This window comes from Lactuca virosa, chromosome 8 (assembly GCF_052849685.1).
Source record: "Lactuca virosa cultivar CGN04683 chromosome 8, Lactuca_virosa_CGN04683_v6, whole genome shotgun sequence".
Classification (NCBI taxonomy): domain Eukaryota; kingdom Viridiplantae; phylum Streptophyta; class Magnoliopsida; order Asterales; family Asteraceae; genus Lactuca; species Lactuca virosa.
The window spans coordinates 192,006,103-192,073,190 of record NC_136433.1 but is presented as its reverse complement, the minus strand read 5'-3'; the positions used below and the strand labels follow the sequence as shown (position 1 = coordinate 192,073,190).

Below are 67,088 nucleotides of genomic sequence, written 5' to 3'. Positions count from 1 at the left end.
TTTATAGTTCTTTGGGTCCTCTTGGGAGGCTTGGAAGTTGATGAAGAATGTTGAACCTTTGAGATACCAACAATGACTCAACTTGATGTAGATGCTAGTCCAAAACTCTTAAACCCTCAAGCTTGAAGTTCATAACCAATATAAACTTCAAGAGAGAAAAAGATATGCAAGTAATCTTCAATAACTCGAAGCAAATAAGAGAGGGAGAGTCTCCTAGAGAGCTCTCAGCCATGGAGAAGAGAAGAAGGAATGAGAACTCTTTCAAGAATTCAAGCCTCATATTTATATGCAAAAACTGAAGGTATTAACCATTAGTCCTTAGCACTTTAAGCAAACTTGTCCCCATTGTCATAAGCATGTCTCACATGCCTTTAAAGCATGATTAAACAAGTCATACACTTCTTCTTTTTATGCATATCTCGAAAATTGAATAAAGAAGAAGAAAGAAAGTCAAACTTCTATAAACTCTTTTATAAAATATAAACCTTGTCTTTTAGGAAAAATACAAAAAGATTCAACTAGTCCAAAAGTTACATGACTTATAAATCATACCATATGATATATATTAAGTTACTTGCTAATGGAATTTATTATTTCCATGAAATAAATAATTTCCAATTTTATTATAAGAGTTTTATTGAATATTTATTAAAATAAAATTCTAATAAATAATTAAGTGTATCAAGTTGTTGTTAGTATGACCCGTTAGTATCATATGTTATTTAGCAATATCACTTTAATATGATTCTTGAGCATACTAAGCCTTTCAATCTCCTACTTGCGCAAGACTCATATTAGACTGATATAGACAGTGGTGAACGTCTAGAAACATTTCACTTCCCCTAAGACCATACAATTGTTTGTGCCATTCTATCAACGCCCAATTTCCCAAAAGCTCAAAGCTATAACTGGTGTATAAGATAAGTTTATCAATTATCCCTTTGCTACAGACATCATGTTGAACATGAGATGCGGATCGCGATCAATCTCATTAGTTATTCAACTTTTGGTAAGGCGCCTTAGATGTCTAAATCTCAACACATAAGAGGAACAAATCCCATGTTGACTACATAAGCCTCTTGCATAGTTCACACCATACCTGAAAATGGCTTTTATAACTGCCCGATTAAGGAACAACATTTGACCATTTCAAAGCATAGTACTCCATACATAAGTCCCACTATGTATCTCAAGTGTTAAGGATACAAAGATAGTACCTTTTAATCAAGTATCATTCATGATAGCGATCCATGAGATGATCTTGATACGGGTCAGTTCAATACTAGTTCTCTGAAAAGTACCTATGAAATTTTGTTACAACCACTTGCCTACTTTCATCTAGTGAGAGTCAACCAATCCAATTCATATTAGTCTTACTTCATAATTGCTCCCACAATTATAACCGACTATGAACCTTTAGAATAATAACATTATTCATGGATTAAACATGTTAATATAGAACACAACAAGTATTAATGGGATGACTATATCCTAATATATCACAACATTATCTAATAGTTGTTGTTATAATATTCCAATATCCAAATACTAAATCCAAATCAAAAATCCATTTCTAGAATAATAAATTCTTATAGCTGAAGTGTGACCATTCATACTTAGCTCAAAAGAATGACTTTATTAATGGATCTGTCAAAATTTAATAAGTGTGAATTATATGAATACTATCATCTCTATACTTAACTTTACTCTAAGTATAGTTAAATATCTTGGAGAATATGCCTGGTGTTCTTTCGTGACATAGAGTCTCTTAGCTTGATTAAGTATACTCTCAAAGTCACAAAGATTTCTATGTGATCCACGAATGGCAGAAATCAACATAGTTTTTCAATGATTCCATTCATCGAATCATATTTTAATTCAACTTCTAAAGTATTGTATTCTTATTTTTTAGTAGATTATGTCATTATGTTTTGCTTGGACCTCATTCCAACAAAAGTTACCCTTCATTCCATAATGAAGTCAAAATCCAATTATAATTCATAATTATTTATATTTGTTTAGAAAGTAACATCTTGTGTAGATCTTTCCAAAAAGATCCTTTATAAATTGATTGTCTCGTATACATTCTCTTAGTTCTTCTAAAGTACTCTTAGAATGCTCTTTTAGTCATCCAGTGACTTAACCATATATTCAATTAGTATCCTATGACATGCTTACAACATGAGCAAATACCATGTCCTATGTATAATATGGCGTAAATGATGAATTCATTTGCCAAGTAAATAGAATATAAATCATTTCATCTAGTTCAAGCCTATGAGCTATGTACTTTTGAGGCTAACTCAAAATGGTGCCATATGACAATGCCAAGAATTCTCCAAAAGAATCTTGTGTCTTGATCCCTTTCAAGATATTGCCAATATATGTATAAGGACATGAAACTTTTAACATTCATTTTATCTATCTCTTATAGATTTTACATTCCAAGAATGTATCTACTCTTTCCTAAGTATTTCATTTTAGAAACACTTTCCGAGTCAAGGTGAAAACGACCTTGCTTAGTCAGAATGTGATTTGAAATGATTAAGTATGACTCATTCATACAAGATTAGGAATTTCACTATGCTCCTACTAGTTCTTAGTAAACACACATGTTCTATTCATTTTGAGATAAAAACACACCTTGTGGTTTTACATAAAATGATGGTTATAACATTTAGATGTTTGCTTTATATCCACATTTAGATGTTTGCTCTACACATTTTATTAGGATAACTTGGATTAAGAAAACCTCCAGGCTAATCTATATAGATATCTTCTAGTAGATTTCTATAAAGAAAATAGGTCTTTCTTGAAATCTATTTACTATATCTCATATTAAGAATATGAATTTATAGAAAATAATATCCTTGTTGATCTAATCATAGCTACTTGTGAAAAAAGGTTTGATCACAGTCAATGTCATGAGTATGATGAGTACTACAATCAATGACATGAGTGTAAAAGAATCCTTTTACTACAAGTCTTGCTTTAAATGTGTATGGTTATCCATGTAATTTATTCTTTCTAGAAGAATCATTTACTCCTTCTAGCCTTGCTATAGGGATAAATTTTAATCAAGCCCATACTTGATTCTCATACATGGATTTCATCTCATGTTCATGACTCTAAGTCATTTATCATATTTGAGATCTGACATAGCATCTTGGTATTTGATGGATTTTCCAGAAACCATCAATAAAATCTCATCAATGAGAGATTCCACATTTATCAAGTCATAGATGAATTCTACCATTAATGCGAACAATTTGTGTTTGTGAATAGCTATTATTCAATTTTAACAACCCTTGTTAAAACCAGTGCCAACTATTACTACATAAGGTTATGTTCCTAGAGCCGTTTCAAGTTCCATGTTCCTCCCACTTGCTTTGTCATTAGAATAAAAGAATAAAAGAACTTATTCATGGTGGGTTTGCATGAAATAATCTAGGCCACATTTAGAGTATTATACAAATATGAACTTAGTAGATTTTGGGTTTAGAAGCTTTAGTCCAACATCGGCCTTAAATCCATAAAACATTTAGTAAGATGAGGATGGAGCCTTTCCATACTAAATCTTATAAAGTGTTTAATCTACTTATTAGTTGGTATTTGTATTCAAGATACAATTAATAGTGATTGAAGTATTATCCCAAAAATATTAAAGGAGAATATTTCTACCGATTAGAAAGTAAATCATATCAAGTAAGATTTAATTCATCATTTATTATCATTAAGGCCTTAGATAGTTATTACCGGTTTGGGTGACAACCGTCAATTTCCGGTCAAGTCAAAGTCAAATAAAGTCAACAAGTCAAACCGCTCAACTCAATTAACTCTTGTATATTAGCGTTTACATCGTGCTTACTATTGTACAACACACCATCGTAATGCAAGTACCACTTTAAGTCTTCCTGTGTTCAGAAAATATAAACCCTAATCAGAGTAACTGATGGAACAACTCAATAAAACATGAATACATACCCTTCGGGGGCGTATAACGCTCATAACAAGGCAAAACGGGGTTTACAAGCCTTGCATTTCAAAGTTAAAACACTCACAAAGGTCGCAAACAAAGCCTCGCTCAATCTCTCTCACTCTATCTAAATCTCTCCCATTGTATCTATCTCTCTCCCCAAATCTCTCCAAGTATGTGAAATCTCTCCAAGAATATGAAATATCTCCCAAATCTCTCCAAGTATGTGAAATCTCTCCCAAATCTCTCCAAGAATATGAAATCTCTCCCAAATCTCTCCAAGTATGTGAAATCTCTCCCAAATCTCTCCAAGAATATGAAATCTCTCCCAAATCTCTCTCAACTTTTTATAATCACTCGAGGCATCCCGACCCTTAACGGGGCCAAAAACCACTCGAAACGGGAAGATAAACGGAAAAACAGCCCTAAAGGGGCCGAAACCTCTTAGGAACCGAACCGAACCTCCCTTAAGGAACCGAAGCCTCTTAGACCCGAAACCTCTTAGAACCGAACTCCCCTTATAGGACCAAACTCCACTTATAGGACCGAAGTCACCTTCGGGTTTGGCTCCTTGCACCTTCGGGTCGGATTCCTGAAGCGCCTCTCGGTCCATTTCGCTTCTTCCACTTTCGGTCTATTTCGCTTCTAAGCCACCTTCGGTCCTACCCTCACAACCGAACCCTGCTCGGACCGAACCCTCCTCTCGGTTCTCATCCATCAACCGAAACTCCTCTCGGTTCTAAGCACCCAAGGACCGAGCTTCGCCTCCTGACCTCAGATTTTTGTAGATTCGCTCCTTTTTCCCGGTTTTCGACTACTTTCGCCTCTTAAGCCCGTTTTTGACAGACGTTTTTGACCAAATTCATATTTTTATCATTTTAAACTCCCTAAACTCATATTTTATTCATACCTCAAGGATTTATTAATTATAAATCATTATTTTACATTAAAGAAAAGGGCTTAGGATATTTTATGTTACAAGTGGGTCAATTGTGTCCACTTGCACTTATGTGTGACTTTCTCATTGGTCCAACATTATCCACACCACACAAACCAAGGCAAACATCCTCTCACCCTTGCAAATTGCTCCAGCAACTTTCTATATAAGGAAATCCCTGGAGGATTTCTTGAATTTCCTTGATCATTTTCTTCACCATCAAACACTTACACACTTTTTAACCATCAAGAGAGTCTCTTTTTTTTCTCTCAACTTCCAGCCACATTTTTGAAGTGTTCTTGAGTTATCTATTCACCTATTGGTAAGTATTTCCTTCTAACTCAATTGCTATTACATGTTTTCATAACACTCTTGGATCATCTACACACATATTAACACGAAATCGTTCATAGGATCATCCAAAAACTTCGTGTGTTCATCAAGTGTTCTTGACTTGAAACTCATCATCTTCAACCTCCCATCCTCCAAGAAATCACATAAGGTGAGTTCATACCCCTATATTTTCTGGTTTTCTTTAGTTTTCAGGTGGGGAATACAAGTTAAAACACCAAAAACTTAGCTAAACTCAAACATCAGCTTTCAACAGGAAAGTTTAGTTCCATTCACGGACTGTTTTGACCATCTTAAACTTAATTTCTTTCAAAATTGTTTAATATGCAAATGGTTCAGGTTCATACCTTCAAAATGACTACTTGCACATCTCCATACGATTTGTCTACAATTTATGGTGATTTTTACAAAACTGCCTATCATTTCATAAATGAATTCGGACCAGTCTGTGAATATGAACGCTTTCACACAAGTTAGAGACTTCTAAAAATCATAATAAAAATTATGAATAAGCTAGACACATTTTCTAAACTCTCAGAGTTTACGGATTTAGTTTTCGACTTCGTATGATGTTTTCAAAACAGTGCAGAAAGGTTAAAAACTAGTTACATAGCTTACCATATTAACAACACTTTGTAGTATGTTGAGCAAAGTGCATAACACTAAGTTTCTAAATGTTGGATGCATTCTTGTTAGTTTATCATCATAACAAGAAATTAGTCATTCATGATAAGGTCTTTCCATTCATTTCGAACACATATAATAAACTACAATAAAGTATAGTTTATGGATTTTTCGATAAAAGCATACTACATGAAAAAGGTTTTACTCTCAAAACAAATGGGTTTTTCATACTACATGATAAACCATAATAGTAATAGTTTACGGATTTCATATCACTAATTTATTTCATAAAAGGTGATTTCACTTCCACCATGGAATAGGTTTTTAACTCAAACTATATGTAAACTAGTTAACGTAAGTTGTGAGACAATTCTTCCATCGTACTCTAAGAGTACGGGTTCAAATTCCCGTAAGTTATAACCAGAGTCTCTTGTAGAGAGAGTGTGATAATTGTGTATAGATCTATATTGGGATTGAAACCCCACACATCGCTGCTAGCTACAGCCGGACCTGCAGGTCTACGGGTGACAAGAGTCATAGGATCTTGACGTCTGAAAAACGTTGTTGCAGGTTAATTCTCGTTATAATATGGTTATAACGACTCACATAGGGAGTTAACAATCTTTCAAGTTTACGGGGAAAATTCTACTTTAAAAAGGGGGTTTATCTATTTAAAACTACAAACACGTTATAAGTACAAAACACACACATATTCTCGGTCTTGGGATTTAAGGCTACATAACTTTTTATAAGAAAAATATTGGATTTTCTTTGGAAACGCATTACTATTATAAACATTATAAGTATAAAAAACACACACATATTCTCGGTCTTGGGATTTAAGGCTACATAACTTTTTATAAGGAAAATATGGGATTTTTCTTGAAGTATACATGACAAAGTACCAGGTTTACACTAAATGGCTTTCATGATATTAAAACTACGTTTCATCTAGAATTGTTAGACTTCAGCTGTAATTTGCTAAGTGTACATGTTAGAGTTATATAAGAATTTAGTCGCAATCGACTTAGAATTGGTGGGCCCGCCTTACTTCCTGTTCCTTGTTTGGTTGTGGACCTAGGGCACACCCATTATATTCGACGATTTATTTAACTTAAATTTTATACAACTTATATACACTAGGTGATTATAGAAGGAATCTACAGGTCTTTCTAGGGTACATTATTGCATAACATAGGATCGTTCATTTCACACTTAATAAAGAAAATATTGAATTTTCTGGAATCATACTCTATCGCTTTTACAAGGAAAATGGCTTCTTTCTCAAATAAAACTCTTATGAACTCACCAACTTAATTGTTGACACTCTTTCAAAACTACTTGTATTCTCAGAAAATCAGTGAAACAGGAAATCAACAGCTTTTGAGGATGGGACATGAAATCATCAAAGATTTCATTTTGTCATCATAGTGTAATTGATTTGAAACATGTAAACACATACTATGGTGTAACTTTTTCAATTATATCTATGATGGTTGTATTTACTTTGAGCACTATTATACTCGTTGTTGTGATACTATACTTGAAGTCCTCCACCCTCGGACGTTTCTGCCATCCTTGGTTTGGGGGTGTGACAGATTGGTATCAGAGCATTGTTTATAGTGAACTAAGTATATCGAACCACATAAGATATACAAACTATAAATGCATTGCGACTAAAGTGTCTGATTAAACATTTTCAAATAACTATACTTTTAGAAATAAATAGTTTCTTGTTAAAAGTATGAGTGCATGCATACATACTAGTATAGTATCATATCTAGGACAATACAAAAGTTAAAAATAGAGGAGTTGTGCAATGTGAATATGCCCTGGGATATGCAATCATGTCTGGGAGGAATATAGTTTGATCAACTATATTCGTCTGAGAAGTGACTAGTATGTGTCGGGGGATAGTCATAGTGGACAACAAGTCTATCAACTTACCAACACCCATACCAGAAAATCGTTAAGAACCAAACATAACATTTAAAATACTATAGGAGTATTTTGTGGTGCTATAACTTATGTGAAAACTAAACAGATTCTTGCTAGTAGATCTACAATCACTAAGTGGATACGCTAAGGTTATATATAACTTAGATATCATAGACTTAGAATCTATGATCATTGCTTTACTTCCTGTTCCTTGTTTGGTTATGGTTCTGGAGTATGATCACTTATTCGAAGGTCTATCATATCTTTTGTTATATGTAACTGGTATGCATCATGTCATTATAGAAATAACTAAGGAGGATCAAACCCCTACAAGTATTTCTAGGAATATGATTATTATATGCCTCTTACCTCACCCCTATTCTCGCACGGACATCATGGCAAGATTTTACTTACCAGGAGACCCCTACTTTCCAAACCCAGAGAGTTAGTGGGTGATTAGGAAAAGAGTCGGAAGTGGAGCCAGATGTCGTCAACTCTCCTTACATAGCCAGGGCTCTCGCGAACCGTTTCGACTACATCGAACCTGTGCCCCGTTAGGTAGCATTGATCGAGGGGTGGAGTTGCCATCAGCAACAACAATCGCCATTTGGAGACCAACAAGGTTGCGATGACCTCAACCATGGGGGACCGGTTGACAGAGCCCTCCCGGTGATGACCCCGCAGATCACGAACATCAAGTTACGGAACTGCGCGCTGCTACAAATGCTACCATCTCACAAACTCGAGACTTAGAAAGAGACTGCTATTTCAGAGACCAACTCATTAAGGACCTTATCGCCACTCAGGCGAAGGCAGAGGAATATCAGGATAGACACTCGACACTCGAAGAGAGAGTGGTCGCAGCCGAGCATAGGTTGGCAGAACTACAGGACGCATCGGCTTCGTTTCAAGCACCACTGGGGACGTATTGTCATGAGCAGAGTTCATTTTACGCACAAGACCTTGTAGATTAGGTCTATGAGTACGCGCTGGTGCTACTCCCCTCCATGTGTAGGCCCGACCCTGCGAGTTAGTGATTACACTAGTCGAGAGATTTATTTGCGGTCCAAACTTTTCCTTGCAATGATATGGTGTAGACCTGCATCAGGCTCAAAACCTTTCTCTAAAAACTAAATATACTAGAATCATACAAATGAAATGGGCATGCATATTATTTCATTGGGGGCAATACTACTAAGAATTCATAAGTTTATTACATATAGACTCTCGTTATGAATTGTTTTCAGAACACCATAAAAATTGGAACACGATAAACTCAGAACTAAGATAAACTTAGTTAGATAACTCACGACGTATAAATCCTTATTCAAGACTCATTATCATCTCATCTTTTTAAACCTCATGGTTGAAAGGTGCCTTTTTCGTAGGCCTATAGGGTGCGACCATACCATCACTAATGCACCGGATCCCATCAGAACTCCTCAACTAAGTGTGTTTGGACAAGCATAATCCTAGGATGGGTAAAACTTAACGCCCGTACAAAACCTACTTTTACGCACTACCATAACTCCGTCTCAGGAACGTTAGCAGAAACATCGAGAATAGTTCAGTAAAGTGTGAAATTTATATATATGTATATAAATGGTAAGGATATAACTAGAGATAATCATCCCCACTCACGAAATCGTTTCTCCCCATGCAACAGAGTTATGTCTTCACAAGGAGGTAACCAACAAACAAGCAAGGCAGCAATTCTGTAGATAGACTCTGCTACTTTTCAAGCTGCGGTCACGGCAGCCGTGACAGCCGTCATGGCGCAACTCAATGCTAACAACGCCAGTAAAGGTGAAGGCGGTGTCTGCAATACTAACTGCAGTAACAGTCAAGAACACCAGCAGGTGTCTACCAACGAAGACGCCTCAGACCACAAACCCAAGAGCAAGAAACGAAAGTTTCAGGACAAAAAGAAGTGCAATATATCTCAAAATCTCGCTAAAAGGCAACAATCCGTGGCTGCCCCTGTAATTACGACAGCAGTCACGACTCATGCCTCGACACTAGCCACAACGTCTGTCACTCAAGCACCGGTCAGACAATATATGGGAACACTCCCAAAGTGTAATAAGTGTGACTACCATCACAATGGGGTTTGCCGGGTGCCGCACTGTAAAAACTGCAACAAGAACGGACATACTTCCCGCTTCTGCAGGACCGAGACCCAGCGCATCGCTTCAATCACCAATACTAGTGTAAGTCCAGTATGCCACCTATACGGTGAAATGGGACACTTCAAGAGAGATTGTCCAACTGAGAGGAATGAATGGGGAGCAGGAGGAGTGTGACAAACAAACCAGCAGGAGCATCAAGGAACCTTATTAGGACTTTTGTAATGTTTCCAATAACAAAATCATTTAAGTACCATATGTTTGTAATGAATTTGGTATGTTTGCTAAAATTACCGTCTTTCAAAAAGTAGTTAAAATACTCTCTCGTTCAATCAAATCAAAGGCACTTATATATGATCTTAGGATCATTACCAGTGAGCTGTGATGACTTGGTGTATACATCAGGGTTAATTATAATCAAAATACTACAGACTTAAAGCGAATAATTCCGTCCTGACTCATGTTCCATGTCTAGTAGTGGGGTTAAGATAGAGCCACTCACTCGACAATTTCATCAATACCAATTTACATACGACTTGCATATACCGATCGATCATAGAGTGATCGGTCGAGGATTATGATATAAAGTATCATTACTAGCTATCAGAACACACTTACTACCAGCACTAGCTGATGTGGTATGAATCATTTGCAGTAACAATCACATCGATCAAAACGGAACACACTGAAAAGAAACACAGGATGCACTATAACTCTAACGAATATCTCTTACGAATACAACATAACACATGTTTTACCTAAAAGATCTGTTGTCGTCATTCGATTTCGATTGGTATAGTCCTCACCTTCCCGATTAAACGGCTACGAAAAGACCCTTCACATAACCCACTGAATATCGAAACCCTCGTCTTTCATAAATGCAAATCCGACACGGACCTCCGGGTCATCTCTCGCTGTGAAACCCCAAAACACTCACCAGAGGAGTATTATACCTTCCGAAACCTTTCCGCAAGTATTTCCAGAAGACCCTTCGGGAATGCCACGCATGCAGCGGATAAGGTTCAAGCACAGAAGCTTGGAATGAATATGGTTAGTATATCACTACTAAGTTTATACGCGAGGATAATATATAATTAAGATTCTATGGACATTGGATGTGTGTTTCCGCCCTATTTCCTGTTCCTTGTCTGGTTGTGGACATTGGGGCAGAGTCACCCATCCAACTGTCTTACCAACCCTAATTACATACGACCTATATGCGCAAGTTAATGATAGATGGACCAGGTACGAGTCCTACCAGGAACTTCGGGACAAGGCTACCCAGGAGTGCAAGTGAACGTTCTACCATCCGAATAAGTCTAGTCGCGTAAACCGAACCCATATGCTCCCTACTGATCCAATCAAACGAGAAACATTAAAGCAGGCCCTATGCAGCGCTCCGAGGAGAAGTTATTACTTATGACTTAGTACAAATTCGAGAAAGGCTGAAAGCATCTCGAAACCAACAAAAGAGCTACATAGATAAGCGACGCAAACCCTCGGAATTGCGGGTTGGTGGCCGAGTTCTGCTGAAGGCCTCGCCGTTGAAAAGAATGATATGTTTCGGTAAACATGGGAAACTGAATCCAAGGTACAGCGGGCCATTCGAAATCCTCGCTAGGATTGGCCCGGTAGCATACAAACTCCGACTGCCACAAGAACCTAATAATGTACATCCAACCATCCACGCGTCAAATTTAAAGAAATGTATGTCTGACGAGACTCTTGTGATACATCCCGACGAAATCAAAACCAACAAAAGTCTCCACTTCGTGGAAGAACCGGTAGAAATCATGGATCGGGAGATCAAGAGAACGAAATCAAAGTCGCATCCCTGTTGTGAAGGTCCGTTAGAACGTAAAACGAGGACCCGAATTCACCTAGGAACGTGAGGATCAGATGAAACAAAAATACCCGCATCTTTCCACAAATGTCGAAGTCCCATCAAAGTGCTAATTTCGGGACAAAATTCCTTCTAACGGGGGGATGATGTGACAACCGTCAATTTCCGGTCAAGTCAAAGTCAAATAAAGTCAACAAGTCAAACCGGTCAACTTAATTAACTCTTTTATATTATGGTTTACTTCGTGCTTACTATTGTACAACACACCATCGTAATGCAAGTACCACTTTGAGTCTTCCCGTGTTCAGAAAATCTAAACCCTAATCAGAGTAACTGATGGAACAACTCAATAAAACATTAATACATACCCTTCAGGGGCGTATAACGCCCATAACAAGGCAAAACGGGGTTTACAAACCTTGCATTTCAAAGTTAAAACACTCGCAAAGGTCGCAAAGAAATCCTCTCTCAATCTCTCTCACTTTATCTAAATCTCTCCCATTGTATCTATCTCTCTCCCTAAATCTCTCCAAGTATGTGAAATCTCTCCCAAATCTCTCCAAGTATGTGAAATCTCTCCCAAATCTCTCCAAGTATGTGAAATCTCTCCAAGAATATGAAATCTCTCCCAAATCTCTCCAAGTATATGAAATCTCTCCCAAATCTCTCCAAGAATATGAAATCTCTCCCAAATCTCTCCAAGTATGTGAAATCTCTCCCAAATCTCTCCAAGAATATGAAATCTCTTCCAAATCTCTCTCAGAATCTCTCTCAACTTTTTATAATAACTCGAGGCATCCCGACCCTTAACGGGGCCAAAAACCACTCGAAACGGGAAGATAAACGGAAAAACAGCCCTAAAGGGGCCGAAACCTCTTAGGAACCGAACCGAACCTCCCTTAAGGAACCGAAGGCTCTTAGACCCGAAACCTCTTAGAACCGAACTCCCCTTATAGGACCAAACTCCACTTATAGGACCGAAGTCACCTTCGGGTTTGGCTCCTTGCACCTTCGGGTCGGATTCCTGAAGCGCCTCTCGGTCCATTTCGCTTCTTCCACTTTCGGTCTATTTCGCTTCTAAGCCACCTTCGGTCCTACCCTCACAACCGAACCCTGCTCGGACCGAACTCTCCTCTCGGTTCTCATCCATCAACCGAAACTCCTCTCGGTTCTAAGCACCCAAGGACCGAGCTTCGCCTCTTGACCTCGGATTTTTGCAGATTCGCTCCTTTTTCCCGGTTTTCGACTACTTTCGCCTCTTAAGCCCGTTTTTTGACGGGGATTTTTCACCAAATTCATATTTTTATTATTTTAAACTCCCTAAACTCATATTTTATTCATACCTCAAGGATTTATTAATTATAAATCATTATTTTACATTAAAGAAAAGGGCTTAGGATATTTTATGTTACAAGTGGGTCAAGTGTGTCCACTTGCACTTATGTGTCACTTTCTCATTGGTCCAACCTTATCCACATCACACAAACCAATGCAAACATCCTCTCACCCTTGCAAATTTCTCCAACAACTTTCTATATAAGGAAATCCCTAGAGGATTTCTTGAATTTCCTTGATCATTTTCTTCACCATCAAACACTTACACACTTCTTAACCATCAAGATAGCATCTTTTTTTTTCTCTCAACTTCCAGCCACACTTTTGAAGTGTTCTTGAGTTATCTATTCACTTATTGGTAAGTATTTCCTTCTAACTCAAGTGCTATTACATGTTTTCATAACACTCTTGGATCATCTACACACATATTAACACGAAATCGTTCATAGGATCATCCAAAAACTTCGTGTGTTCATCAAGTGTTCTTGACTTAAAACTCATCATCTTCAACCTTCCATCCTTCAAGAAATCACATAAGGTGAGTTCATACCCCTACATTTTCCGGTTTTCTTTACTTTTCAGGTGGGGAATACTAGTTAAAACACCAAAAACTTAACTAAACTCAAACATCAGCTTTCAACAGGAAAGTTTAGTTCCATTCACGAACTGTTTTGACCATCTTAAACTGAATTTCTTTCAAAACTGTTTAATATGCAAATAGTTCAGGTTCATACCTTCAAAATAACTACTTGCACATCTCTATACGATGTTTCTACAATTTATGGTGATTTTTACAAAACTGCCTATCATTTCAGAAACGAATTCGGACCAGTCTGTGAATATGAACGTTTTCACACAAGTTAGAGACTTCTAAAAATCAAAATAAAAATTATGAATACGCTAGACACATTTTCTAAACTCTCAGAGTTTACGGATTTAGTTTTCGACTTCGTATGATTTTTCTATGATGTTTTCAAAACAGCGCAGAAAGGTTAAAAACTAGTTACATAGCTTACCATATTAACAACACTTTGTAGTATGTTGAGCAAAGTGCATAACACTAAGTTTCTAAATATTGGATGCATTCTTGTTAGTTTATCATCATAAAAAGAAATTAGTCATTCATGATAAGGTCTTTCCATTCATTTCAAACACATATAATAAACTAAAATAAAGTATAGTTTATGGATTTTTCGATAAAAGCATACTACATGAAAAAGGTTTTACTCTCAAAACAAATGGGTTTTTCATACTACATGATAAACCATAATAGTAATAGTTTACGGATTTCATATCACTAATTTATTTCATAAAAGGTGATTTCACTTCCACCACGGAAGAAGTTTTAAACTCAAACTATATGTAAACTAAAAGTTGTGAGACAATTCTTTCCTCGTACTCTTAGAGTACGGGTTCAAATTCCTGTAAGTTATAACCAGAGTCTCTTGTAGGGAGAGCGTGATAATTGTGTATAGATCTATATTGGGATTGACACCCCACACATCGCTGCTAGCTACAGCCGGACCTGCAGGTCTACGGGTGACAAGAGTCATAGGATCTTGACGTCTGAAAAACGTTGTTGCAGGTTAATTCTCGTTATAATATGGTTATAACGACTCACATAGGGAGTTAACAATCTTTCAAGTTTACGGGGAAAATTCTACTTTAAAAAGGGGTTTTATCTATTTAAAACTACAAACACGTTATAAGTACAAAACACACACATATTCTCGGTCTTGAGATTTAAGGCTACATAACTTTTTATAAGGAAAATATTGGATTTTCTTTGGGAACACATTACTATTATAAACATTATAAGTACAAAACACACACACATATTCTCGGTCTTGGGATTTAAGGCTACATAACTTTTTATAAGGAAAATAAGGGATTTTTCTTGAAGTATACATGACAAAGTACCAGGTTTACACTAAATGGCTTTCATGATATTAAAACTACGTTTCATCTAGAATTGTTAGACTTCAGCTGTAATTTGCTAAGTGTACATGTTAGAGTTATATAAGAATTTAGTCGCAACCGACTTAGAATTGGTGGGTCCGCCTTACTTCCTGTTCCTTGTTTGGTTGTGGACCTAGAGCAGACCCATTATATTCGACGATTTATTTAACTTAAATTTTATATAACTTATATACACTGGGTGATTATAGAAGGAATCTACAGGTCTTTCTAGGATACATTATTGCATAACATAGGAGCGTTCATTTCACACTTAATAAAGAAAATATTGAATTTTCTGGAATCATACTCTATCGCTTTTACAAGGAAAACGACTTCTTTCTCAAATAAAACTCTTATGAACTCACCAACTTAATTGTTGACACTCTTTCAAAACTACTTGTATTCTCAGGAAATCAGTGAAACAGGAAATCAACAGCTTTTGAGGATGGGACGTTAAATCGTCAAAGATTTTATTTTGTCATCATAGTGTAATTGATTTGAAACATGTAAACACATACTATGGTGTAACTTTTTCAATTATATCTATGATGGTTGTATTTACTTTGAGCACTATTATACTCGTTGTTGTGATACTATACATGAAGTCCTCCACCCCCGGACGTTTCCGTCATCCTTGGTTTGGGGGTGTGACAGTTTGTATCTCAACTTTTGAAACATTTAACAAAGATTTCACAGTTATGCTTTACCACGTAAAATATAATTAAAACTACTATAGTTGCTAATAAAGTTGATTTGGTATATTGTGTTTAATCTCAGACATTCATTAGAAAGGAAGTCACACACCAAAGTGTATAATTCCATAATCATTTTCTCTACACCTTAGTGAAAATACCCATAGGAATCCTTTACATATAAATAAGGTTCACATATGTCAAATAAACTACATTATTTGCCTTTAAAGATCCATTTCTTGAAGTTGGAATATGTGAATGTCATTTACATAATGAAGATAACAATGTCAAAGATAAGTTTGATTTAAAACAAGTTTAAGTCAAAAGTGCTTGTATGTAGAACTTTATTTCATTTATAAAAATATTGATATTTATTTCATAATCCTATTAAGAGATCTAGTCTCATAAATAGAAGTTAATCATTTTAGAATATGAATATTATCGTTATGACAAACGATTAAGTAAATGATAAAACATTTGAATAAAATAAATGAGACATAAATTTAGACATGCTAAATTAAAACAAATTTTGTTCCAAAACAAATATTGTTTTACATTGCAAGTAATTTATGTTCTAAGCATAAATAATAAACTTAACTCCGAGAGTGTAGTTCCAACTTGGTTGTGCCCAGCTTGGTTATTCTTCAATAAATATTTGCAAGCCTTTTACAAATATTTGGTTAACATTTAAGTGCCAAGTACCTAAGTGTTATATGAAAAGTATGAGTTCTATCTAGTAGATACAAGAAGTACTAGTCTCTTCTAGACTTTCTTTCCAAAGAAGAGGAGTAAATCCTCTTCCAGTGTCCAGTTTCTTCACAAAAAAAAAAAAAAAGATCCATCTATGTGGGCTTTAGTAGATTTCTTGAGCTTAAAGGTGTTTAGTACATAAAATATGGGACTCTTAGATCACACTAGGTGACTCTTTAGCCTTGCATTATTCCAATGTTTAAACTAGCTTTAAATAAAATGTCACTGTATTTATTGGAATATTGTTTGACCTGTTATATAATCAGATATATGTTTAATTTATCCAAGACTTCCTAGAAGTCATGAATAACTATTCCTAGCTTGATGTTAGAAGCATCTTAAGCATCACAGTGATGTCTTTACTAGGTATCATGTTCATGTTTAATTGCTCAAAGCAAATAGTTTAGAACTAGGACCTTTAAGTGTACACAATTTCATATCTCTTACGAGATTGTCTCTTAAGACATGAACTCATTCATTGAAGTTGTATCTATTGAATGTTATTGTTTCATTAAGTCATTAAAGAAAATAACAATACATGATAATGAGAATGGAATACTTAACTACAAAATTTTTTAACAAAATTCATTTAGTATTTTCAATATTTAATCTTCAATAATCAATACCCTTTTAGTTTGCAAAAACATTAACTATCAAAGTCTAGGATCCAAGTTGCAAAACAAATAAATGGTTAGGTGTCCTTTATCCCATCCATTTGAATTCAACTCGGTACATATCGATTATCAATTATATCTCACTATATAATTCCTAGATTTATGGGATCGCTAATAACATATTTAATTAGACATGTTTGATCCCATCTATGCCTCGAAACTCTCTTGCTTAGGTATCCTTTATCACAAAAGATTTCCGATCAAATCGCCAATTTGAAAAACTTGTGTAATCGGCCTATAACTTGGTTATAGAAATCGTGAAGACACCCCGACCATCAAAAGACAACACTAAAAATCAATGGGCTTTTTTTCGTCGCAAATTAAAACTTTTTAGCGAGGGAACAATGAAGGATTGCTAAAAATCAATGGGCTTTTTTTCTTGGCCCTCGCCAATCACTCGTAGAATTCAAAAGTCGAACTTTTTATTTCCTGCTTTTCTTTGTTTTTTCTTCCCTCGTTTTATTTTCATTCCCGCTTTTCTTTCTTTTAAGTTCCCTCGTTTTCTTTTCATTCCCTCTGATTTCTTCCCAAAGCCCTAAACGATTTCCTCACAAAGCCCTAATCGACCCTCTGTCCATTCAAATCCCTCCACCGCCAAAGAAATCACCTCCACCACCGTCCACCTACAGTGCGCCTCTTTGAAGTATACTTAAGCTTCTAAAAGGAAAACCTCATAGATCACATCATTATTGGATTTTGTCTCCCTTCCTCTATGACTTGTCGTTTCCCTGCCAATAACGTTCGATCCGGTTGTTCATCCTCTGTTGCTTTAGATCGTCAACTTGAGCAAATCTAAATTAGTCTTCATCAGCTTCCAATTTTGGTTTCTACTAGTATGTATGTTGCATTTCCATGAAGTTCTCTTACTTCTCTTTTATTTCTAGCTCATATCACCACTCGTTTTTCTAAGCTTTACCTTCCTTAACTCTTTAATTTTGGTTTTCCTAGGGCTTCCATGTCGATTATCATCTTGACTCCAAATTCTGCTTTCTAGATTATATAAATTTGCATACAATTTTTTTTGTACATTTGAACCGATATGAATTTGGTACCGAGTGTAGGAATTTAACAAGGGGCTCAATGTCTCGAACCTATTGCTATTGTTGGTACGTATTTTTGTTCCAATACTCTTCTCTTCTATTTTCCTATCTTCTTTGTAGGATCCATGTTTGACTTTTAGGTCAAGAATATAGCTATTGAGTTAGAAACATAGAACACACATAGGAACAAGTGTTATAAGATGGACATTGTTATACATGTTCATAATTGATCAATATTCCTTCACAATATTTTGAAGTTTCAATGGCTTATTGCTAAAATATTTGAAACTAAAGTTATAATTTTTCAATATGCTTAGGAAAAACCGACATTTAATACTTATTACCTGAAGAAGACCTTTTTTATGTTTATTATTATTGAATTCAGGAATCCCTATATACAGTGCAATTTTGTTTCGTATGATAGTGTTTGCGGTTATACCAACACTCACCTTCAAGTAAGTATATATCTTTTTCTAAAATAAATTTACAAATCAAGATTTACAGTTATCCCAACACTCGTATGGTTGTTATGGAAATTGGACTTTCATTATGAACTTTTAAACAGTACAGGGTTTGTTGGTGACTCCATAAATACAACCTCATATACCTTTTAGGACTAGCATTTTGAACTTTTAAACATCTCAAAGAACTTATTTAAGATTTGTTCAAGGAATGGTAGGATCCTAATAGAGGAAAAGTCTATGGTGGCATGATCAAGTAAGTAAAGCCTCTCTCATTCTGTTTTTTGTTTTTCATCTTGTTCATTACTTAGTAGTCTCTAATATTTGGTTGTGATTGAAAAAAAAAACCATAGCGTGACATCTTTTATAGGTAGGAACATTTAAACTTGTTATTCATGAGTTGATTATGTTTATAAAGAAATATTCTGATTGATTTATTGATGATGCAGGGATGGTGTGAGTGAAGGGCAGTTTTATCAAGTTATTCTTTATGAGCTTGATGCAATCTGTAAGGCTAACAATCACCATGATCGTAATTCTGTTGACAAGAGTGGAAACATTCTTCTAGGTATGTTATATATTAATTTTATTTGAATGAATGTAAGTTAATTTCTTTTTTTAATAAAATCTCCAGGAACTGTTATTGATTCCAAGATTTGTCATCCCACAGAGTTTGATTTTTATTTGTGCAGCTATGCTGGGATTCAGGTAATAACTGCAATGTTTAAGAAGTTTCTAGAATTTTGTATTGTGGTGATATATATTCTGTTTGTGTGATAAAAACAGGGTACAAGTCGTCTAGCTCATTACCATGTGTTGTGGTGATATATATTGGTTTTAAATTTGCAGGGGATCCATGGAAAACAAGAGCTTGAATGTATGTGTATATATAAGTAGTAAATTATATAATCTTTTTTCGGCATAAAATATGTTTTTCATTAATCTTTCTTTTGTTCTTGAATAGATTTTCAATTCTAAGCTTGTTTTGGCATCATCTGAGACTGCATCTGATGCATATTATGCTGCAATTTTGGGTGTTATTGGTCATGAGGTTTGAGATTTTTGATTCATTTGGTCTTCTTTTAAGAAAAATTAAAATAACCTAGTGGAAAATTAAAATAACAAATCTTTTTAAAATACTTATTTATATAAACCATATGTTATTTTCTTCTAAAACCTTTTTAAAATACAACTTCACTATTGCATATGGTAGGTAAGATGTTTTTAGTGTGACAAATGTTTCATTTATGAATGAAATTTTTAGGAATGTTTCCTAGTGAAATGACCTATTTGCCCTTCAAATGGTCAGCTAATGCCAAGGGTGGTGAGCTGGAATCTCTTGGGTATAAGGAGGGTTAAAGAGTTATGTTGATGTGCCTAAAGGAACTTGGGCAGATGCTATAAAATCCCCCGGTGGTGGGCCTCTTCCAAGTATGACCCTATAAAATCCCCCATGCTTTTCCATGAAAATGGCCAACCAATTATACCTCTTTTAGCTCCTGAAATCGATCTTGATGTTGTATTGAGACGCATGGTAAGTGTTATCAATTCCCATTTAAACCAAATTCATTCTATAAAGTTAATGTAGTAACCAAATTCATGGTCTCTTATTCATCAATTAGATCTTCTATCAAATGTTTCATCCATGGAGTTATCTCAAAGAGTGGAATGCAATTTCAAGCTAGCTGTTACTCTTTCAATCACAAATGAATGTTTTAATCATGTTCTTGAAAGGAAAAATGGAATCAACTTAATTCATAATGTTGTTTACAATTGTGGGTATTCAGTAAGTTTAAGCTATACATATTACATAGTCTGTTACTTTCTTTTCAATTATAGAATGTAATTTTTTTTGTAGATCAAACTTTAACCAGTTAAACTATAGTGGCTTCTTTACAACTATCTTGAAGAGGGGTAATGAAATGATTTGTGATGCATCCATTGGACCCAAAACAGTCAAATCCTTCTTTGATCCAAAGTCTACTGCAAAAGTTCATGTAAGTTCTTTCTCATTTTTTGACATAAAATAGAACTCCATTTTTTTGTAAAAGATCGTTGACTTGACTAGTCAATGACTCTATTTATTGTTTTATGGAATAATCTTTCATGAATATAAACTTTAGATAATATGTGCAATTATGCTGATAAAGAAGGGTAGTTCTATAATTTCCTTTCTAATTAAAAACCTTGTATACAATTTTATAAATACTAAAATGCTATTAATTATGGTGTAGTGGATGCTCTGTAATGATCTACACAAATAGTCAAAGAATCAAATGCAAGGAGAGAAGACAATTTCCGAAGATACCAATCTTGTATGCAAACACGATATTTTCTTTCACCAACATGTATTACCATTTACTTTTTGGTCGAAATGGGAATTCAATTCCATTCTGGTCCAACATTTGGTTTCAAATGAGTAGACACTAATCTCATTTCCATCAACTAGAAAAACTCTGCTTGCAACAAATGCTTCCAACAAAGACCCTGATCTACCAAAAACTAAGAGGACATCACGTATGCAAGTCTCCTTCCATTGCAGGAAAAAGTAACACTTGGTTCGCCCAATTCAATGAGATTTAATAGGAATCAGAATTCAATTCCATTCCAATCCTTCTTTCGGATGCAAGATATGAAACAATGGAAAAGATGTATTCGGAAATGCAAAATATGAGAGGAAATTGAGAATTATGGTACATTATACTTTGAAACAAATAACAATCAATGTTTAACTTTGGTATTTTAATGTTAATGTTTGGTTTTGGATTATATATTTATTTGATGTTTTTATTATATAAATGTTAATGTTTGATTTGGGATTGTATAATTTTTTTTTATTTGTAATACAAACAAAAAAAGAAAAAGTTGATATTACTCATTTGTGAGCTAGGGATTAGCGACGGAAAAGAAAAAAAAATCATATATTAAATTTGCGAGGGATCAGTGACGGAAAAGAAAAAAAAAATCATATATTAAACTTGCGAGGGATCAACGACGGAATATAAAAAAACATAGAATAGAGTTTTGCAATGGATCAGCGACGAATTAACGGTACTGAGTTTTGTTGTCGATGTCCTAAATACTTATATTAAGTGACGAATTTCCAATGGATGATCCGTCGCTAAGGTCGTCGCAAGGAAAAAGTAATCTGTCGCTAGCTTATTAACCACACTTTAATTGGCTATAGAGTATGTTTGTCGCTGATCCGCTGCAAAGTTCCTTTAGCGACGGATTCGTCCGTCTCTGAAACCGTGTTTCTACTAGTGAAACCAAAAAATTGGAACAGTTGAATGAGGTTATTAGACGAATTCGTGCGAGTGATATTATCTTGTAATGCTTTAAAATCCACTAAATAAAATCATTTCTATAAACAATTTGGCAGTTTTTGTCTTATAAACAGAAATGGCATAAGAATTAATGTGTATTATTACTCGACTTTCCCAACATCCATTTTCAAAGTTGCCAAACTGGGTCAACGGAGTTTCAAAAATATCTAAAACATATTGCAAAAGCCAAATAAATTGGGACAAAAAGTGACAGTTAAATGGTTGTGGTGGTGAAAACTTACCCAAATAATTTCTACATTTATATATAGTAAACTCCGATTGATTATGAAAAATGAAATGTATAAAATTTCCATTTTATAGAAATTGCTCCACTTAAATATTTCAATACATATTTTTATAAATTGATGCCATATAATATTATTGAAAATCAATCCGACTTGCCTCAATAATTTTCTTCACTTGAACTATAGCGACACACATATCAAATGCTATGACATGATTCTTGAGGTTGTATTTAATCTTGACAAATTAATCTGAACTAGAAGGGTTCCCAACACGTTACAGGGGTTAGAAGGTGTTGTTTTTGTGTGAAACTATAGTATATTTCCTGAATTTACAAACACAATAAAAAAATGAATGTACATTTGGTATTTTGATGCTTAAAATGATACCAGCACGTGATAAGTTTACATGCAATCTATATTGCTTGTGCTTGTGCTGATGTAGTTGCCGATCCAAAAAAAATTTCGTTCCATGACATAAAAAAAAAAAAAAAAAAACCATGCCTAAGGAATGAAACTTAACAAAACGGATAGAATCAAAGTCCATTCCATTCCATTCCATCAGGAAAAATAAACATCCTATTCTCATTCCGACCTAATTAACCATTCCAATTCCATTACACAAAAGGCTACTTAAAGTTCAAGTTTGCAAACCTTTGGGAGGCACCATTGTTCCATGAAATTCATAAGCTTTGAGAAACATATGAACATAACCATATGTACCTTTTATCCTTTCAGACGGATTGCTTGATTGCAACCACCTGTTGTCCACAATTAAGTCGGAAAGGAACACCGTGTGTCGGTGAATTAATTGAATTGGTCTCGGTGGTGGTGAGCAAAGAAAATGAGGGAAAGAGTTGATTGGGAAAGAAACTGAGGACGAAGAAGGGTTTATCGACGCTGACTTTTAGCAGCTGCGCCGTCTGGGCATTTGTGGCGACATAACGGAGGAAAAACAACGTGGGAGTTCCTACATCTTCCTAGCCATTGGATGGTCGCTTAAATCGACGGATGGGGTTGAAATGACGCGGATCGTCAGCATCGGACTTTAGCGGCGACACCAGACGCATTAGTTTGATGTAGCCGCTAAAGATATCATTTGTTTTCTAATAATATACCATTTGTTTATTTTTTTTCATTGAAAATTTTATTAAGGCGAGAGACTAATTAATATTACAAGAAGGAGAGACAGGCCTCTCTAGTATTCAAACTCCAATTCACCCAATTAACTATCCTACTGTACTTGGTTCTGTTAGAAGCTCTGCACCTCCTTACCCAAAATCCATCTTTTCCCCGCAATATATATCATTTATTTTAATACCACTGAAAATAGAAATTTATTGTATTTTGATTTTTTTCTCTTATATCTTGTAGTTATTTTGAATACATGTACATTATAGCCATTAATACTCGAAATATATGTGCTATATGTTTATGTAAACTAGCTTTATGAGTTGTGACACGAAATTTATTCTTATATGATGTAGAAAGTAACCTGATAACGTGTAGTTAGGTATATATAGAGCACAAACATACTGAGCTGACGTCTTGCCTTTTAACTGCTTTGGTATAGGGGTCTTGGTTTCTATAGTGTTCATATCCAAAGTATAACACCCTTTATAAATGACTAAATTTATTTGAATATCTTAAATATTTTATACAATGTTTATATACGTTTATGATCATTGATTTAATGATTATAACTTCAGTTTTAATTTAACTGTCTTAATAAATTCCTTTAAATTTATTGTTTGTCGACCAAGACATATAAATGCAAACAAATTGTTATCACAATTTATATAATCATTGTTATGTAATTAAAGACACGAGAAATGTACAATTATATCAATACATACATAAAAAAATAATAAGTAAATAAATAAATAACCTTAAATTACACCAAATACATATATGCATATGCATTATACATACAATTTTCTTACGTGATAAACACCAACTCGATCATGTAGGCTATACTTGCAAAATCAAATACATGATTACAGGATACTCATGTGGTGCTATAAATTGGTTCAAAGTTTCTTAAAAACACCTCGTCCACATCATTTCATTAGTAAAAGATGTTAAGTATAACTCCTTTTATTGTTACAATTATTTTAGTAAACTTCTCTTATTGTTTATATTCTGTCCTTGGCGCCGATAACACTGGTTTGGCAACATGGTATGGGACAGAAACCGGTTCCGGAAAAGGTAACGAACGGAAAATTCACGTTACAAGAATGATCGATAATGGTTATCGATCCTGCATAGGATAACATAAGACTATGTTATGATTCATCTTATTCTATATATGTTCTCTTGTCATTCTATTTATTCTATGAAACATCATTATATATAGTTTACATTGTTCATTACTGATTTGTATTTTGTGATTATGAGCAGCTGCTGCTTGTGGATGGGATGACGATTCTAAAGATCCCCCATTCTCGTCCATGATAGCAGCAGGAAATGCTAAATTCTTTCTTAAAGGCCACGGATGCGGACATTGCTTTGAGGCATGTTGGTTATTTGATTTATTCTTTAGATTATTTCTCTATAACATTTAACAAAAGATTTAGACTATATATATTGACGCGTTGCAAATACATACATATACCCAGGTATTTTGTTCGCGTAAACCTTACTGCACAGGTAAACCAATTAAAATCACGATCACTGATGAGTGTCCTGGAAAATGTAACGATATACCTTACCATTTTGATTTAAGTGGCCATGCTTTTGGTGCTATGGGACCTCCGGGCCAAGAGCATGCTCTAAGAATGCTAGGCCAAGTCGACATTCAGTTCAAAAAGTAAGTCTATGATCAGCGATTTTTATACAAAGAATTGTTCAAAAAAAAAAAAACACCAAAGATCTTATTTCTCAGACCTCAGGGATAACTCGAGTTGACCTGCTGACCCAGCCCAAGTGGTTGGTAAGGGTTCAGGTCCAGTGGTGTAATTTAATTACCAGTAGATTAGAGTCTTATCCATGTTCTAAAAAAATAAAGGTTTGATATCTTTGACTGGTTTTTAATTTATTGCTGAAAATTAAAAAACTCGATCGTTGCCATGTGATATATAGGGTGCCATGCAGCTATGGAAGTACGAAGATCGCCTTCAAAATTGACAAGAAAGCCAGCCAATACTGGTTTGCGACAGCAATAGAATATGTTAATGGGGATGGTGCTTTAACTAAAGTGGAAATAGCATCAGCTGGTTCTCCAGCTTTTACTCCAATGAAAAACATATGGGGTGCAGTTTGGCAAAAAGACACTGCTGCATCATTCAAACCTCCATATTCTTTCAAGCTGACCTCTGGCGATGGGAAAACCATTACAGCTAGTAATGCGGTTCCTGCAAACTATAAACCTGGTCAAAAGTACTCATCAACTGTAAACTTTTAAGTAATTAGGTTGGATTTCGTGAACCATAAGGATCCTAGAGGTTTTTACGATGCCAGCTTTAATTATTGAAGACAAAACCATGCATATACACTGGAAGATGCTTAATTGGACATAATTCTTTGTTACAGGGAATGGATTTAACATTACACATAATATAGCATCGCACTTGTCATGCACAGATTAATGTAACTTGATATCCATCACTAATTTGACGGCTGAAGCAATAAACTTATACCGATATCCTAGAAAAATTTAAGAAATAAACAGAAATATATCAAGCCTAAGAACTTTTTACAAATCGACCCGTGTACTCTGTGCACAAAATATCACATGCAGTTATGCCATTTACACAGATCATAGTTATAGACTACAAGAAATCATGGCAACACCATAGAACTTTTTACAGATCGTCCCATAATCATTGTTAAATTAGCAACAAAGAAAAAACAGGTTAGATCAAGTAAGTAGATCATGACTTAAATTGGTAAATATTGGAGTGCCTTTTTAGCAACAATGTTAGATTGGATAAGTAAATGACTTAATTTAACAACGATTTGGTAAACAATAACAACAGACATGAATTTGTTAATAACTATTAGATAAACATTATTTTATAAATAATACTTAGTAGTAATAATTAACTCTTAAGAAGTCTCTTGTATAGATATAACATTATGATCAATGCGAAGGCAATGAAATTAATCTCAAAACACTATGTGGCATCGAAGTCGGTTAACAAGTAACCTTACCACCGTTGGCCATCCTCTCTACCATCGGAGAAAGTGGTGCGAATAATCAAGAAACTATTGGTCTTCCGTTCTTGAATCCTTTTTAGGGTTATTTATTGTTGGGTAATCTTGATTAAATTGGGTTGTCTTCATGGGTCATTAGATTAAATTATGCATGTTTGTTTTTTAATAATAAAGAACCACGTAAAAGCTATGACCGGATATTAGGGGCACATTGGGTAGAAGAAGTCAGCCACTTACCTAGTCTTTAGGTAGTATCAGTATTTTATTAATTTCTACATGTTTTGTCAGGCTATAAATATACCCATCTACGTATGAATAAAAAAGTGCAGTTTTTTGAGTCAATATTACTTCTTCTCTCTATATATTTCTCACATATTAACCTTCATGTATTTTTCTTTAGTTTTGTGAAGGAGCACTGAGGTCATGATTTCCAACATTTGGTATCAAAGCGACGGTTGAAGAGGGCAGGTTTGAGAGTCGACTTTCGAATGAGGGAGGAACCTTTGGTTGTAGGGCAGCAAGAGCAGCAGAAGCAGTGGGTCAGCAACTGTTTTGGAGGCAAAAGTCAGAAAGATGGTCTGACTGGCAGCAACTGAAAGAAAGAGATGAAGAAAGAAGCAAGAAAAGCAAGTAGTTTGTAGCTGGTGGGATGTCAAGTCCACCAAGCAAATTACACCATTTGTTTGCAAATAAGACGTAATATAATGGTAAAATGGGGTATCGATCATCGGAGAAATTGTTGTATTCAATCACCATGCAATCCAATAGAAACTAGTGTAATAGAACTAACTAACTACAATTAAACTAAAAGAGGGGTTTTGTGATTGCTTGAAAACTAAAAGACTTGAATAACTAAAAAGCTTGCAATTAAGCAAGATGGTGAGATGCTCAAATATTGGAGATAATTGGTCAACCAAAACAATTCAACACAATGAACATTTGTGTGTTTATCATTAGGGTTCAATATGAAGCTTATCATTCATCCTAAATTGGTTATAGCAATCATGAAGCATGATATGCCAAGATTCCTCATAGGTAGTATGGAGGTTGGGGAAGCCCACAACACACCTTCTTAATGAAAATCAATTATTCAATTGAAGCAATTGAACCCAAGAAAATTGATTAGCCTTAAGAATGGAGTCTCCAATTCCTAGAGGATGTCAATGCTTACACGTCCATAAAGGAGTTATGATCCATAAGCTAGAGATGATTTCTAAAGCCCATGTTCTAAGTAAATTCAATGATTCAATGCTAAACCAAAGAAATAAATCAACAATTGCTCATTCAAGTACCAAGCTAATGATCAAAGTATTAAACAAGCATAAGAAATATGAACTATAATCATAAACATAAGATAAATGACAATCAAGCATGAATCCTTCAAACCCCACAAATATCCAAGGGTTTTAGCCAAAGTTAACCAAAATAAAGAAACTAGCCACTCATGGCAACAAGATAACAATCACAAAGATGTTTTTGTATCAAGAAACTAACAATTATTTAGAAAGATGAGAAGAATATGTATCAAGCACTCCAAAATCGCATCCAAGGTCCTCCAATGGAGGAAAATCGAAGTATGAACTGCTAGACCTCACCCCCAAAGTAAATCATGAGAAAAATGACCAAAATGCCCCAAATTGTCTAGTTGTGCAGGTACCCTCGCAAGTGTTGCTAGAATGCTATTGGCTCTTTTTTCTCCACTACACCACCGCACTACTCAAGATTCCCTTGGTCCCCTCCACACCTCACATGATTCAAATTTGTCCAATCATCTTCAAGCTTCAAATGTGGATAGTCCAAGCCCAAAATAAGAATCCAAGACCCATCTTCATAAGCCCACTTCATCCAAGTCTTCAACCTTTTAAGCCCAAATCTCTTTTGATGGATCCGTAAAGCCCAATGACACCTCTAAAACCCACAAAGACCGTCTGTAAGCTAATCGACAACCGCAACAAGCTCCAAAACCCTACAAAATACCTCATGCAAAATAGAAAGTACCCAACACCATCCATGATAAAGAAAATAAATAATATATAATGCAATACTAATAAAAAGAGCTAAAAATTCTAAAATAAACTATAAATAAGAAGGAAATATAATAAACTATTAGTAGCAAGTAGCAGACAAGAAAGAAAGCAATAATGAAAGTTAAGCAGCAAGGAAGATCATGTTTGTTAATCAGAAGAAAGATGCAGCAGCAGAAGTTTGTAGTTTGTTAGCAGGTAAGAAAGAAAAAGCAAGCAGCAAGTGATTAAAAAGTAGGAGAGGGTCGGTTGCAAGCAAGTAAAGCAAGATAGCAAGAAAGAAATTTGTAGCAAGTAGTAAACCAGAAGTCTGTAGCAAGTAGCATCAAAATCACAACAAGTAGCAGTCAACAAACATAATAAATAAAGCAAGAAAGCAAGCAGCAAGCAGGAAGGTAAAGCAATCAGTAAGGTTGATTACGTTTTAGGAATGCAAGAGGAATGAGAAACCAAGAAGTCTGAGCAAGGTTATAGCAAGAGAAGCAAGATCAAGATTGTAACGCCCGTGTTTCTAGGCTAGGCATTAATATTGACATAATAGTCTAGGTTAACCTTTGTAACTCATTTAGAAGAAATGAAAAGAAAATATGTGAATATTATGTGTTTTATGCTTAATTATTAGGGTTTAATTAATTAAGAATAAAAAATGAGCGTCAAAAATAAATATTAGATAAAGCGAATATCTATTAAGTTTCAGTGGTCGTGACAAGGATTACGGATATATAAAGAATACCAAAATCCGAGTTATAACGAAGAAGTTATGACATGTCGAAGTTTCGCGACAAAACCGGCACGGTGCTGAATGTCGTAAAAAGTGAGTTTTTGATAAACTACTTTTAGCCTTGGTGATCTAAACAAAAGTCGTAGTTTTCGTTAAAACGAGAGTATGTATAAAAAGAACGCCCAAATCTGACTTCGTATGAGGAAGTTATGATTTTTCTAAGTTTCAGCTTAGTAGTAGACAGCTAAAAACTCGAATTTTAGATCGAGTGATTTTTAGGCGACACGACCTAAACGAGAATCGAAGGTCTCGTCAATAGTAGCACGACGGTAAAAAGACAGACGAAAACGGACGTCGGATGAAGAAGTTATGAATTTTTAACGGATTTCCTGTCCCGGTCTGTTAAAAATAATAATATAAAAATTAAAGACAAAATTAGCCGACGAAGTCTAAACGAAAGTTGTAGAGCGTAATTTTACCTACACGTGCATATAGAGAACGTAAAAAACGGAGCTCGTATGCGAAAGTTATGGATTTTAGAAGTTTTTGCACAAAAATCGAGAAATTTCGCATAGGTGGCTTCGGCCACGTCACCCTCGCTCAAAACATGCCATGTGTCCGAAATTTATGAGTCACCTCGCATGAACAGTAGCCACGTGCTCGCTGCTGATTCGATCGAAGGGAGGCCCAACCGAAGCAGGCCGCGTGTCGCTCCTTGTTCCGATCTGCTGACAAGTCTGAAGTGGTCCAATAAGGATCCGACGCGTGTGCCTCAGTGGCGAGCCCTCGCATGCGAGACGTGTCCGACGTGTGTCCTCCTCCGGATCCGACCACGTGCCTTCGCTTCCTGATGCCTCGTGTCCTCGGTGCTGACTCCCTTCTCTCGGCCGACTTCGGATCTCACCCTATAAATAGAAGGGTTGCGAGATCTTCCGGCTACTTTTGGAAAATTGGCATTTTTCACCCATTTTTCAATATTTTAGCTATTTTGACTTCCCCTAATGCCCCGAGATCACTTCCAACGCCCGGAACACGTCCCGGAGTGCCCTAGAAGCCCGAGAAATTTATTTTTTCGGTTTCGAAGCCCGACCCTCGCAGAGCCCGGTTTCTCAATATAACTCCCGGTTTTATTAGAAACGACCGTTTTAGGCAATGAAGTGTTGCCTGATTATCGTTAAATCAAGTGAATGTGTAGTTACTTTCACCTTACACATAGATATGAAGTATTTTATATAAAATACGTGCTGTGTGAATATATATTGTTTGTTTATTTGAGATGGATATTGAAGGAATGATTTATACATGTTTTTAAATAATTTTAAACTATATATGTAGTTTATCTACAAAAATGTTGGGTAAAACATGGGTAGATGAAATAGTGGGTGTGTGATGAAAGGTGAGTTGGATAGATGAGATGATCAATGATATAGATCATGAGTTAAATAGTGGGTGTGTGATGAAAGGTGAGTTGGATAGATGAGATGATCAGTGATATAGATCATGAGTTGAGAGTGAGTGGTGAAATATGAGAAAAGCCTTTACCCAAACGTTGGCGTGAGTGGTGTAATATGACAAGAGCCCTTACCCAAACGTTGGCCCCCATCATTCAGCAGAGTATGGATGACAACCATGGACTATTCTAGACGGTCTGTGGAACACTAGCAGGCTTGCAACCTGTAAGTGTGTGAACTATATGTTCATCAGCTATACTCTAAAAACCCATTGACATGTATTGCGGGGGGGGGGGGGGGGGGGGGGAACTCCCGTGGGAAATACTGTCGATAAATAACAGCTATGGACTTAGCACATGGAAAACCCATTGACATGTATTGCGGGGGGGGGGGGGGGGACTCCTGTGGGAAATACTGTACTGTCGATAAATAAGAGCTATGGACTTAGCACATGGCGACGATGTGACTTCGTGCCTATTTGACATAAATTGCTGAAGGAAAGCAATGTTGTCACCCCGATGTTTGTCTTATTTGACATAAATTGCAGAGGGAAGCAATGTTGTCACCTTATTGGTTGTTTTATGTTAGGATGTCTTGTTTGACATATATTGCTGAGGAAAGCAATGTTGTCACCCCTAGTGAAAATCCATAGGCTAGGTCCCTTGTGATAGTTGTTTTAGGGACGTAAAGCGAGGATAATGGGAATGGGTAATTAGGGTTATTTTGGTTGATGAAATTAATAAATTTATTGTTGATTGAGAACTTAATAAGTTTATTATTTATTGTGGGTTGAAAACCCTATATGCTCACCAGGCTCCCAAGCCTGACCCACTCAGTTTAATTGTATCACAGGTATCGATACGAAGTTGGTTTACACTGAGAGATTAAAAGAGAAGTAGATCACTAGTGTAAATAAATGTAAGTTTTGTTTATGCTTATGTTTTTGTATTGACAATGACATCCCAATGGTTTAAGTGAATAAAATACATTTCTTCGGAAATGATTTGATAACATATTTATTATGTTTTTCTGGGAACAAATTCCGCAACACTTTTAATCAAATGATTACTCTGAAATTATTTTAAAAGCATAAATTAAACCGGTCTTTTCTGGCCGTGAAATTGGGGATGTCACAAAGATCATCAAGATTAGGGGCTGAATGTTGAGTAATCTTGATTAAATTGGGTTGTCTTCATGGGTCATTAGATTAAATTATTCATGTTTTTTTTCAATAATAAAGAACCAGGTAAAAGCCATGACTGGATATTAGGGCACATTAGGTAGAAGGAGTCAGCCACTTACCTAGTCTTTAGGTAGAATCAGTATTTTATTAATTTACACATGTTTTGTCATGCGATAAATATATTCATCTACGTATGAATGAAAAAGTGCAGTTTTTTGAGTCAAGATTACTTCTTCTTATCTCTATATATTTCTCACATATTCACAAGAGGGTATTTTTCTTTAGTTTTGTGAGGGAGCATTGAGGGCCTAATTTCCAACATTTATGCTACATATGGACAAAAAATGTGAAATAAATAAATAACACAAGTATTAACCTGGTCCATACAATTGGAGTAATCGTGATACATCAACATTCTACCTTGAGGAGTTTCTTATTAATTCCGGAATAATCCAGTCTTATGGTTTACATTGCATTTAGTCATCATATCTCATGCTTGTAATAGTTTTAGGATGTTGTATGGAAACTGTTGATCAAGTTTCATGAAGAATGGAGCTAATATGGAAAAAATAAAAATTAAAAATTAAAGAATTCGGATATTCCAGATAGTTACAGTCGAGTTACACTATGTATACCGTTTGACTCGATCGATTCCATAAAAAAACACCATTGTGGGTCCCAAGAGAAGTGACTAGGTCGAGTGAACTTTGCCTTGAGTTTAACTTGGACGATTCACACTATGTAGGGTTTGACTCTGTCGATTCCATCAAATAACACGATTGTGATTCCCAAAAGAAGTGACTATGTCGAATCAACTTTGCCTTGAGTTTGACTCGGCCGAATCAGGGTCAAAATGGTCATAAAGTCAATATTATTACTCTGGCTAAGTGACTCGATTAAGTCAAAGTAAACTTGGTTCCCAAATGTTTTCTAACTTATAAAAATAAACCCCAATTATTACTTTGACATATTTGGTTTTTGGGCAAGAACAACTTTTGGAGAAAGGAAACGGTGAAAAACACAACTTAGGCGCTGCAATTCGGTACTTTAATTATTTAATTCGGAGAAACACTTGTTAATTTACATCAATCCATGGCCAGTTTCATATAGTTAAATAGAACATAGAACCAAAATTGTCTGAAAATCTATTTATTTTTAGATATATCGTCGTTACTTTCTTTATGTTATCATTTGTTATAATTAGTGTAAAGAGGTATTTTATGATAGTTTTGTGTCCATCTGGATAGGATCCATGCATTAGATATTGTAATGCCCAATTCAGGTATGAGTTAATGTTTTGCTTGATTATAGTTTTTGTTTGGATTTTAGGAATTAGTGTAAAGAGGTATTTTATGATAATTTTGCTTTCCCGCGGATTCGACACGGCGTGTCTAGATAAGAAAAACGCGGCTTTCATTATGGCCAACACGGCTTGTTTGTGCCATAACATGGCGTGTTGATGGCTGGTGGAGAACACCCTAATTTTTAGGGTGGTGTACCCTATTTAATCTCCTTAAGCCCCAAGTATCGGTCTCCTTACTAGCCTCCATTGCCACTAAAACCCTAAAATCAATCTATAAGTCTCTTGGTGGTGTTCTTGAGCTAGTAGGAAGCTCTTGTTGCTCATTTATGGTCTTTGTGAAGGAAGAGGAGATCTTGAAGTTGCTTTTCTTGGGGAAAAGGATTTGGATCCAGAATCATCATCTTGTGGGGGAGCTTTCTGAGGTATCAAGATTGCATCTTGTCTTGTATATGTTTAGATCTCTTCATAGTTAGATTGTTGTGCTTTTGGTCCCTTTTTGGTTTGTTGGATGAGTTAGGTCGTTTCAGGGCTTATTCTTTCAGATATGAGTTTGGTTTGGTATCCTTGAGCATAAAGATGCAAACTTTATGAGAGTTTTAGTGTCATGCGTGCATTAAGTCAATTATTATGTCCTTTTAAGCTTAAGAGCTTCATCTAGACATACATGAACGTAAAGTTTCCAACTTTATGTGGTTTTCTAGCTCAAGGAAGTCAGGTCTATGTTTTGGGGCTATGTCTTTATGGATTAAGTGCTTATTGGTTAAACCTTCGTACTATTAAGCTTATGGATTGAGTTTTGAACCTTTTTGGGTAGTCCCAATGGATAAAGTTGGAAACTTTATCCTTCTGGATCACATAAGAGGCTAGATCTGAGGTTTGGAGCTCTTGGTATCGGAGAAAACAAATTATTGTATTAAGTTGTTGAATCTCGGGCAAACACGGCGCGTTGGCTGGGGTTTTCCAGATTATCTGAACGATGGAAGAACACGGTGTGTCCAAGGGGCAACATGGCATGTTTGGTCAACATTGGGTTGTTGACTTTGACTTTGACCAAGTTGGACATTGAGAGTATTTTGGGTATTTTGGGATTTTGATGAAATTGGTCACTGGGTGGAACAGGTATCGGTTAAAGAGCTGAGATTCGGAGTTGGTCCTCATCAGCTATGGATCAGATCAAGAGGTGACTCTTCCTCACTGTACTTACGGGTCGAAGGTACCAAGGCCGGCCATTTGGATTGATATCCTATTATGAATGTTATTGTATTGTAGTAAATTGTTAGATCGGTATCCTAGTATATAGGATGATGCTATGCTTAGTGATCTGTAAGATTTGACTGATTGTCTGTTGACTGGTTACATGTTAGTTCTGCAGTGTGGTTGGGTTGAGACTGTCCTGCTTTGTGCGACCAGTCAACAAACCTGGTAAAGTTGATATTGATATGTTATATGTATGCTTATTTGCTATGTATATGTCGACATGGTTTATATGTGTATTTGGCTTGAGGCGGTCATGCTTTGTGCTGAAGGCTAAGAGACCCAGGGCGGACCGGATAGGCTGAAGGCCCGGAGAACGGTCCAGATAGACTGAAGGCCCGGTGAGGCGGTCCAGTCATATTGAAGGTTTGTGGGCGGTCCAGATAGTCTGTAGGCCTGCAAGGCGGTCCAGTCAGGTCGAAGGCTCTGTATGCATGTTGTTTGTTAGTATATGTTATATGTTTGTGTGGTGGTATTTTGGGGGAAACTCACTAAGCTTTGTGCTTATAGTTTTGGTTTATGGTTTTAGGTACTTCAGTGGACCGTGGCAAGGTGAAGGCGTGACTTTACACATCCTTGGTTTTACAGCTAATTGGATCTTGGGAGACTCTCATTTTAAGTAACATTTGAAAACAGTGGTTTTTGTAATACTTCTAATAATAAACGGGTCGTTTTGAAAAGTTTAAATTTGTTGAATTTTTGGGATGTTACAAGTTGGTATCAGAGCCTTGGTTTGAGTGAATTGGAGGAACACTTGTGTGAATCTACTTTCAAACTAAGGAAAAAGGATTTCAAAATGGTTTTCAAAATGATCAAGGAGGATGTGATGTGTACGATCAGTCGGAGCCAGTAAGTAGACCCCAAATTACACAGTTATTTGATATTATGATATGTTAGAATAGTATGCTAGTGATAGGCTAGGGTTCTTCAGGAATTGCATGATAGAATTGCCTAATTATATGATGCTTGATAGCCTAGGGTCTTCCTTATATGAAATTCACATCATTAATGTAGTTGCTTAGTGTATGCATCACAGCTGTACATAACTAAGATTTTATTGCATGAGAATGCTTCGTTTAGCCTTATTTCCTTTTCTTGTTTGATGAAAGGCTTAGGGTAGAATCGAGTACTCGAATGTCTATAGGATCCAGTGTTATGTATGATTAGCATACACCAGTGCTGCAGGGTTGGTGGAAGTTTCATGAGCGAGTTCAGTTCTTGGCCGGATGGCGCGTGGGATGGTTGGCCACTCTTGAGAGAGTGTGGGCAGGGCAAAGGTGTATTTGATATGCTGGGAGATGAGATCGAAGATTTCGTATGAGGATATGTCTGATTTTATTGTGTTTTAGTGTCAGTCGACTCCACTGCTCGAATGTTGCTTGCTTTGTGCTTTGAGGGACTCACATTAATGGGAACTAACTATCTAATGAATACATTAACTTACATGCTATGGAGGTTAAATAATCCTAGAGTGAAGGATTTGGCCCTACTGCGCAGCTCTCGTTTGAGTCTAACCGTTGTAGGGTTGGGTCCTTTAGTCAAAAGATTACTTAAGTTTTGTTGCATGTACTTGTATTCATGAAGTGGTTGGCTGGCATTGATCGGAGCCCCTCCGCGACTGATGGCAAGGGAGGTGGGGGATCCTAGGAAAGCCTAGGAAGTATTTTAGCACGATTGTCTGTTGTTGAGCAGGTATCAGAAGTATTATTATGAGTAGGTCTTAGAGGACCCGAGATGATTCTTAAAGAAAATATGGATAGGTGATGAAGGTAGTATTGGGCACGTACTACTGGAAGCACAGGATCCATACTCGAATCGAAGAAAGTTTCGGGGATTCTAAGGACTTGTCGCGAGAAAATGGCATGGTTGGATACCATGATTCGTGGCAGTAGCTCCGTATCTGTCGATCTTGGTTTTAGTTGCTCGGGCATGGGGTTGGGTCAGGTAATGGTTCAGCCCCAGCGGCGATTTTGGTTTAGATTGTTTGGTGCAGACACAGATGAGCTTGTTGGTTTTGAGGTCTCAAGGATTTTGCTTAAGACCGTACATTCGAGTCACAAGACTCAAGGATGGATCGACCGTTATGATCGGTTTGGGGATTACAGTTGGAAGTAGCATGGTTGATTGGTGGTTTGGTATGTTGCTATAAATAGCAGTAATTTTGTCCTTTCAGTCTTCCGAGTTCGGAGGAGGAGTAATCAGGCTTGTGAATTGCAATTTTGGGATGTAACCCAGTATGAGGACTATTGGTCGCGATGTTTGGAGACAGGTTGCCAGCTCGGTAGTGCACATGTCGGTGTATGTAATATGGATGTTGGTGATGTGATCAAGGGTCTGTGTTCTTGGGTGATAGGAAGGCCAGGTACCTGTTTGGCGGTTGGGATTGCAGGCAAGGAATGTATGTTTTGGGATCATAAGACGGTATCAGGTTATGCTCTTGTAAGGAAACCCTCAATATTAAGTGGTCATGATTGGGAATTTCAAAGGCCTTAACTTGAAATTTCGGATTCACTTTGGATTTGTTTGATCCTTATCTGGAAGATCATCCTGTGTGTATTATTCGCTCCCGAGGTCAGGGATGGTGGTACCTGGTTGAGCCGGTTTGAGTTAAGGTTTGGTTTCAACACCCGTGGGGTGGTAGTTCGAACCCTAAGTGGTGGGTAATCTCGATTCAGGGTTTGGCCAAGGAAGAGGTATATAGTGGTGGGTAATCTAGGAGCTCGTTGCAGCTATTGGTCCTTTTTGGGGGTGATAATGAATAGATAAGGATCCGATGGGATTACTCAGGATGAAAAGTGGTGGCGGAAGGAAATTGTCATATGGGGGTATGGATTTCTAATTATAATCTAGCTTGGGCAGAGATTGAATAAGGAATCAGTTTCAGAAATTGGTACGTTCATGATTTTTTGTCGCATCGTTTTTTCTTTAAGCAGAGGTTATCTGAAGGATTGGAGTAGTGCTAGTTGAAGTTCTATGGATGTTTCCACCTATCACAAAATTTAGTATATTCTATGCTCCTATGGTCTCTGGGTATGCTTACCCTCAATGGTGGTGTGGAATTTTGATTCATAGCAGGCTTGGGTTGGGTGGCATTCAGAATCAGTTTAGAAGTCTTCTCGAGTTGGTTTCGTATTGGTAGAACCTGTTTATTCTCAATCAAGTATGGAATTTTGTTTCGATCGATCATGAGGATGTCTTCTGTTAATGTTTGAGGTTCGTCGTTTGATAGAACTTTAGTATCTCTTCTCTTTTAGATTGTCACAACTAGCATTTTTAGCTAGGAGATTCTATTTTCATGTAAACATCAGCTATTGTAAGACTTGTACTCTAAGTGAATATCATGCTATATGCTAAAATGAAATCATCCATTTGAATCCAAACTCCTGAGTGAAGTTCAAAACCTAATACAATACATCTCATATACTTAACTATGGGTTAAAAACCCTAGAAATCCTGGTTCAAATTTGTTATGGACTAGGATCCTCTTATTGGGCCTAATGGACCAGTAAACTTTCAATTTGGCTATTTTGGGCCAAGGAACCCTATTTGGGCTCTAATTGGACCCACATCCATGAAACTAAAGTATTTTGGGTCATGTGGGCCTAGAATGATTCATCTTATCTCTAATGGGCCATGATGGGCCGTAAATGGCTTCATAAGCCCTAATCGGCCGTAAACTATCTTCTTGGGCTTCATTGGGCCGTAAACCCTTTTTCCTTATCACTATTGGGCCGTGAACCCTCATAAGGGCCCAATGGGCCGAAAACCATCAACTTGGATCTCATAATATCGAAATCAAGCAAGTAAGGCCCAAACTATTTCCCTTTTTTCTTTTCTTATCCCTTATTCTCGGCCCAACTATGTAAAAAAAATGTGGATATGGCTAGATTTGTGACACCTCCATATTGTTTTGCATGTAAACATGCATATTACCTCACAAATAATTAGGCAAGATAGCAATTAACCACCAAGTATTACCTAATCTTCTCTCTCCCCCTCTCTTCTTCTAGTCTTGGTCGAAACCACCACCCCACCACCATCACTTTTACTCTCAAACTCACCCAAGAATTCTCTCTAGAGCTCTCAAGAAAATCTCATTTCCCTCTCCACGTTCGTGAGTGCTTGTGTGGTGTTCAAGAACACTTCATCAAAGATCATCACTGTTGGGTAAGCTACTCTCTAAACAAGATGATTAGCTTCATTTTATGACAAATCCTTCACTCCTTAACACTTCATTTCATGATCCATGCTCTTAGAACTTCATAGATATCAAAAATATCCTCAAGAAGCTTGCTAGGGCCGAGATCTCATCCATTCTTCATCAAAAACCAAAACTTTCAAAGCAAAGTGAGTTCATACCCCCTACTTTCGAAGTTTACTTTGTTTTAGGGGAGAATATAAGTTGTTTTGTGTAGATCTATGTATGCATGCATGATTTGGTGTGTTCTTTTAGTTATATATGTGTTTATGTGTTCTAAACTTCATGGACTTAAAGATCTACTAAAAAGATGATGATATTGGTTTGACATAACACTTATTTCAACCCATCTAACAAGAAAAGGTTTAAAATACATTTAGTTTACTTGAAGCTAGGAAAAACTTTATGAAAGGGGCTAAAATCGACAAAATGACAAGACTATGGGTTATTTATGTAACTCACGGCTAGTAAGGGGTTCAAAAGGAAGTTTTTGCTAAACAAGGCTAATCTCGACATTCGAGACCTTACAATGACTAAAAATGTAAACATTTTCATAAATGGGCCTTATTTGGGCTTCTCACGGCTTTGGGCCCAAAAATTGTAATTTTTGATCTTTTGTGGGCTTAAATGTCATTTTCAAGAAAGTTGTGCCAAAAATGTAAATTTTTGATAAAAAGGGTTAAAGTTGTCAAAATATAAAAATTTGAAAAGATAAAATTCTCTATAAAGGGTGTTGCACCCTATTTAATCTCCTTAAGCCCCAAGGGCGGGTCTCCTTACTAGCCTCCATTGCCACTAAAATCCTAAAATCGATCTTTAAGTCTCTTGTTGGTGTTCTTGAGCTAGTATGAAATTCTTGGTGCTCATTTATGGTCTTTGTGAAGGAAGAGGAGATCTTGAAGTTGCTTTGCTTGGGGAAAAGGTTTTGGATACAGAATCATCATCTTGTGGTCCCTTTTTGGGTTGTTGGATGAGTTAGGTCGTTTCAGGGCTTGTTCTTTCAGATCTGAGTTTGTTTTAGTATCCTCGAGCATAAAGGTGCAAACTTTATGAGAGTTTCGGTATCATACATGCATTAAGTAAATTATTATGTCCTTTTAAGCTTAAGAGCTTCATCTAGACATGCATGAACGTAAAGTTGGCAACTTTACGTGGTTTTCTAGCTTAAGGAAGTCAGATCTATGTTTTGGGGCTATGTCTTTATGGATTAACTGCTTATTGGTTACGCCCTCGGACTATTAAGCTATTGAGTTTTGAACCTTTTTGGGTAGTCCCAATGGATAAAGTTGGAAACTTTATCCTTCTAGACCACATCAGAGGCTAGATCTGAGCTTTGGAGCTCATGGTATCTGAGAAAACAGCTCATTGTATTAAGTTGTTGAATCTCGGGCAAACACAACGTGTTTGGTCAACATTGGGTTGTTTACTTTGACTTTGACCAAGTTGGACCTTGAGGGTATTTTGGGATTTTGATGAAATTGGTCACTCGGTGGAACAGGTATCGGTTAAAGAGCTGAGATTCGGAGTCGGTCCTCATCGGCTATGGATCAGATCAAGATGTGAGTCTTCCTCACTGTACTTACGGGTCGAAGGCACCAAGGCCGGCCCTTTGGATTGATATCCTATTATGCATGTTATTGTACTATAGTGATGTATTAGATCGGTATCCTGGTATATAGGATGCTGCTATGCTTAGTGATCTGTAAGATCTGCCTTATTATATGTTGACTGGTTACATGTTAGATGTGTAGTGTGGTTGGGTTGAGACTGTCCTGCTTTGTGCGGCCAGTCAACAAACCCGGTAAAGTTGATATCGATATGTTATGTGTATGCTTATTTATTATGTATATGACGACATGATTTATGTGTGTGGTTGGGTTGAGGCGGTCCTGTTTTGTGCTGAAGGCCAAGAGACCCAGGGCGGCCCGGGTAAGCTGAAGGCCCGTGAGGCGGACCAGTCAGGCTGAAGGCCCCGAGAACGGTTCACATAGGCTGAAGGCCAGGTGAGGCCATCCAGTCATGCTGAAGGTTCTGTGAGCGGTCCAGATAGTGTGTAGGCCTGTGAGGCGGTCCAGTCAGGCTGAAGGCTCTGTATGCATGTTGTTTGTTAGTATATGTTATATGTTTGTGTGGGGGAAACTTAGTAAGCTTTGTGCTTATAGTTTTGGTTTATGGTTTCAGGTACTTCAGTGGACTGTGGCAAGGCGTGACCGTACACATCCTTGGTTTTATAGTTAATTGGATCTTGGGAGTCTCTGATTTTAAATAACGTTTGAAAACAATGGTTTTTGTAATACTTCTAATAATTTGTTGAATTTTTGGGATGTTACACGCATTGTGCACAAAACCTATATTTCGGGCTAGGGTTTCCTCATCCCTCAGCCTCCATCACCCTTAGAGACTATGCACCAAACCCTAGCCTCCCTCTTGGCCTTTTGGGCTCATCTTTGCTTGTTTCATTCACCTTGAAGGATTAGAGTGCATTCTTGGAAGCAAGGAAGCAAGAGACTAGTTGGGTTCTGTCTTCTAATCATTCTTTGGACTAGTATATGTCTTGAAGACTCATATCTTGTGCTTAATACTCCTTTACTATTGAGATTTAAGCTTTTTTTCCCATTCTTTGAGTTTTGGATGAAGTCTTCAAGTAAAGTTTGCAATTTTACTGTTCCTCAAGGTCCCATGAGTGTTTTGACTGTTAGATCTGGCCTTTTATCTGCATTTTGTGTCATGCTTGGAGTTTTGACCTCATTTCATTATTTTTTTTTATCTAAAATGGTGTGAGACATGCATTGGACATGCATGTCCATATAGTTACAATTTTCATGAACCATTAGTGAGCATTTCAGTCTTCTAGAAAGTTGAGGCTTGGACCTAGCGGATTAAGGGCTTAATGAAGAAGTTGTTATGCAAGACGAACCACGATCCGGTCAAGGGTTTACCATGACACGGTGGGCAAGGGACTTTCACGACTGTTTTTTCGGGACTAGATTACATCGTGGTGGAACGTTGACCGTTGGTCGTTAACTTTTGACCAATTTGACTTTCGGTCAAATGTTAGTAAAATTATGTTTTAGATCATCGATTAAGGGAAAAATGGTCTTTCACCCTAAGAAGAGGATTAGAAAAAGAAAGACTTGTGACAAAAGAAAGTTAGATATTATACCTTAATGATTTAATTAAGGTTAATTATTGTGTAGTGGTTCGAGGCAACATTGGTACTGCTTAGCTCAGTGTGTAGATTACCTTATCAGTCACTCATGTGAGTTCTCATGAGCTTACTTATTATATAGACTATGTTTTTTATTCATGCTAAGTAGAGATAGAATGTAACGACCCTATTTTTTCTCATCTAATTATCTAGGGATTATCAGAGTTTTTTCTAAAAATGCGGAATTCTATATCTCAAAAACACTTTACTTCTAGTCCAAGTCCATGTCCATGTGCTCATAATTTAAGCAACAATGGAACAATAAAAAAATTAGTTCTAGTCCAAGTTCATGTGCTCCTACCTCCTCTCATACAACATCTACTACATGCACTCTGCAACACATGAAAGAATCTACAAGTCTGGTGAGTTATATCACACTCTACTTCTATTTTTTATTTGTTTTCATAATCTACCATTTTTCACCTCTTTCTCATGCTCCTACTCTATCTCACCTCATGCCTTCTTATCTCTTCTCACACCCGTGTCATACTTTATCTTCATGTCTTCTCCTACTAATCCCATGCTCTATTCATACTTTATCTCAACCTCTTCTCGGCTCCTCTCATTACCCCTTCTCACTTCATCTCTTTCATATTATTCTACTTTATCTATGCTTCTTCTCATGTCCTTCTCTCTTACCCCATACTCTCTTCTCATCTTAGGGAATACTTCCTCCTCTCTCTCTCTCTCTCTCTCTCTCTCTCTCTCTCTTCGTCCTATCTCATCTTCACTCCCATCTCTTCTTGGCTCTTGTCTCTTTATTCTTATTTATACCCAATCGATCTAATCGTCTATGATAGCTTCACCTATCATATAGGGGACAACATAACTCCAACTTACAGGAGTACAACCTTCCGGACTAAATCCCCTAACTTTGATCCCATACGGATCCTTTGACTGCTTCTCTTTTCCTAAATCCCTTGCGGATTACAATGATCCCTTATTGATCGTCTACACTTAATCCCACACGGATTATATCAAGTTTCTATGAAGAAACTTCTTACCTTGTTCCACTCATGGAACCCTTTCTTAATCTTTTCTAACCACACAACATCATATTCCTGTAGGAATCATTTATCTACATTCCCGAAGGAATCATCATCCCATTCCCATATGAATCATCTATCTCATTCCTATAGGAATCATCTATCTGATTCTCAAAGGACTCATCTTTCTAGATTCTCATAATCTTCCATGTTAATGTTATAGTCTCACTATAGTCTTAGACATCACATGTCTCATCCCAACCTATTTCATCATGTCCTTAAGAGATCCTCTACTACCACTCTAGTACATAACTAATTATGTACTTAATCTAAATCTTCATCTACTAACAGATATGTAATTAACAAATTACCCTTAACATCTAGCCATACTTCCAAACTTTCATTCCATCTAATCTATGATGGTTATCTAGCACACTACCATCCATATGTTACGCCACATATGTACTCTATCTAATACACACATTCATACTCTATCTTCAACTACACATACATACTCAAAAAATATATACATGATCATTTACATGATTATAAATATATAATCATAATTAATCTTGATTTAGCTCCTTATGGGTATTCAACATAATACCATTACATCTAAACACTCTTTTATGCTCCATCTTTAATCTAATTTACTATGGTTATTTAGCACAATACCATTAGTTTCTACTCGTTCACACATAGTCCTCTATAAGATTATAATTCATATAACCATTCATTATATTTATCTAATGAGTTATGGGTATTTAAAAAAAATACCAATAGCATTTGAACATACATACATGCATTCATAACAACATAAACACATAAAAGTATGCAACCATAATCTAGATAGATTGTGAGAGTGATAACTCACATTGTTAGTTAGTTAAGACTAACTACCTATGGCTTCTATTCTTCAATTGATGCATCTTGCTCCATCTTCTTTACTCAAGGACTATTCATACAGATATCAAGTCCCTTAGAACTTGTCTTCGCATATTAAGAGCTTAACTACTCTCCTTACCAAAATAATCACTTAGTTGATCATAATTCTCTCATTTAACATCCCGTACTACATAATCTATTACACTCTAATCTCTAATGCATCAATTCATAATCCCCACTAGTTAGGGTTTGAAACCCTAACTCTCTCTATGGATTGATTTCACCATGGAAATCACTTCCAAAGCTCGTTTAAAGCTTCTAGACACTCTTAATAACATCATACTTATGACATAGGTTGGCCAATTTAACTATTCTAACCAATCTATAAATTTCACCATTAAAGCTCAAAGCTTAAACATAAGGAGAAATCCTTTTACTTTAATGGATATATGGTGATAATCCTTGTTAGGCTCCATCTCTAGCCTCCCTTGACATGATTTTGGCATAAAAATCTCCTTCTCCAAGCTCCCAATCGATTCCCTAAGGAAAATGATTGGAATGAGCACTTAACAGGTTATAACTTGTGTTCTCATTGTGAAATTGTGTCGCGGTCATCTATGCACCGCTTCGTAGTAAGCCTAAATAGGTTGTGGTCTGCCTCTAACCAATTTATGGTGCCTTACCCTTATAACATCCTACATTCCTTACCACGTCGCGGTACCCCATAATACCACGTCGCGGGAAAGTACGTTGACCTCTACTTACGAAAAAGCTCTCTTCTGAATCACCGCTTTGCCTCACCGTGTCGTGGTAATGTCTTCACCATATCATAGTGGTTGTATGACAACATCCCCCTCCCTCCTTAGTTAATTCCATTCTATCTTTGGGACCTTTTCTTCCAATCTTCTAATGTGCATAAGTTCTTCATCTTAACCTGTTTTCTATGATCTTTATGTTCATGTGAAGGTCGGATGAGTTCTACAACTACATTAAGTCACTTCTCACAGACTTATTACGATTCTTAATCTATTAAGTCACAAACTTGGTCCAAAAAGCATAAAATTCCTATTTTACCCTTTGGCCTAAATGTATCTTTTAGATTTCTTCTCTTGAACTTACTTAGTTCATCTTATAAATGTGACTTAAACTCATCTTAGCTAATTTCATGAAGTTACAACTTCACAAACTTATAAAATTCTTCTAAATGACCGAACTGCCATCTTGGTCAATATTTGACTAAAAGTCAAATCTCTCTAAATTTTTGGTTCTTAAATTCTCCCCTCTTTAAGATATTCCATCCTCGGAATCTTTTCATAACCTCTATATCCATTTTATCATTTTATGGCTCATTTCTAAGGTTATTTTCTTCTTTAACCTCATAACCCAACATATCAATCTACTTTCTATTTACATGCATTTTCAATGCAATTGGTAAGCTATCTTTATCAATCCATTCACGATGGATGATATGGGACAACTACTACCATATCTACTCTTATGCAAACACATTTCATACTTAACACTACCTTTCATCTTTTCTTCCACTTAACATAAACCATAACCAAACACTTATCTTTTTCTTTCTTTTTCTCGTAAGTGTGGTTACAAACGAACACACTCCTTGACCATTTTTTCTCAAGTAGGTTACAAACCAACACACTCGTTGTGATCATGTTCATTAGTACCATTATTGTCATCAGCGTGGACCAACTCTCCATCATTATAAGTGGGCTAAACATTCTTTGCAGGAAGATATTCATATGAGATGTGTCATACTGGTACTTAATTGGTTCCTAATCCTCTATGTCCTTTTCGATTTTAACATTTTTGAAAGGAAGAACCTCTTCACAAAATAAAACATATCTGCTAATAATGATTCTTTTTCTTTCAATGTCATTTTCTACCCTTTGGTTCCTTGAGGGTAACCTAAAAATACACCTAGTTTTCCTCATTTTTCAAATTTATCTATCTTCGTATTGGTATTTCAATAGTAATAAAGACAACCAAAAACATTCATGTGATTCTAATAAGGTTTTTGATTCCAAGAGACTTGTAAGGAGTTTAATTTTTTATTACCTTTGATGGGAGTCGGTTAATTATGTAAGCAACCATGAGAATGCATTATCCCTAAAATATTTTTGGTATGTTTACCTCGAATCTAAGACCCAAAACATTTCAATCAAGTGTCTATGCTTCCTTTCAATAACACCATTTTGATGTGGTGTATGTGGACAAGTAGTTTCTAGAATGAAGCCTTCGATATTATATAGTTGGAACATAAAATTGGATGTGAATTCGCCACCATTATCACATCTAATTCTTTTAATGCGTTTACCAAATTGTACTTCCAGCATTTTATGAAAACCAACAAGGAATTTGTTTGCATCACTTTTATTCTTAATAACATATACCTATATGGTCCTATTAAAACCATCAACTATGGTAAGAAAATAATTTGCTCGGGTGTAAGATGGGACACGATATGTGCCCCAAATAGCACAATGAATCAATTAAAAAATTTTAATGGTTTTTATGGAACTAATAGAAAATGAGTTATGGCATTTTTAGCCTTAGCACATGAACCAAAAACTTTACTACTAAGATATACAGAACCACTTTTAAATAATTCGACTCTAGAAAGCCTTCCTTTCGAGGCATGACCCAATCTCTTGTGCCAATGTAACGTCCCAAAAATTACAAAGAGATTTTTGTATTTTTAAATGTAATAACCAATTAAAATCTATGTTTCAAAAACCATCAAGTAACATTCATTTGATAAAACCCATACAATATAATCGTTAAGTTTTCAAAATTGTGGAAACAAACATCTTTGATGTGTGTGTACAATCCCACCGAGCACTTTTCACGAACGACCTGCAAAATGTTTAATCTACAACTGTAAGCATAATGCTTAATGAGTTCCCCAACATACCACATATTCCATCATAGATACAATGTATCCACACAAGATCTTGGATCTAGCGCCAGACAATCAAAACTCATATCCACGTACATATATCATGCATAACGGGCCCAACCCTAAGGAGTATATAGCCCCAACCCTGACTCCATTGCCAGGGGCTGAACCTTAGTCTTACATACAATTGTTGTGATCCAAGCACAGTCTTTCTTATCAGTGTTGTAATCCAACCACAGTCTTTCATATCATTGGTTTGATCCAACCACAGTCCTTCATATCAGTGTTGTGATCCAACCACAATCTTTCACATCAGTTGCCAGGGGCCAAATCCTAGTCTTTCATACAATTCATAAAGTCATATGCAGTCAGGGATCAGATAGACAGTAGAACAGATGACCCACCCGAGAGCAAACAAGTAGACAAGAACACCACAATCAGATATTAGACCAAGAGTTCTCAGGCTATCAAAAATAAAATAAATAGAACCCAAGTTATCTCTATCACATAATCATGTAACATAAACACATATCAAATACTAGTATATCCATACCCTTAGCAACTAGCCTTCCCTAGTTCCATGTCCTTGACTACTTCATAATTAAGTCGTTGGTCAATCATACATAATCCTGATAATTGGCCTACCCTAGTTAACCTAACCAATCATAACTCCTAACAGTACCATACGGTCAACAGGAGAGACCCTAACAGTCTAGGATACCAAGACACCAAGTGTCCTAAACTGCACAAACATACAAAGGAGTTATCCTATCCACTAACATATGTGTACTATAACAGTGCCTCTATCCTAACAGGAAAATGATATACAATGGGATATGTGGCATAGTGAGAAACTCTCCTTAATACAGTTGAAAGTCCACATGCCTCGAACACGAGTCAAAACTAGAGAAACCGCGAGCACGTACCACCTATTAATAATCAGAGTCTAATCCTTAGTCCAAAACCCATATTTTATCAAGTTTAACCAAAAAATCAAAATAGCTAAAAGTCAATTTTCTGGCGCTACGCTTAGCATAGCACATACCTACGCTCAACGTAGGCCTACGCTTGGCGTAGCTCATCTACGCTCAGTGTCGCACTAAAAGACAAAATAGTCGAATTTCTTCATTCATATTCTCAGCGTAGCACAATGCTACGCTCAGCGTACACTGTTCATAGAATTAACTTTTTGGTTAAGCTCTTAATCTGTTGAGCCAAAATCCCAAACTTTCCAGAAGTCCAATATACTCAAAAAGGGATCATAAAAATCGAAACTTTATGGACATGCATGTCCTACACCCTTATAGGTCAAAAATGGTGAAAGTATGACCTTGAATCCATATATGACAGCAAAACAAATTCAAACTCTAGATCCAAAATATAGAACACTCCAAGGACATTCAAAAATGATAAAGTTGCAAGCTTTATCTAGTGTATATTCCTTGAACTCTAACCAAAAACATAAAAAGGGACTCAAAGACCATAATATGAAAGATTTAGAAAGCTTGAACCATAAATTTGGGAGCTTGATCACTTACAAAGGTCCACATGATGCACAAGAAGTTGGATCTTGTCTAGAGACACTCACTCAAGCTCTAAAGAATAGTGAACTTCCTTGAACACTCTCAAAATTGAACCCACAACAAAAAAAAGAAGTGAGGAGAGGGAAATAGAGGCTAGGGTTTCATTCCTTAGAGGATAAAAGTTAATCCATAGAAACCCTAAAAGTTAGAGGTGCTTAAAAAGAACTCAAACGCAGAATCTAGAGTTTCGTTCAAAAGGTGGCGATACGCTTAGTGTAGACATACCTACGCTCAATGTAGGAATAGAATTATGAAATTGATTATTTTATACCAATAAAAGGTATCTTGGAAAAAAGGATGTTACAACTCTCCCAAACATAAATTAGATTTCGTCCTCAAAATTTGTCCTTACGAATTACTCGTAAAGCACCCTCCAAGCCCCTTGTGGGTTTTCCAAGCCCCTTGTGGGTTTTCCAAGCCCACTCTCTTCTACATGAGTCGGAACAACTCCGAGTACTAGAATCTACAACAACCGTTACCAGGATTTCCAAAACCAGCCTCATAATCCATACCCGAGAAAAAACTTCCAAAGGTCGAACCCTAACAAAAACTACTACATGTTAACACCCTAACTGACGACCTCTTTTTCTGACACCGATGTCGATCAATTCCTAGCGAGAAACATGCGACCAAACGAAGAATGAATATCATCACCACTAACTTGTTCGATTAGGTGTCTAAGCCCATAACTATAATTGGTATGTACTTGATTTGAATGTAGCATGGTCCTTTTGGGTTGCCTTCTTTTATGCAACTTAACAGGATGACTAGTGGAGAGAGAGTAGGATTTATTATTTGAAATAATAAATTGGTACTCAAAAATGATTTTATTAATATATTATAAGATTAATATATTATTTGGAAATCATATTATTAATTAGTAATTTAATCAGAAATTGATTTGGTATTAATTTTGGATTAAAGGAACTATCTAATAATGGAGGGGTTGTTTTGCAAATCATTGATAGTTATGAAACTGGGCTACTGGACTCCTTATGATGGAGTGGACGAAAATTATAGGAGGCCCTATAAGATTTTCATCCAAGGCCTCATAATGAGGACTCCATGGACTACTTAAGCCTTAAGTAGGAAATTAGGGTTTCCACCTGAAAACCCTAGCAACCCTCAGCTATATAAACCTCCCCAAACCATAGGAATTTGGGCCCTATGCATATGATACACAACCCTAGCCGATTTTCCTTGTCTCTCCTCTCAGTTTGTTGCATTGGGTGTTTGTGAACCATTAGAGGTGCAACATTTGGGGCACTAAGCTTTCAAGAGTCAAGGATCTTCAAGATTGTTCTTGTTATTACTATATAACAAGTGAGGTAATATTCTAACCCTAATTTTATATGATTTTCGAAATTGTATGCTAGTTTTAGGTTTATTGCTTTGATATTCAATTTGCATGTTCAATTAGTGAAAAACTTAGATCCAAAGCAATTAGGGTTTCATGATCAGGGCCTCAGATGTTTTTCAATTGAATTGATGCAATAGTGAACTGTCCAAAAGAGAAACAAAATGGTTTTGCTGTCTGAACCTAGAACTCGACGAGTTCATTGACCAACTCGACGAGTTGACTCGTCAGTTCCCTAATTTTTCGATTTTCAGATCTTGTTTTGATTAGGATAATTGCCTTATTTCGTTTTTTACTACCTAAAATCGAATTTTTGAATGGTAATGTTACATCCCAATTTTCGAGGCCAAAAATTTCATTTTTAATTAAGTAATTCACATCATAGTTTACCAAAAACATTTTCCATGCCATATCATTTAAAAAGAAGAATATAACAATGTGTCTGATAATCATATTGTCAAAAGTAAAATAAATCAGAGTACATTCCCAGGAAACTCCATGTGGAAAACATGTGTGTGTGTGTGTGATGCACTGCTACACCGCCGACTCCTTCCCCTTAGACGAAGAGATACTTGAAACCAAAACTGAAACTGTAAGCACAAAGCTTAGTGAGTTCCCCCATCATACCACATACCATACAATCACATAGAATACATACTGTCAGGCAATTCTGGGGCGCCTGTACTACCCATGTCAAGCCATTCTGGGGTGCTGACCTACCCATGTCAAGCCATTCTGGGGTGCTGACATACCCATGTCGAGCCATTCTGGGGTGCTGACCTACCCATGTCAGACTATTCTGGGGTGCCGACCTACCCTCCGGTCTATTGCAACCGAATACGGGGACTATTTCACCCCTACTGCTAACACATAATATCATATCATAATCATGTTGTCATACATATCTGGGGTGTCCGACCTACCCATTGGCCCTAACGACCGAATCGGGGACTAGTCCCCTTCTACTGATACTATCTCACTTAACATAGCAAACTAGCATAGTCACATATCAAGCCAATTAGCATACTTGCATATCCAGCATCAGCAAACCAGACAATTATCACAAAGACAATCATCTCAACTATTCATCTACTAGTGAGCCGGCCTTGGTGCCTTAGACCCACTTCTACTGGAAGGTAACTCACCTCGATGTCGTGTAGTGTCTGAACTGTCCTCGGCGTGAAGGACAGCTCTCCTCGACCCCTCAATCCCTACACGACAACCCTCAAGTCATCAAACAGAACAAACAACCCTAACCAGGGTCAATACTAAAACCAAGCAAAGTCAACATTGGTCAAAGTCAACACCCAGTTGACCTGACTCGCCGAGTTGGTCTACCAACTTGTCGAGTCGATACTCCACTAACCCGATCCAACCCCGACTTCACTCGTCGAGTCTAGCAAGAACTCGATGGGTTCTCCTTCATCCAAACCATCGGGACCATCTTCATCCAACTCGCTGAGTTCTTCCTTGAACTCGGCGAGCTCATCTCCCTCATAAGAATGTCTCCGGTCTACGACTCGCCGAGTTGTATGAACAACTCGTCTAGTCCATCCTCAAAGATTAGGAGATTGCCTTGGACTCGCCGAGTCTGTTCATCCACTCATCGAGTCCCATGTCCCTTTTTATGACTAAACATCTACGGGAATTTTCCTTCCTAACAACTTTTCCATCCATAGAAAGGATTTGGTGGTCATTACACCGCGACTCGCCGAGTCCCAAGAGCGACTCGTCGAGCTCATCCATGACCTTTACTATACAATCGATTTAAATGGGTCTTAACTCATCAAAACCATAGATCTGGTCCCCTAATGTCCATTTTACACGTAAATTTCCAAACTTGGTGCACATGCATGGGGTCTTTAGCTCAAAAATCCATAAAATGTGCTTTACAATGTGCATGGAGCTCTCATGGCCATAGAGTTGGCACCTTTATGCCATGAGACCCCTCCAATGACTCCGATCTGAAAGTAGAACTCCATGAAACACTTCACAAATCCGAAAATGACTTGGAAAGCCCTAGATGCACCCAAAATCTAAGCCCTAAGGATGAATAACTAAATGGAAGACCAAAACAGGGGCATTTTACCTTGATTAAGCTGAAAATGGAATGAGATCTCTGGATCTACAAGCCCCAACTCGAATTCCCAAGCTTCTTCTTTCCTTCCAAGCTTCACAAACCACCCAAAAGCACCAAAATGGCCTTAGAACACACAAAAACGGCTAGGGTTTCGATATACAACTTCTTGGGAGTGATAGGGACAATGGAGGCTGAGTTAAGGCGTTTAAATAGGGTGGAAACCCTCAGATTTAGGGTTTCACTCAAACAGCACCTACTCGCCGAGTCAGTCTCCCGACTCGTCGAGTAGGTTACTTAGACTGTCCGCGGATCCCGACTCTACTCGACGAGTTGGGCCTCCAACTCGTCGAGTCCAAGAGAAAAACACAAGAATACTTGAATAACAAGGCATACCAGGAATCAGGTGTTACAAATCTCCCCCACTTATCTTAGAATTTGTCCTCGAAGTTTGTTGCTCAATGCTGAAAAAGCCCGGGGTAATGCTCCCTCATCTCATCCTCCGGCTCCCAGGTCCATTCTGAGTCCCTACGGTGCTGCCACTGCACCTTAACCAGCTCTACTTTCTTGTTCCTCAGATCCCTTGACTTCCTGACATGGATCGCCACCAGACACTTCCGCAACTGGGAGACGTGAAAAGTGTTATGAATCTGACTTAGTTCGGCTGACAGATCCAGCCTATATGCCACCTTGCCCACCCGGGCTACAACCCTGAAGGGTCCAATATACGTGGGGCCCAGCTTGCCCCGCTTCCTGAATCGAATGACGCCCTTCCATGGCGAAACCTTCAAGAGCACCATATCCCCGACCTGGAACTCCAAGTCTGACTGACGCTTGTCGGCATAACTTTTCTGCCGACTCTGAGCAGTCTGGAGCCTGCTCCGGACCTGCAGCATCCTCTCCGTAGTCTTGAGTACCACTTCGGTACTCCCCATGACCCTCTGCCCAACCTCTCCCCAGCATATCGGGGTCCTGCACTTCCTCCCATACAACATCTCGAAAGGAGGACAGTCGATGCTCGCATGATAACTATTGTTATAGGAGAACTCTGCCAACAGAAGGTAAGTATCCCAACTACCTACGAAGTCTAAAACACACGCCCACAGCATATCCTCCAAAGTCTGGATGGTCTGCTCACTCTGACCATCCGTCTGCGGGTGAAAAGCGGTGCGAAAATGCAGACGAGTACCCAGCTCGTCATGAAACTTCTTCCAAAACCTGGAAGTGAACCGCACATCCCTGTCTGAAATCACTGAAACTGGCACCCCGTGCCGCACCAATACCTCTCTGATGTAGATGTCGGCCAACTTTTCAGCCGAAATACACTCCTGAATAGGAATAAAATGGGCGCTCTTGGTCAATCAGTCAACGATGACCCAAATCAAATCCACTCCACGCGCGGTCCTGGGAAGCTTCGTAATGAAGTCCATCGTAATATCCTCCCACTTCCACAGCAGGATATCCAACGGCTGGACCTTGCCGTGAGGTCTCTGGTGCTCAGCCTTGAGCTTCCTGCAGGTCAGACACCTCTCCACAACCCAGGCTATGTCCCTCTTCATACAGGGCCACCAATAATCAAGACGAAGATCCCTGTACATCTTCGTCGCCCCGGGATGGATAGAGAACCTGGATTTGTGCGCCTCTGCCATCAATACCTGGTGCACACCCCCATGATAAGGAACCCACACCCTACGGTGAAGAGTCAACAATCCCCGGCTATCATAGTCGAAGGAGGAAACCTGACCCATAATTCGCTCGCTCTTCCGATGTTCCTCCTTCATGGCCTCCTACTGGGCCTCTCGAATCTGCTCCAACAGTGGAGTCACAACTGTCATCCTCATATAGATATCCATGATCAGCGCTGCCTTACGGCTAAGCGCATTGGCCACAACATTGGCCTTCCCCGGGTGGTAGAGGATCTTACAATCATAATCATTTACCACATCAAGCCACCGACGCTGCCTCATATTCAGATTTGGCTGGTCCATGAGATACCTCAGACTCTTGTGGTCCGTGTAAATGGTACAGCGAACCCCATAGAGGTAATGACACCAAATCTTGAGGGCAAAAACAACAGCCCCCAACTCCAAATCATGCGTCGGATAATTCGCCTCGTGAGGCTTCAACTGCCTCGAAGCGTAAGCAATAACATGCCCCCTCTGCATCAATACCGCGCCCAAACCTGAGATGGACGCGTCGAAGTATACAATAAAATCCTCCATGCCCTCCGGAAGGGATAAGATTGGCGCCTCGCACAATCTCTGTCTCAATGTCTCAAACGCAACCTGTTGCTCAGGCCCCCAGCGAAAGACCACGGCTTTCCTTGTCAGCCTTGTCAGGGGCACGGCTATCTTGGAGAAGTCTTGAATGAATCTCCGATAGTAGCCTGTCAATCCCAGGTAGCTCCGAATCTCATATGGAGACCTCGGAACCTCCCACCTCATCACGGCCTTAACCTTGGTCGGATCAACCGATATCCCGTCCTGGTTGACATGGTGCCCAAGAAACTGCACCTCGCGCAACCAGAACTCACACTTGGAGAACTTAGCATACAAGCTCTCCCTCCTCAAAGTACCCAAAACCTCTCACAAGTGCTCCTCATGCTGCTCTCGCGTCTTGGAATAAACCAATATTTCATCGATGAAAACTATCACGGACTGTCACACCCCGAAACCGATGGCGGAAACGTTCCGGGGCGGAGGACGTCATGTGTAGTATCACAACAGTTGTATCATAGTAAGCGAAGTAAACACAACCATTACATTATAATATGAGTATTTACATTGTTCAAAACATGGTTTATACATATCAGTAAATATAGCAAAAGTAAAAGACGTGACTTCAGAATGTTCCGTCTTCTCCAAAAGTCGGCAGGAGTACCTGTCTATTGATGCCCTGAGAATACAAGCAGTTTTAAAATATCAACGTAAAGCTGGTGAGTTCATAAGCGTTTAGTTCTGGTAAAAGAAATGCTTCTTTGATCCTTTGAAAAGTGTTTCCCAAGAAAATCCTATATTTTCTTATGAAAGGAGTTCGATTATCCATTAGTTAAAAAGCCTGTTTACGAAAGATTTAGTTATCCCAGGAAAATCCTATATTTTCCTTAAAAGTTGATAGTTGGTTATCGATTCTGAAATGAGGTGTACAAGTATCTACCATACTTGTATCGTTAGATGTAGTTTCCTTGAAAAAAAAACCTGTTTACTCTCTATGAGATGTATTAGCCTTATTACATAAATAAAACTAATAAAGAAGTAGGTAGTGAACTAGATCCTAAGGGTATTATCAATACCCTCTAGTAATCAAATCGGTTATTACTTTGAGGTTAGTTCACTTGTTTCATTATTACAAAAGTAAGTCTCTGTTATCTAGGTTGCGAGTTTTATAACCATGCATTAAACTGGATATGGCACGAAACGGGGCCGGTATCTTTTATGACTTTGTCACCCGTAGACCTGACAGTCCCACTGTAGCTAGCAGCAAGGTGCGGGATAGTCAGTCCCGTATAGATCTATACATAATAGTCACGCTCTCCCTACAAGAGATTCTGGTTATAAGGGCTACTCCTACACTCACGAATCCGGTGGAGTGTTACCAAGGACGTGTCTCCAATCCTAAGATGACAAACTTACAAGTAATAGTATCGAAAATCCTTTTTATGGTTTGTATAAATCCTTTAGAAAATATCATATTCTATGAAAAGATTTACAAGTTCCTTGCTTTAGTTTTGAAAACTGTTTCTACGAGTTGCTTTCTTAATCGATTGGTAAAACGGTTTTCTGAGTTAAAAGCATACTGAACATATAATTATTTAAACAAAATAATATACTTGAGCACAAGTTTTCTTGTACTTTTGCTTGTATTCCCCCCTGAAAACATGAAAAACTCGGAAAAAGCGTAGGGGTATGAACTCACTGTTTGACGTGGGATTCGAGTGTAAGTTGGTAGGAGTTGCTGAGTGTCAAATAGAGCCTCGGACACAAACGGATCCTATTTAGCATGTAAAAGTACATATATACATTAGGTGAGGGAATAACACTATTGGTTATGGAAGGAAACCACCTTAGGAACTAGGAAACACTTAAAACTAAGTGTTAGAATCACATTTGTTTGAAGAGGGGAGTTTGCGGCCGTAATCACGAGTTTACGGCCCATGGGTTTACGGTCCAGGTGTTTACGGTCCAGATGTTTACGGTACCTGGGTTTATGGTCCAGGTGTTTACGGTCCAGGTGTTTATGGTCCAGGTGTTTACGGTCCAAGGGTTTACGGTCCATGGGTTTACGGCCGTAAACACTTTGGCGAAAAGTGCGATTTTCGATGTTTCGAGGCCCTTTCTAGCCTTTTGGAAGTGTTCTAAGCCTCGTTTCTAAGCTTAGGAGGGTGTTGTGGCAACTTTGCACCCTATAAATAGAGTTTAAGGTCAAGGGAGATTGCCTTGACCGTAAACACTCTTTTGGTCACGATTTCTAGATGTTCAGGAAGAGATTCTTGTATCCAACAAGCTGGGGGTAGTGTACTTACGTAGTTGAAGCTTGAAATGAGGTTTTTAGCCACCAAGAACTAGTGTGTGTTCTTGGTGTTCTTGGTGAGAGAGAAAATCTAGAAAAAGATGATATTTATGAGCTAAGAACATTGATTTGCCACTAGAAATGGATTTGAAACAACATTCAAGGTGGAAAAACACTTACTTCTTGAAGATCTTGGAGAGAATTCGAAGTTTGTAGAGAGAGAAAGAGAGAGAGTAGAGAGAGAAAGCTTCTGGAGTGTGTAAAATGAGAAATGAAGGCCACTCATCCCTTATATAGGGGTGAGTTTACGGCCAAGGGGTGGGGTGGAGGGTTTACGGCCGTGAACAGTGTTTACGGTCGTAAACAGAGTTTACGGTCGTAAACCAAGTTTGCGGCCGTAAACCAAGTTTGCGGCCGTAAACCAAGTTTGCGGCCGTAAACTCCTCTCGAAGAGTTATTTGGGCCGAATGCTATGCTTTGACTTAGAAAACTTTGTTTTCGAATACGAAACTCGATCGAACTGAGATTAGAATATTCCGTTAGACCAAAAATAGTACTAATGTGAATGGAAATAAATAAAAACCCAAATTTGATTAACGAAATTGAGTATGGATAACGGAAAAAGTTTCGGGTTGTCACATCATCCCCCCGTTAGAGGGAATTTCGTCCCGAAATTCGAACATAGAATACAAATCATGGATTAGAAAAGAGATGTAATACTTCTGTTTCATCTGATCTTCGCGCTCCCAAGTGAATTCAGGTCCCCTCTTGGCATTCCAGCGAACCTTCACTATCGGGATGCGACTTTGTTTCGTTCGTTTGATCTCTCTATCCATGATTTCGACTGGTTCTTCTATGAAGTTCCGATTCTCGTTGATTTCAATCTCGTCGAGAGGAATCGTAAGGGTTTCGTCGGACATGCATTTCTTAAGATTCGAAGCATGAAAGACAGGATGAATGTTGCTAAGTTCTTGCGGTAAACGAAGTTTGTAGGCTATGGGACCGATCCTAGCGAGGATCTCGAATGGTCCTATGTATCTTGGATTTAGCTTTCCACGCTTTCCGAAGCGTATCATGCCTTTCCAGGGTGAGATCTTCAACAGAATGCGGTCTCCAACTTGGAACTCCAAGGGTTTTCGTCGCTTATCTACGTAGCTCTTTTTTCGATTTCGTGAGGCTTTCAGTCGTTCCCGGATTTGTACGATCTTTTCTGTGGTTTCGGGGATGATTTCTGGGCCAGTGAGAGTGTTGTCAGGGATTTGCCCCTTGGCTAGCTGCGTGTCGCCCACCTCAGCCCAGCACAGAGGGGATCTGCACTTGCGACCATAAAGGGCTTCGAAAGGCGCAACCTTAATGCTGGTATGGTAGCTGTTGTTGTAGGAAAACTCGACCAAGGGTAAATGAGTGTCCCAAGACTCACCGAAGTCAATAACACATGCTCTCAACATGTCCTCCAAGGTCTGGATGGTTCTCTCACTCTGCCTATCTGTTTGAGGATGGTAAGCTGTGCTCATATCCAGCTTAGTTCCAAGAGCCTTTTGTAGTGACTGTCAGAACCTCGAAGTGAACCTGCTATCTCGATCGGAGATAATGGACACAGGTACACCATGCAGTCAAACTATCTCTCGGATGTAGATTCTCGTGAGTCTCTCCATTTTGAAGTTTTCCTTGATTGGCAGGAAGTGGGCAGATTTAGTTAGCCGGTCGACAATTACCCAAATGGCGTCGTGCCCACTCGGAGACTTGGGTACTTTGGTGATAAAATCCATAGTAATTCTCGCCCACTTCCACTCAGGTATCTCCGGCTGGTGGAGTAAACCTGAGGGCTTCTGATATTCGAGCTTCACCTTGGCGCACGTCAGACACTTGCTCACGAAGGTGGCGATCTCTGCTTTCATGTTCGGCCACCAATACAGTTTCTTGAGATCGAGGTACATCTTGTTCGATCCTGGGTACGGAGTATCTGGTCTTGTGAGCTTCGTTCATTACAACCTCTCTGTAACCACCGGACTTTGGGGTCCAGATCCGGTCCATGAAATAATAGACTCCGTCTCCCTTGATCTCTAGGTTCTTTTCCATTCCTCTTAAGGCTTCACCCGACATGTTCTCTGGTTTTAAGGCTTCCAGCTGAGCCTCCTTGATTTGCGCGGATAAATGGGAATGGATAGTCATGGTTAGTGCCTTCACTCTACCACCTGAGTACTCCTTCCGGCTAAGAGCATCTGCCACCACATTGGCCTTGTCGGGATGGTAGCGGATTTCGCACTCGTAATCGCTGAGTAGCTCAACCCATCGCCGTTGTCTCATGTTCAGCTCCTTCTGGTCGAAGATATGCTGCAAACTTTTATGGTCAGTGAAAATAGTGCACTTGGTTCCGTAGAGATAATGTCTCCATATCTTCAACGCGAAGACTACTGCTCCCAATTCCAGATCATGTGTTGTGTAGTTGACTTCATGTGCTTTCAGCTGTCTTGAAGCATAAGCAATGACTTTTCCCCGTTGCATGAGCATACAGCCTAGGTCCTGATTGGATGCATCACAGTAGACAATGAAGTCCTCCGTCCATTCGAGCAGAGACAAGATAGGTGCGCTGCATAGGGCCTGCTTCAACGTTTGGAACGCAGTGTCTTGCTTCTCACTCCAACAAAAGGGTATGCCATTCTGAGTCAGAGTGGTTAAGGGTTTGGCAATTCTAGAGAAATTCTGGATAAAACTGTGATAGTAGCCAGCGAGACCCAAGAATTGACAGATTTCTGTGGGTGTCTTCGGTGCTGACCAGTTCTCTATCGCTTTGATTTTGGAAGGGTCCACGTGTATGCCTTCCTCGCTTACCACGTGACCTAGGAAGGTTACTTTGCGAATCCAGAATTCGCACTTGGAGAATTTCGCGTATAGCTTCTCCGTCCTTAGGGTTTCCAGCACTGATCTCAAGTGTTGTCGATGATCTTCCTCACTTCTGGAGTAGACAAGTATATCGTCGATGAACACAATTACGAACTTGACCAGGAAAGAACGGCACACCCGATTCATCAGGTCCATGAATACCGCCGGTGCGTTGGTTAGACCGAAGGGCATCACTACAAATTCGTAGTGACCATACCGAGTCCGAAATGTTGTCTTAGGAACATCACTCTCATGGACTCGTAGTTGATGGTACCCTGATCTTAGGTCTATTTTGGAAAAGTAGCTGGCTCCTTGAAGTTGATCGAAGAGGTCGTCGATTCGAGGAAGAGGGTAACGGTTTTTGACTGTGAGCTTGTTCAGCTCTCGGTAGTCAATGCACATCCGAAAGGATCTATCCTTCTTTTTCACAAATAAGATCGGGGCTCCCCAGGGTGAGGAACTCGGTCTAATGAACCCTTTGCTGAGCAGCTCATTGAGCTGACTGGATAACTCCTGCATTTCTGTCGGTGCTAGTCGGTATGGTGATTTAGCTGCAGGGGTAGCTCCGGGGACGAAGTCGATGCGAAACTCGACTTGGCGTTCGGGAGGGATTCCCGGGAGATCTTCGGGAAAAACATCGGGAAAGTTGCAGACTTCGGGGATGCTCTCGAGGTCTTTAACTTCCCGCTTCTCGTTAATGACGTGTGCTAGGAATGCATAACACTTCCTTTCGCAGGAGTTTCTGGGCTTGGATGCAAGAAACGATACGGAGGTTCGAACTGAGTTTATCGCCGTAAATCATGAGAGTTTCATCAGAGGAGAGATTTAGGCGAATAGCTTTTTCGTAACAAAGGATATCAGCATGATTCGGGCTCAACCAATCCATGCCGATGATGACATCGAAGCTTTTTATGGAGACTGGCATAAGGTCGATGGGAAAAGAATGATCGTTTAGGGTAAGAGTACAGCCTACATATATATCATTAGTGCTCTCTTTCTCACCGTTAGCCATCTTGACGGTAAATGTTTCAGTTAATGGTTGAGATTTATGCCTAAGAAGATGTTTGAATGCATGGCTAGGAAAACTTCTCTCCGCACCAGAGTCGAAAAGAATGCATGCATAAGATTTGTCGAGGAGGAACGTACCCGAAACAACGGTGTTGTCAGCCACGACCTCCTCTTACCCCATAGATAGTACTCTCCCGGTGTTGCCAGTTGTTGTTGCCTTGGGGCAGTTTCTCTTGAAATGCCCGACTTCCCCACAGCCATAACAGGCTTTATCGACACCTGTTCCAGAGGCCTGATCGGTTGGTTGGACTGGTGTTCTGCAGCTTTGAGCCATGTGACCGTTCTTGCCACAGTTGTTGCAGATCATCTCACGACATGGACCAGGGATACGATGATGATAACTGCACTTATTGCACCAATGGAGGGTACCAGTATATCCACTGGTAGGTGCTTGAGTGGCAGGAGCAGCGGTAGGAATAGTAGCAGCGTGGACTGCCACCGTTTTCTATTTCTTCGAGGGCTCTTGAGAAGACTGGCCCTTTTGCTGCTTCCAAAACTTTCTTTTCTCACCACTTCCTTTTGCTGGTTCAGGAGCGGTTGCCACTTTATCAAGATCAACTTCGTGATCTATGAGAGTTTGCGCCAGACACTTAGCGTTGTCAAAGGTGTTTGGCATAGCGGCCAGGACATTTCCTTTGGTGGGTTGCGTCAGTCCCCATATGTATCTCTCTATCTTTTTGCTTTCCGGGGTGACCATTCCCGGACAAAGAAGCGCTAGGTCTTCAAACCTAGAAGTGTAGGCAACAATGTCTAATTCTTTCATCCTCAGGTTCCAGAGTTCGTGCTCTAGTTTCTGCATCTCGCCTCATGGGCAGTACTCGGCTATCATGAGTTCCTTTAAACTTTCCCAACCCATAGCATTTGCCACTGGTAGGGTTAGGGATTTGACCCGACCATTCCACCAGGTCAGTGCCCTGTTGGCGAAAGTGCAAGCGGCGAATTTTACTTTGTGAACCTCAGAACAGGAATAGATTTCGAAAATGGACTCAATTTTCTCGATCCATTGAGTCAGGGCAATAACTCCTCCTTTGCCGTCGAAAGATGTGGGTTTCGCGCCCATGAAGTCCTTATAGGAACACTCCTTCTGGTGTCCCTGACCACCTTCATGATTTTGGGGATGCGTACCACCTCCCTGACCACCAGATCCACCAGGATTCATCTGTGACATCGCAGCAGCCACAGCAGCAGTAACAACTGCTTGGAACATAACGGGATCGAACTGAGGGGGCAGTGGTGGTGGCGGAGTGTCGTCGTTTCTTCTGACGGGTCTTTTTCGGGGAGGCATCTCGTTCTAAAATAATCAGGAAGAAGAGGATGGTAAGTCCTCAAGATATATGAAACAAAATATATCTCATCCTGATAATAAAGTGTTCTACCAAGCGATAAGCAAAGAAATGTTACTAATGCAAGTAAGTTATCGCTAAGAAACGAATAGGTAGCAATACTTAGAAGTGAATTTCTACAATGTATTCGGCTCTGGCTAAAATACTCCTATAGTATTTTATGTTGTATTGATACTGCGTAAGTTTTAGGCCTGTTGCAACACCAAAGTCACTCCCAAGCACATGTTGGTCATGTCTCGAATAAATATAGTTGATCAGGCTATATTGACCCTAGACATGATTACATAATTGCCCAGGTTTAACAGCAGTGTTCAACACCCAAAATACTTTTGTTTTGTTCTACTTATGATACTGATTCTGGTACGTAGGTATACTTGTATACTTTTTGAGAAAATACTTGTATTTTAAAAGTATACTTTTAGTTCAGAGCACTTCAGCCCCTTAGTGTTTATAGTTGTATACCATGTAAGGTTCGGTATACTTAGTTCACTATAAACAATAGATCTGATACCAATCTGTCACACCCCGAAACCAATGGCGGAAACGTTCCGGGGCGGAGGACGTCATGTGTAGTATCACAACAGTTGTATCATAGTAAGCGAAGTAAACACAACCGTTACATTATAATATGAGTATTTACATTGTTCAAAACATGGTTTATACATATCAGTAAATATAGCAAAAGTAAAAGACGTGACTTCAGAATGTTCCGTCTTCTCCAAAAGTCGGCAGGAGTACCTGTCTATTGATGCCCTGAGAATACAAGCAGTTTTAAAATATCAGCATAAAGCTGGTGAGTTCATAAGCGTTTAGTTCTGGTAAAAGAAATGCTTTTTTGATCCTTTGAAAAGTGTTTCCCAAGAAAATCCTATATTTTCTTATGAAAGGAGTTCGATTATCCATTAGTTAAACAGCCTGTTTACGAAAGATTTAGTTATCCCAGGAAAATCCTATATTTTCCTTAAAAGTTGATAGTTGGTTATCGATTCTGAAATGAGGTGTACAAGTATCTACCATACTTGTATCGTTTCTAAGCCTCGTTTCTAAGCTTAGGAGGGTGTTGTGGCAACTTTGCACCCTATAAATAGAGTTTACGGTCAAGGGAGATTGCCTTGACCGTAAACACTCTTTTGGTCACGATTTCTAGATGTTCAGCAAGAGATTCTTGTATCCAACAAGCTGGGGGTAGTGTACTTACGTAGTGGAAGCTTGAAATGAGGTTTTTAGCCACCAAGAACTAGTGTGTGTTCTTGGTGTTCTTGGTGAGAGAGAAAATCTAGAAAAAGATGAGATTTATGACCTAAGAACATGGATTTGCCACTAGAAATGGATTTGAAACAACATTCAAGGTGGAAAAACACTTACTTCTTGAAGATCTTGGAGAGAATTCGAAGTTTGTAGAGAGAGAAAGAGAGAGAGTAGAGAGAGAAAGCTTCTGGAGTGTGTAAAGTGAGAAATAAAGGCCACTCATCGCTTATATAGGGGTGAGTTTACGGCCAAGGGATGGGGTGGAGGGTTTATGGCCGTGAACAGTGTTTACGGTCGTAAACCAAGTTTGCGGCCGTAAACACCTCTCGAAGAGTTATTTGGCCCGAATGCTATGCTTTGACTTAGAAAACTTTGTTTTTGAATACGAAACTCGATCGAACTGAGTTTAGAATATTCCGTTAGACCAAAAATAGTACTAATGTGAATGGAAATAAATATAAACCCAAATTTGATTAACGGAATTGAGTAAGGATAACGGAAAAAGTTTCGGGTTGTCACACGGACCGATCCAACATCGGTCTGCACACGCGGTTCATGAGGTCCATGAACACGACAGGAGCATTGGTGAGCCCGAAAGGCATCACCACGAACTCATAGTGGCCATAATGCGTCCGAAACGCAGTCTTCTGCACATCCTCCTTTCTCACCCTCATCTGATGACACCCTGAACGCAAATCAATCTTGGAGAACCAAGATGCTCCCTGTAGCTGGTCAAAGAGGTCATCAATCATCGGGAGTGGGTAACGGTTCTTCACCGTTACCTTATTCAGCTCCCTATAGTCTATACACATTCGATGCGACCCGTCCTTCTTTTTCACGAACAGAATCGGGGCTCCCCAGGGTGAACTGCTCGGTCTAATGAATCCCTTATCTAACAGCTCCTGCAGCTGCGTAGACAACTCATGCATCTCAGGAGGATCCAACCGATACGGTGCCTTGGCTATCGGAGCCGCACCAGGGACTAGGTCGATCCTGAACTCTACCTTCCGCTCCGGAGGTATCCCAGGCAACTCCTCCGGGAATACATCTGCGAACTCTCGTACCACGGGCACATCGCCCACCGTCGCCTTACCCGCCTCCCGGGTATCCATAACATAGGCGACAAATCCTGCACAACCCTGTTGAATGTATCGCCTAGCTCTCGCTGCTGAACATAAAGCTGGACCTCGCTGTGGCTTCTCGCCCTGAATCACCAGCTCTCCCCCACTTGGGGTCCTGATCTGCTCCAACTGCTACGCGCAGTCGATCACCGCCCCATTGGGGCTCAACCAATCCATACCAATAATAACCTTCTTCCCCCGCAAAGGTATGGGAACCAGGTCTACCAGGTAACGCTCCTCAAACAGCCGCAAAACACAATCTCGGTAGACCTCTGATGCTCGCACTGACCGGTCGTCCGCAATCTCGACATCTAGAGGGCAATCCAACATCCCCGAAGACTCAGCAAACTTCTTGCTAAGCGCAAGAGAGACAAACGATCGGGTAGCACCCGAATAGAACAATACCTAAACTGGGATACCATTCACATGGAACGATCCTAAACAGATCACATACATAACATATCAAAATCACAACGTCATAACATAAAAGCATAAGAAAGAAATCGTACATGTCACCACATCGGGTGCAGCGCGCGCCTCCTCGGCTGTCAACTGAAATGTTCGGCTCTGCACCACTGGAGCCTTTGCCTTGGCCTTCCGGCCATCTGTAGCCCGCGTTGTCGCTGGAGTCGGCGCCATCGCTGGCGCTGCTGCTGACGCTGCTGTCAATCTAGCGCAGTTGGCCTTCTTATGGCCCCTCTGATTGCAATGGAAGCAAATCAGGTCTGACATCTGCACTGTGGGGGGCGGGGGCAGTACAATCCCTGCCAAAGTGCCCCGTCTTGCCGCACTTGTAGCAGCCTAACGATCCCGCTCTACAAGCTCCCTCATGCGGCCTGCCACATTTCCTGCAGTGGCTTTGGCCCAACTGACCCTTCGACCTAACGTCGGATCCCTTGGGTTTCTTCCCCGAAACCCCTGTAACCTTCTCAGACTCTGCTTTCCCCTTCTTGACATGCTCCAAATCGAGCTCCCTCTCCCGCGCCCTGGAAATCATGGACTCCAGGGTCGGGCAGGCTGAATAGCTGACATGCTCCCGAATATCAGCCCTCAACATATCATGGTAGCGGGTCTTCCGCATCTCCTCATCCCCCGCATACTGGGGTACCAATAGGGCTCTCTCCCTGAACTTGTCAGTGATCTCCGCCACAGTCTCAGTCGTCTGCCTCATATCTAAAAACTTCCTGGCCAGCTGCTGAAGCTCCACAGCCGACGCAAACTCAGCCTTGAATCTGGTCACGAAATCTGACCAAGTTATAGCCTCGACGGCTGGGGCTCCCAGTGAGTCACCAACCGACTCCTACCAGTCTCTAGATCTATCCATCAAACATCCCGCAGCAAAGTAGACCTTCGACCCTTCCGGGCAGAAGCTCGTCAACTGGGCAGACTCAATGTCTGCGATCCATCTCCTGGCAGCAATGGGGTCCTTCACCGCGTGAAAGTCTGGCGCACCACTCCCTCGGAAGTCCTTAAAGTACAATGTGCGTGTATCCGTCTGGCTAAACGACAGATCACTCCTGAATGCCCAGAGGCGATCCTCCATCAGCTCCACGATCCCCTCCTTGATCGACCGGAAAATGACCGGGGTCGACTCAAGGACGCCTCTCGTGATCTCAGACGCGATGAACTCACGTATCCTGTCATCAACCTGCTCGGATCCTGCGCCCGAGCCTGACCCTGATCCTGACCCAGATCCTGCTCCATATCGTGTAATCGTCATACTGACAATAAACACATAAATTTCAGGATCATACATATCCTCGAGAGGTCTCACACACTCTCCAAGTTTCCTGGTTCTGTCTCAACCTTCCTTGATTCGAGTACGGATCCTCTGCTTCCAGTAGTACGGGCCCATACTACCTTCCACATCTATCCGTACTTTCCTCAAGAACTATCTTGACTTCACCAAGTCCCTTTATACTAATACAACTTCCCAACTAAGCTTATCCTAGGCTTTCCTAGGGCACTCCCCGACCTACTCTCCGCCGTCAGCTGCGCTAGGAGTCCCTACCACCTCTCCCTAACTAGCTTGAGGATATTGTTACATATCCGCTCACTATTTAGTTAGAGTTAGCCAGGACCCCTATAGCACAAAGCAAGCAACATTCGTGCATTGAGTAACCAATTCAGACATAACCTATACAGGCCATCCTACTGCTGACTAAACAGTCCTAGCATACAGCTCATACAACAGGCACATAAGGCATCCTTCCTAGATCCTTAGCCCTATTCTAGCATGCAGTTCTCAGAATCATACATCAGGCATACAAGGTATCCTCCTAGATCCTTAGGCCTAATCTAGCATGCAGTTCTCAGAATCATAAATCATATAACATAACATAACAAGTATGGGTATCTTGGGGAATACTTACTTGAGCTCGGCCGGTTGCACGCACCACACACCTTGTTCTTTCTCAAAACTCTTTAACTCAGATTTTTTTTTTAAAACCATTTTCCTTGTAAAAATCTTTTAATCCCTCAGTTTGAGTCCGAACACCCCGAGGGTGTGTCCGAATCCCTCAGACTAGGGCTCTGATACCAACTTGTAACATCCCAATTTTCTAGGCCAAAAATTTCATTTTTAATTAAGTAATTCACATCATAGTTTACCAAAAACATTTTCCATGCCATATCATTTAAAAAGAAGAACATAACAATGTGTCTGATAATCATATTGTCAAAAGTAAAATAAATCAGAGTACATTCCCAGGAAACTCCATGCGGAAAACATGTGTGTGTGTGTGTGATGCGCAGCTACATCGCTGGCTCCTTCCCCTTAGACGAAGAGGTACCTTAAACCAAAACTGAAACTGTAAGCACAAAGCTTAGTGAGTTCCCCCATCACACCACATACCATACAATCATAAAGCATACATACTGTCAGGCTATTTTGGGGCGCCCGTACTACCCATGTCAAGCCATTCTGGGGTGCTGACCTACCCATGTCAAACCATTATGGGGTGCTGACCTACCCATGTCGAGCCATTCTGGGGTGCTGACCTACCCATGTCAGGCTATTCTGGGGTGCCGACCTACCCTTCGGTCTATTGCAACCGAATACGGGGACTATTTCACCCCTACTGCTAACACATAATATCATATCATAATCATGTTGTCAGACATATGTGGGGTATCCGACCTACCCATTGGCCCTAACGACCGAATCGGGGACTAGTCCCCTTCTACTGATACTATCTCACCTAACATAGCAAACTAACATAGTCACATATCAAGCCAATTAGCATACTTGCATATCCAGGATCAGCAAACCAGACAATTATCACAAAGACAATCATCTCAACTATACATCTACTAGTGAGCCGGCCTTGGTGCCTTAGAC

The 67,088-nt window shown here is 38.8% G+C and overlaps 1 protein-coding gene across 1 annotated transcript; it reads left to right on the top strand.

The window, feature by feature from the left end:
• Positions 1 to 24,338: 24,338 nt before the first annotated feature.
• Positions 24,339 to 25,938, top strand: LOC145134049 (expansin-B15-like). The gene is made up of 4 exons (XM_079068973.1): positions 24,339 to 24,482; positions 24,675 to 24,787; positions 24,893 to 25,083; positions 25,356 to 25,938. Exons 1-4 carry the CDS (start codon positions 24,353 to 24,355, stop codon positions 25,675 to 25,677), a joined length of 756 nt encoding a protein of 251 aa, XP_078925099.1. The 5' UTR covers positions 24,339 to 24,352; the 3' UTR covers positions 25,678 to 25,938.
• Positions 25,939 to 67,088: the final 41,150 nt, after the last annotated feature.

What these genes read in the sequence shown, in the direction of transcription:
- LOC145134049 (XM_079068973.1), top strand. Translation starts at nt 24,353, where the DNA reads ATGTTAAGTATAACTCCTTTTATTGTTACAATTATTTTAGTAAACTTC. An exon ending in AGAAACCGGTTCCGGAAAAG is followed by an intron (nt 24,483 to 24,674) that starts GTAACGAACGGA and finishes GATTATGAGCAG; the next exon opens with CTGCTGCTTGTGGATGGGAT. An exon ending in GATGCGGACATTGCTTTGAG is followed by an intron (nt 24,788 to 24,892) that starts GCATGTTGGTTA and finishes ACATATACCCAG; the next exon opens with GTATTTTGTTCGCGTAAACC.